The sequence below is a fragment of the Heterocephalus glaber genome, unplaced genomic scaffold, assembly GCF_053883595.1.
Source record: "Heterocephalus glaber isolate CG9 unplaced genomic scaffold, H.glaber_assembly_v1.0 deba00001461, whole genome shotgun sequence".
In the NCBI taxonomy this organism is placed as follows: Eukaryota; Metazoa; Chordata; class Mammalia; order Rodentia; family Bathyergidae; genus Heterocephalus; species Heterocephalus glaber.
The window spans coordinates 48,509,699-48,581,787 of NW_028258308.1; the positions used below are offsets into that span (position 1 = coordinate 48,509,699).

The 72,089-nt window shown below is 41.2% G+C and overlaps 1 protein-coding gene and 3 pseudogenes across 1 annotated transcript; all 4 read left to right on the plus strand.

The window, feature by feature from the left end:
• The first annotated feature begins 4,962 nt into the window (after positions 1 to 4,962).
• On the plus strand, positions 4,963 to 7,585 carry LOC101705403 (chondroitin sulfate synthase 1 pseudogene; annotated as a pseudogene).
• Positions 7,586 to 13,658: 6,073 nt separating this feature from the next.
• Positions 13,659 to 14,615, plus strand: LOC101705785 (olfactory receptor 2C3). Its single transcript, XM_013067874.3, is given in 1 exon segment — positions 13,659 to 14,615. A coding segment is annotated over 1 exon segment (957 nt).
• A 24,937-nt stretch (positions 14,616 to 39,552) lies between these two features.
• Positions 39,553 to 40,484, plus strand: LOC147826849 (olfactory receptor 2G3-like; annotated as a pseudogene).
• Positions 40,485 to 55,741: 15,257 nt separating this feature from the next.
• On the plus strand, positions 55,742 to 61,815 carry LOC106008341 (olfactory receptor 2G3-like; annotated as a pseudogene).
• The last annotated feature ends 10,274 nt before the right edge of the window (positions 61,816 to 72,089 follow it).

Sequence of the window (72,089 nt, forward strand, 5' to 3'; positions counted from 1 at the left end):
GCCTGGGCAAATTTGGCCACCTCTGCCTGGGAAGCAGAGCACTTTCCATTTACCCTGATAATCAAGCCAGCTGGGCTCCCCCTGCCCCCAGTACCCCAGGTCTGACCACAAGCGTTTTGGCTTGTTAGACTATTCTGTGCTTGGAAGAGAAACATCTAGAGAGTAAAAATAAGAAAAATAAAAATATTTTAAACACCAGAACCCTACAAGTGCCCTTTGGCTTACAAATGTGCCTAAGGGAGGTTGCCCCTTGCACCTTTGACCTTCCACGTGTTAAAGATGTTTTCAAGGACCCCTTTCTTTTTTCCCGGGACTCAGTGAGGTATAATTGGGGCTTTGAAGATGCTACAGTTAATGTACACAGTCCTGTGAGTGTGTACAGGCGCACACACTCTTGCTGATGTCCCCACATCTGGGTAGTGCACACACCCATCACTTCCAACCGCCTTCAGTGCCTCTTTCAGTCTTTTTCTTTTTGTTTTCTGTGGTAAATTTAAGGAGAGATCTGCCCTCTTTACAAATGGTAAGTGCATCATACCTTATGAACTGCAGGCACTATGCAGCCAAAAGGCAACTTATGGGACAGGAGAAAATGTTTGGGACCTTGCCTCAGACAAGGAGCTTATTTCCAAAATATCCACCCTCCCAAAAAAGATCATATAATCCAATATCTCAATACATAAATAAATCTGTTTTTGAGATGGGAAAGGACTTGAAAGGATGCTGCTACAGGAAGTCATCAAACTCCCAACAGTGCATAGAAAGATGCTGGACTTCACTGGTCACCAGGGAAATCCACATCTGAGGGCATTGTGCAAAGTGGGACATGGGAGACATGGATGGACGGATCCAGATCTGCACAGCATCACTCTTGTACCGAATGCAGAAGTCATCATACTCTGGGGAGATAGTGGGGTTCCCAGTGGCTGGGGACGGGGCAGGGAGCTGGCGAGTGGGTACCCCACTCACTGGGATCAGGAGGCTGAGTGTGGTGTCCCGCTCCACACAGAGATCGTCAAGAATGGTGATGCTTTATGTTTCAAAATAGCCAAAAGAGAGGATCCTGAAGGTTCTTGCCACACAGAAATGATAAGCTGATAAGCACTATCAGTGATGACGATCAACCCATTGCACACATTGTGGTATCAGACTGTACTCTACAAACTTAGGGCTTATTATGTGTCAATTAAAGATTAATTCAATTTAATTAGGCATAAACCATAACAACATGCTAGTAAGATTGGAGGTTGACAGGCTGAAACCGACAAGTTATTACAACAACTTATAGTGGAAGAAAAGCATGTGGTTTCAGTTCAACAGTAAGTAGAAAAATTAATTTCTATAGAGTTTAGTAATCTTAATTTGGTGTTCTTCTCTGAAGTGACTATGGAAGTTCTTATCATTTGAACACTGTCAAAACCTGTTCTCTTCTCGTATGTTATTCTCAGTAATTAATGTAGTGATGATAAATCAGTGACCATTCCCACCAGCTCCCCATGATGCTGAAGCGTAGGCTGTAGCTGGTGGTGGTTGCTTGCCCAGCCCAGGGTTTGATCCCCTGCACTGCCACAAGCAAAAGGCCTGGGCCACACTGTGCACATGGACACTTCCAGCTGAATACAGGGTCTGGGTAGGCCTGAGGATGCCCTTCCCTCTGTCCTGATTCCAGTCACTGGCTCCAGCTATGATCTTCCCAGGCCACCTTGGCACCCCAGGACCCACCCTTCCCTGGAGCTCACAGAATGCTCTCCCTGCAGCAGGGCTCCACTTCAGAAGTGGTTTTGTAATCCATATTCACTACTTAGGATGAGCTTGTAGTAAATATGTGAATTGAGTTAAATTGTATTTGGCTTTTAGTTTTTCACACTTGTAAGCATCAATAAGATGTACTCCATTGCTGTGAGGCCAGGGTGCATTCACTTCTCATGGGCAATCACTGTATTAACTACTTACTATTTAATTATTTTGGTATGAAATTTTGTTTTATTTTTCATAGAAGTAAAAATAGTGGTTTTTATATTTTCTTTCTTAATGTCTACTTGTGTTACATGAAAATCAAATGATGTAAGAAATAACAACATTTACTAAGTGGACATGACATGGTAAGAAAGGACTGGAGGTGCCTTCATCTCTGATTGGATCAGCCTCAGTCATTAATTTGGCTCAGCTTCAAGAGTAGGCAGTTTTGACACATCATTGAAGTGCTGTAACTACCCTGCCTCATTAGTACAACCGACTTCACATGCAGCAATGTCTCCGTGTTCTTTTTTCTTTTTTTTCCCTTACTGGGGATTGAACTAAGGACCTTGCACTTGTGACGCAGACATGGTGCCACTGAGCTGAATCCCTGACCCTTCCATGTTTTTTACAAAAGAAGTATGCAGATGCCCACTAGCTGCAAGTGTACCAGCTTGGACAGAGTGGCCCCAGGATGACTGGAGCCCCACTCTGTCTGGCTTACCATGCCCACTTGCAATCAGGAGAAGGAGGCTGTGAGGACTCCCGGGAATGCCCACCCATCACCAGCATACCAGCATGGGTGCCCGGCACCATGGCCCCATGTCCACCCCACCTCTGGCCTCTTGGCTGTGCAGCTACCTGGTTCCACACTACAGAGGCACAGCGGGACATAAAGACCATTGTCTTGAGCTGCAGAAGTGAACAAGAGAGAGAGGGCCTCTCTCAGGCTCCCTAATGAAAACTGAAGCCCACTGGAAAAGTGAAGAGAAACTCTGCAATAAAGGCACACCAGACCACCAGACTTGGTAAATTGGAGAGATCATCACATCTCATCAGAAACTGGACTATCTTGAGGGGAAAGGCAGCTGGAACCTGCAAGAGAACCTTGCAGAGTTCAACCCTGCAGGAGGACAGGGAGCTCAACTTGGGACTTGCAGCCAGAAATCTGCCTGAATCCCACGGGTCTGTGACTGGCTTACTGATCCTCATTGACTTGAATCTGCACACTGCTGCCCACGTTGTCTATTGTGACAGCAGAGATATACCCTGAAGAAGGCCCTTCATTTTTATCTTTTATTTGTTATTTTCAAAATTACCACTGTTTTTTTGCTCTTATTTTTAATTTTTTTCCCATGTTTCTACTCTTTTAACATTTTTATTTTTCTCTTTTATTTCTTTTCTCTTTTCTTTATCTCCCTCTCTCTCCCTTGCTGTCCTACATTCTACTTCATCTCCCTTTGTGATACTGTTCTTGCTCTAAATCATATTTCTTCTTTATTTTTATTTTCTTCTCTTTCCTTCTCTTGCCTATGTCCTCTGGCCTCACTGCTAACCTTCCCCTATCCTTCTAACTACCTATCCCTCCCTCCCCAACTCTTTCTAACTCCCCATCCTGAAGGGTAAAGTTGCTATATTGAAGAGTTTATTTACTATAAACATATGTTGGGTTGGTCATTGATTTTGATTAAATTCACACAGTTAAAAGTGATAGATTGATAACCACCAAAATTGTCATTTTCGAAGAGGCACTTGATGCTATTGTGTTGCTGATTTTATCACTTGGGCTAACGTGTTGTGATTTGATCTAATCAATTGTCCTTCCTGGTATAATGAAAATGAGACAGCCTCAGTGCCATTAGAGACTCAAAACCTAAAGGCTAACTATATCTGGAAGACACCTCTGAGAAGCAATCATTCCTTAAGTGTTCTAAATACATCAACAAAGACACTTACAATCAGCAACTTCAAAGTATCAACCCAGGAACTAAACCAAGGACAGTACCAAAAACAAAAATGAGAAGACATTTAAGCAAGGTACAAACTCAGACTTCCACACCACAAAAGGCAAATTCTGGTGGAAACGAGGTGCAAAAGTCTAATAATGAACCACGTGGACACCCTGAACTGATAGCACAGGAAGTAACAAAACAGATGAATGAGGCTCTAGAAAAATTCAAAGCAGAAATAATCTCCCAGATAACTACAGAGACGGTGAACAGAGTAAAACACATGATTAGAGGCTCTAGAACAGAAACAGATAAAAAAAAAATAGATGAGCTAAGAAAGATGTTGGAAGTCATAACTGCTCAGCATAAGAAATGGAAACCAGGATTGCCCAACATAAGAAAGAAATGGAATCCATGAAGTGGATTCAAACAGATATTCAGGAGATTAAAAACTCCACTGAAAGCATGCAGAGCAGATTAAGGGAATCTGAAGATAGAATATCAGATATAGAAGACAGAATTGTGGTGAAGGACCATGAAAACAGAGATTTATTAAAAATAATAAAGGGCCATGAGAAATCAATCCAACAGCTGCTAGATGATGCAAAGAATAACATAAGACTGTAGGAGACCTCAAAAAAAAAACAGGAGAAAGTACAACTGACATAAAAAAAAAAAAACTGTTCACAGAAGTAATAGTAGAAAACTTCCCAGACAGAGGTGGAGAATTGTACGTACAGATAAGTGAGGCATCTGAAATTCCAACTACCCATGATTAAATAAAATCTACACCTAGACATATAATAGTCAAGATCCCAGAAACCCAACAGAAGAACAAAATCCTACAGACAGAGAAAAGAAACAAAAAGGAAAGCCCATCAGTATCATGGCAGACTTCTCAACACAAACCCTTAAATCAAGGAGAGCCTGGAGTGAAGTATTTCCGGCCCTAAAAGAAAATAACTTCCAACCTAGACTGTTGTATCCTGCAAAATTATCTTTGAAAATTGTTGGGGGAAATAAGATACTTCCATAACAAAGAACACCTGAGAAATTTCATGAATACCAAACCAGCACTCCAAACAATTCTAAGCAATATCCTAGAAAAAGACAATGAAAGTCACAACTCCTTGAGGCCTAACAGAGGGAAGCCACCAGGCAAGGTAAGACACTAAAAAGAAAGGGCGAAAAAACAAGAAATAAAAGAGCCAACAATATTAAAACATCAAGACAAGGATGAGTTGGCTCCTGTTGCAATGGCGAGCTAAACTGGAGGATGTGCGGCTGCAGAGGCAGCGCAGGCCACGAAGACGACAGGGTCAGGGGCAGCGCGAGCCAAGCCGAGCCAGCCCAGGGAACGCTAGTAGGGCCGCAGGGTTGCCCGGGATCAGCTGCCACTGCCATCCTCACCTTCGCGCTGGCCCCGTGTCCCAGCCCGCGAGCAGGAGGAGCAGCGGCCACCGCCTCACGCTCTAGCTGCCGCTGGCGCGCGCCAGGCATGGTCCCCTCTTAAAGGTGCAGGCCGCGGCGGCGGGGCGGGCGTTCGGAACAAAGGGGCGGCGCGGGGCCTGAGGGCGGCTCAGGGGCCACGATGAGCGCAGCGGCCCTTGGCGGCCGTGCCTCGCGGGATGCTGCTCCGTGCGGGCTGTGGCTTCCCAGGCCGGCGGGGTGCAAGGCCACGTGCGGGGGGTGCAGCCTTGCCCACAAGGCGCGGGCCGGGATGGCGGCCAGCGCAAAGGCAACTTTATCTTTGTGGGCGTCATGACCCCCCAGAAATACCTGCAGACCCGCGCCGTGGCCGCACACAGAACGTGGTCCAAGACAATTCCTGGGAAAGTTGAGTTCTTCTCTGGTGAGGGTTCAGATACATCTATACCAATTCTGATAGCGCCTCTAAGGGGCGTGGATGACTCCTACCCACCCCAGAAGAAGTCTTTTATGATGCTGAAGTACATGCATGACCACTACTTGGACAAGTATGAATGGTTTATGAGAGCAGATGATGACGTTTACATCAAAGGAGATCGTCTGGAGAGTTTCCTGAGGAGTTTGAATAGCAGTGAGCCCCTCTTTCTTGGGCAGACAGGACTGGGCACGACAGAAGAAATGGGGAAACTGGCCCTTGAGCCCGGTGAGAACTTCTGCATGGGGGGCCCTGGTGTGATCATGAGCCGAGAGGTGCTTCGGAGGACGGCCCCGCACATTGGCAAGTGTCTCCAGGAGATGTACACCACCCACGAGGACGTGGAGGTGGGAAGGTGTGTCTGGAGGTTCGCTGGTGTGCAGTGTGTCTGCTCTTACGAGATGCAGCAGCTTTTTTTATGAGAATTATGAACAGAACAAGACGGGGTACATTAGAGATCTCCACAACAGTAAAATTCACCGAGCTATCACATTACATCCCAACAAAAACCCTCCCTACCAATACAGACTGCACAGCTACATGTTCAGTCTCAAAATCGCCGAGCTGAGGCATCGCACAATCCAGCTCCACCGAGAAATCGTCCCGATGAGCAAATACAGGAGCACAGAGATCCACAAGGAAGCCCTCCAGTTGGGCATCCCCCCTTCCTTCATGTGCTTTCAGGCCCGCCAGTGGGAGGAGATTCTGGAGTGGGAGTTTCTGACTGGAAAGCACTTGTATTCGGCTGCCGACAGCCAGCTCCCCTGGAGAGGAATGGACTCTGTGCGGAGGGAAGCCTTGGACAACATTGTCATGCAGGTGATGGAGATGATCAATGCCAATGCCAAGACCCGAGGCTGCATCATCGACTTCAAAGAGATCCAGTACGGCTACCGGCGCATGAACCCCCTGTACGGGCCAGAGTACATCCTGGACCTGCTGCTCCTGTACAAGAAGCACAAAGGGAAGAAGATGATGGTGCCCGTGAGGAGGCACGCATACCTGCAGCAGACCTTCAGCAAGATCCAGCTCAGGGAACACGAGGAGCTGGATGCACAGGAGCTGGCCGACAGGCTCAATCAGGACTCAGGCTCCCTGTCCTTCCTCTCCAATTCCCTGAAGAAACTTCTTCCCTTCCAGCTCCCCGGGGTCCAAGAACGAGTGCAAAGAGCCCAAAGATAAGAAGATAAACATCCTGATTCCTTTGTCTGGACATTTTGACATGTTTGTGAGATTTATGGGAAACTTTGAGAAGATGTGTCTCATTCGCAATCAGAATGTCAAGCTAGTTGTTCTACTTTTCAATTCCGACTCCAACCCTGACAAGGCCAAGCAAGTTGAACTGATGAGAGATTACCGTGTCAAGTATCCAAAAGCGGACATGCAGATTTTGCCTGTGTCTGGAGAGTTTCCAAGAGCTCTGGCCCTTGAAGTAGGATCTTCTCAATTTAATAATGAATCTCTACTCTTCTTCTGTGATGTTGACCTGGTGTTTACTATGGAATTCCTGTAACGATGTTGAGCAAATATGGTTCTGGGCCAACAAATATATTTCCCCATCATCTTTAGCCAGTATGATCCAAAGATTGTTTATAGCGGGAAAGTTCCCAGTGACAACCATTTTGCCTTTAGTCAGAAAACTGGCTTCTGGAGAAACTATGGGTTCAGCATCACTTGTATTTATAAAGGAGACCTTGTCCGCATGGGTGGCTTTGATGTTTCCATCCAGGGGTGGGGGCTGGAGGACGTGGACCTCTTCAACAACGTTGCCCAGGAGGGTTTGAAGATGTTCAGGAGCCAAGAAGTGGGAGTAGTCCATGTCCATCACCCAGTGTTCTGTGACCCCAATCTGGACCCCAAACAGTACAAAATGTGCTTGGGTTCCAAAGTATCAACATATGGGTCTACGCAGCAGTTGGCTGAAATGTGGCTAGAAAAAAACAATCCAGGTTACAGTAAAAGCAGCAATAGTAATGGCTCCATGAGGACAGCCTGATGTCCAGCTTTGCTGGAAAAGACATTTTTAATTATCTAATTTATTTTTCAAAAAATTTTTGTATGATCAATTTTTGAAGTCCATACAAGGATATATTTTCCAAGTGGTTTTCTTACATAAGACTCCTTTAAGATTGAGCTTTTTGAACAAAAAATGTGATCAGTGTTTGCCTTTGAACACATCTTCTTGCTGAACATTATGTAGCAGATCTGTTAAAGCCTGACTTGAAATGTACCTGATGAACAAAACTTTTATGTTTTTTACATTTTTTCCAGACCCCTTCTCTGCAGTCCTATGCAGAAAATGTAAACAACATGCCTACGAAGCATCATTGTGATGGAAACACTGTAACTCTGGTAAATGCTCTTTTGTGCCCGTTAGCCTTGCAGATTCTACCTTTGATTTGGTTTGGTTTTAACAACAGCTTTTTCTTTAAAAAGCCAATATGTGTTCCACTTGTAAAAAAGGAAACATGATAAGAGTTGTATCATTGTCCTCTGATTCTTTCCCCTAAACCACGCTCTACAGGTCACGGTCAAGTAGGCGCCTGTGAGCAAGGGCTGGAGGAAGCCACAGCAGGCTCAGTGGTGGCTCTTCTTGCTGTTCCTTTGGCCCAAATGGACCTGGTGTGAATTCCAAGAAGGGGTGGGCTTCTCCTTCTCTTCCTGACCCTTCTCTTTAGAGGGTAAATATTAATATTTAGAATGGCAAAGAAGAGTTATTGTAATAATCCTAATGTATGCAAGCTACACAAATGAAAACATCCTCCTGAAAACATTGGGGAGGAACCGTTGGTTTGCTTCCTTTGTCCTGTCTGTGCTGAGCTGGTGGAGATAGTGACTTCATGTTTTAGTTGCTGTTGTTTATCCTTTGTATCTGAAATCCCTTTAATTTACTGAATATCCTGGGTTTAGAGTGCTACCATTGCCAAGTACCTGTTACTGGTATTTATATGCACCAGGAGTGTGGTTAGTATGTTTTACTTGTAGTACATCGGTCTCCAAAGATTTCCTTTTGAAAATACCTTTTCCCTCCTTAATTTTCATATTCCTGTTTTACTAAAATATTCAGTGTTCTTCCACAGTTTTGGTGCTCATGTGTTTTGGGGACAAAAATGAATCTGTCATTACACCAGAGTGTTTGTTTTCAACTCACAGATCAAATGTGCCTTAATAAAATTTGTTTTTGTTTAGATTTCAAACAGTTGATAGGCTTGCCATTTTAATACACATCATTGGAGATCAACTTATTTGTAAATAGCCTGTTGCACATTTGGAAAAATAAACCAGTGGACAATATTTTTCTATTGTAAAAAAAAAAAAAGACAAGGATGAGTTAATATCTATCAATTATAACTATCAATGCTAATGGCTTCAATTCACCAATAAAAAGAAATAGACTGGCAGAATGGATTAAGAAGTACACACAGGTAATGGGGAAAAAATAAGAACAGAGATACATCATGTTCAGGTACAAGCACCCAATGATAAATGTAAACATATTATATACCTAAAATGTACCAATAAAAGAATTTAAGGGAAAAAAAAGAAATTTGTAAAACTTATTTTGCAAGTATGCAAAACTCCTTTATTTTTAAAAATTTAATGTTATTTTTGATTGACATGCCATAGTGAAAGTTGGCCTCCTAGAAGCTGAGACTGAAAGCGGTCACCAGTGACTGGGGGGGAAGGAGGAGACAGGGGAGCAGTGCTGCCTTTAGACATGGGAGGGAGTCCTGGGGTCTGTGCTGTGGGGTTGGCAGTCATGGTCGACAACAGCGTGATGCATAGCTCAGGAAGCAAGGCGGGAGGACGTGGAATCTTTCACCACAGACAGGTGGAGAACGAGGTGGGCTTGCTCATAACATTGACTATGTCCTTGCATGTGTGAACATGCCTGTGTTCCTTCCTGCTTCATCCACTGGCAAATACAATCTGCCCCGGGGAAGACCTGGCCCTGTGCCTCTCACACTATGCTTGGGGAAGCATTAAACACAGTAAAGGTGCCCAGGGCAAAGGACGGTAGGTAACAGAGAGGGAGTTCAGCCAATGGGGCACCTAGTGTCTCCTCAGCTGGGGCCAGGAGACTGAATCCCTGAGCTGAGTCCCACAGACATGATTCAAGATTCATGGAATCGCTCCAGGCAGCTCACCCAGCATTATGATGGGTCTGATTCAGAGGTCACTCCTGATTTCCATAAAGGATGTTCCCTAAGATCCTAGCATGCACTGTACCCATCCTGGAGGCATCCATGGATGAGTTCCTGGCTGAAGGAGCCATGAGGGGGTGGGGCACTGTTGCAATGGTCACTGGGGCTGACCCTGGCTCCTCCCTTCTCCTTCCCCTTCAGCCAACTGTGATGGGAGCAGGCTTTTCCCACCAGGCCATTTCTGCCTTGGAGCCAACCAACCATGGATTGACCCCACTGAAACTGTGAGCCACAAAAAAAGGCTCTTCCTTTAAGTTGCAGGTGGCAGGTATTTCGTCCCATTGCTGGGAAAGTGGCTGAGACAAGGTGCTTCTCAGTGTGTCCGTGGTGATGGCCATAAATGTTGATCTGTACAGATGAACTCAAAGGAAAGGTTCTCAGGGAAAGAGGTAGCACTGGATATAGGACACAGAACCCCACTCCCTGGAGTACAGATCAGCTTGCTTTCTTTAAACCTCAGTTAGCCAAGGAGAATTTAGTGTTGTCAGCAAAGCCATCAAATAATGGGTATGTGTCTATGTCACACGCTGAACATTTTACTCCCCCTCTCCCCTCCCCTCTTCTTCCTCTCCAGATCCCTTTTCATCTCCATTGAGTCTAGCTCCCTGTTTCCTGCTACTTCTCTTTTATTTGGCTCTTAAAATTGTTTACATTTTTAAATTTCTCATGTTAGAGAAACCGTATGATATTTAGCCTTCTGAGTAGGTCATATTTCACTTAGCATTATAGTCTTAAAATCCACCCTTTTTCCCACAAATAACTCTAATTTATTCTCTTTATGAATGAGTATACTCTATTATGTATAACATATATATGACTTCCCAATGAGTATTTTTATAAATGAAAAATTTAATTCTCAAATTCATTTGAATTGGATTAGCCAAAATAATTTTAATAACCAACTCCAACAATAAATTTTAATGGCACACACTTCCAAATTTCAAAACATTCTCTAAAGTTATTCATATAAAACTAGATTGATGTAAGAGAATTGAGCCACATAGATAAATCTATACATCTATGTTGATTGATTTTTGACAAAGTATCAATGGGAAAAGTGACAACTGGAATTATATCTTCTAGAGAATAAGGACTGATTCCTTCTCTTAACCCACATACAAAACTTAATTCAAATAGGTTAGAGACCTAAATTTATACAAAACTCATATGTAAAACATAGTAGCAAATACTCATTATTTGGATTAGTCAATGGATTCTTAAACATAACAGCAAAAAGAAAGCAACAAAAGAAATGAAATCTATGAGCTGAACTTCATGGAAAGTGAAACCTTGTGGTATGAAGAATTTAAGTCTTTTGGGAAGATGTCTAAGGGACTAGCTGGGTCAAATGTATGACCTTCCCAAAAGAAAGGGAAAGAGGGGATGAGGAGGGAGGGGAAAATAGAATTAAGACGTGCTATGTACCTAGACAAACTCCCCATGGTGAATGATGAACATAATCAGTATGTACTGCAATAAGGGAGTTAATAAAAAAATTGAAACTTTTTGTCCACCAAGAGTAAAAAGACAACATTTAGAAAATGTGAAAGAAAATCAATATATAAAAAATTCTTACATCTCAACAGCAAAGAAATAAAAAATTTAAAATGCACAAAGGACTGGAGTAGACATTTCTTTAAAGATCAGCACATGACCAACACACAGCAGGAAACACATAGCCTTAGTAGTCATTAGGAAATGTGAATCAAAAGTACCCTAGAATTCACTTCACACCCACTGCAATGGCCATGAGAGAAAATTAAAATTGGAAATCACAAGCGCTGGTGGTGATGTGGAGAAGGGGGCCACATGTGGCCTGTGGGGGTAAATGGTGCTGCTAAACAGGAAATTGTGGCAGGCACCAGTAACAGGGCTCAGGACTGCACAGACCAGCTGCCCTGCCCCAGGCTTGTGCCAAACCACTGAAGAGAAGCACTCAAGGCATGGTGAGTGGGGGAGCATTTGGAGTAGCTGCATTTACAGAGGCAGAAAAGTGGGAACAGCACAATACCCACAAAGAGGGGAACAAACACAAGGAGGCAGAGTTGTCCCATGTGAAATGCTCAGCTGTAAGTCACAGTGAACACCTGACATGGACCACACCATGCAGAACCTGGAAAACAGTATGCGGAGAGAAAGAAACCAGACACCAAAACCACATATGGTGTGGTTCCACTTATGTGTAATATCCAAAGTCATGAGATCCACAGAAGGAGAAAGCAGAAAGGGGTTGCTGAGGGCTGAGGAGAGATGGGCAATGGGAGTGACTGTCCCATGCATATAGATTTTTCTATGTGGGGTCATGAAAAAGTTCTGGAACTAGGTGGTAGTAAGGGCAAATCAAGAATAATGAGCACAGTCCAAACCCAAACCTAGTGCAAGAAGGGAAAACATAAAGATCAGAGCAGAAAATAATAAAATTGTAGCTAAAAAAATATAAAGAATTAGTAGATCCAAGAGCTGGTTATTCAAGAGAATAAACAAAATAGACAAACCCTTAGCCAAAAATATCAAAGTTAGGACAGACCCACATCAACACAGAATAAAAAAGGGGAAATCACAACAGGCACCACTGAAATCCAGAAAATTATTGACAACTGCTCTGAAAACTACTCCAACAAACTGGAGAATCTTGCCAAAATGGACAGATTTCTAGACACATATGAATTAGCAAAATTGAATAAAGAAGATATAAAGATGCTAAACAATAACCAGAAATAACAGAAGAAGAAATTGAGGCTGTAATAACAGCCCTACCAACTAAGAAAAGTCCAGGATTTGGTGCTGAATTATACACGACCTTTGGGGATGATATAACAGCAATACTCCTCACACTCTTTAGTGAAAGTGATAGAGGAGAAGTACATCCACAGTCATTCCTGGGGGCTAGAAACTCCCTGATTCCAAAACCAGACAAGGAGCAAACTGAAAAGAAAACTACAGGCCAATTTCTTTATTGCCTATAGATACAAAAATCCTCAACAAAATACTAGCAAACAAAAAGCAATCATCAAAAAAAGATCATACATCAAAAACAAGGATTCACCCCATGGGTAAAAGGATGGTTCCACATGCACAACTCAATAAATGTAATCTATTACATAAACTAAAGCTAGGACAAAAATCACATGATCATCTCAATAGATGCAAAAAAAAAAAAAAAAAAAAGCCCCTGACAAAATCCAGCATTCATTCACTATAAAAACCTTGAAGGAAACAGGTATAGAAGGACCATGTCTAAATCTGATGAAAGCCATTTACAACAAATTGAAAACCTGAAAGCTTTCCTCCTGAAATCAGGAACAAGACATAGGTGTCTGGATCATCATTCCCATTCAACATAGTCCTCCAAACATTAGCCAGAGCAATCAGCAAGAGAAAGAGTAAAAGGGATAAGGAAATGAAAGGAAGAAGTCAAATTATCAGTTTGCAGATGACAGGGTCCTTTAGAAGACCCCAAAACCATCAAATGACTCCTAGAACTAATAATCAAGTTCAGCAACGTAGCAGGATACAAAACTACACGTAAAACTCAATAACATTATTGTACATGAATAACAAACCCATGAAGAAATATATTAGGAAAAAAAATCCATCACTAAGTGTTTAGGTGAAGCTAGATGTTGCTGTTAGGAGTAAGATTGCAATTCCAGCCCCGTGCTGAGTCATGCACTATGCTTCTCCCTCTTCCCCCAGGTGGGGCTGTCCCCACGGCCTCAGCCATGTCTCCAGCTGGCCATCAGAAGGCAGCACACTCCTGGACAGCACTTCTCTGGACATATATCCTGGTCACTGTCCATTGTGAGGCCTCAACTCCATGCCCCACGCCCTCAGGTGGCCCCTGCTCCCTGCCTGGCTGGAGACATGATGGACATCACCAACAGGAGCTCTTAGGGTGTGTTTGTGCTCCTGGGCTTCTTTGCTAGGCCAGCGCTGGAACCTGTCCTCTTTGTAGTCATGGCATCATTCTATGGGGTGTCCCTTGTGGGCAATGCGGTCATCACCCTCCTCTCCTGCATGGACGTGCATCTGCACACAGCCATGTACTTCTTCCTGGCCAACCACTCCTTCCTGGATGTGAGCTTCACCACGAGCATCATCCCCCAGCTCCTGGTCAAACTCTGCGGACTTCGGAAAACCATCAGCTATGCCAGGTGCATGGCTCAGTTCTACATCTCACACTGTCTGGGTGCCACTGTGTGCATCCTCACAGCCATCATGTCCTATAACCATTATGCTGAGGTCTGCAGACCACTGCACTACATGGTCCTGATGCACCTGAGGCTCTGCATGGGCCTGGCCTGTACCTCCTGGCTCAATGGACTCAGCACCAGCCTGGTGGGCTCCATGCTCACCATGCTGCTGCCCCTGTGTGGGAATAACCACATCTACTACTTCTTCTGCGAGATACCCCTCATCATGCAGCTGGCCTGTGTGGGCACCAGGCTGAATGTGCTGGAGATGTACCTGGCCAGCTTTGTCTACATGGTGCTGCCCCTGAGGCTGATCCTCCTGTCCTATGGCCACATCACCAAGGCCATGCTGAGCATGAGGATGGCCAAGGGGAGAAAGCCCTTCAGCACCTGCTCATCCCACGTGGCTGTGGTGTCCCTGTTGTGTGGGAGCATCATCTTCATGTACCTAAAGCCAGCCATGAACGGCTTCCATGAGCAGGGCAAGTTCATGGTGCTCTTCTACACAGTAGTCATGCCTACGCTGAACCCACTTATCTACACCCTGAGGAACAAGGACATGCACGGGGTGCTGGGCCACCCCATGCTAGGGCCCTGTGGTGCCTCAGGATGCATGGCTAGAGAATAGCAGAGACACTGGCCACTGCTGAGGGGATGAGCAAGGCTGTAACAACAGTGACTCTGGACAGCAGGCCCAGAGGGGCCATGGTGGAGTCCAGGGGGAGCAGGCACCAGTGTGCATACACCATGTCAGGCCAAGGTGCAGAGAACACACTTTGTTTTCACTTCTCATTAATTATCCAAACCTTACTAAATTGTTTGTATCATTTTATATGTCACATATAGATTATTGTCATCTTGTTAATGCTGTCATATCTGTGGGAGATATACATATATATACATTAATTTTATATGGCTTTCTTAATTGCTCATAATAATCTCTGCCATGCAGTGTGCCTGAGCTGTGGGAAGCCTTTTATGTTTTTCCAATGTGCACAGTGAGTCTGCGAGATTCACATTCACAACCCTGTACAGATCAGGTAACTGTAGGAACAGTCAGCCCTCCACTGAGATGTAAGTCCACATCTGTCTGTGGATGTGGGTACATTTTTACTTAGCCCCCTTGGGTGTAGTAGGAGACACATATTTGGTCCCAGTTTGGGCACAGAAATCCTGAAAGCCTGTACCTGCCTGAGGGTGGGGACAGAGTCCTCTTATGCATAACTAGTCCCTGAACCCCAGAAAGTGTCTTCCTGAGCCCTGCAGACTTTCCTGCACATGCCCAGCCCAAGATCCCATGCACGGGACAAGCAGCTGCTGGCTTGGGCTTCCCTCTGAGGGAGGGTGGTGGGCAGGATGGAGCCCTGGAACCTGCAGGGTCTGAAGTGAGCGCCACGTAAGTGATGACAGAAAGGGCCCGACTTCCAGGAGACACAGTTGCTTCCGGGGGAACCCTATGCATTTGGTGTCAGACTGGCTTTGGTCAGAGACATCATCCTGGAGATCCGTGTGTCCAGGGAGCAGAGCTGAGCTGTGTCATCAGTGGTGAGAGGGCTTGGAGTCGTGCTCTGCACTGGCTTATCTGCATCTCCTCAGTGATGGCTTAGACTCTCCAGGGCAGCTCTGGACCTGTTCGCAGGACATGTGAGGAAGTGTCTAATTATGCACTTTTATCTTGGCTTGCCCTGCTGTTATACCCACACACCCACTGGCCCTCACTGAAGGAAATCTATTTCAGCACACAATACCATCCTGAGAGAGATAAATCAAGTTCATGGGCTGTCACTGGCTGTTCTGATTTAAAGCTCAAAGCAGTCTGATAATGTTGAGGATGTTGAGCATGTAAAGATCAGAAATCCTGTTCAGAGAGAAAGTGGTGTTGGTGCTTATCTTTGAGCACAGCACACATGGAATCATCTACTCACAACATCATGCATGGTTATTCTTCAGGCCACCTCCTCCCCCTCAAAGTCCTGCACTCTGAAAACACTTCCACTTTCTGATCAAACACATTCCTAAGTGTCACACTGGCTCACAGAGGGCTTTTTTTGGTCAATACCAGCAAATACAGGGAGACTTGGATTTGGATAAAACTGCACATACAGTGTCAGGCCAATAAGAGCTCAGCCTAGCAACTGTGAAACTCCTCCTTAGCAACGTGCATTTCTGATAGTTGTAAAGCATCTTCAGGTGTGTGTAATGTGGGAACCAATCTCCCACATGTGAGTAGTCAATCTAAAATAAGAACAGGATTAAAAGATGATGAAATGAAGTACTGATCTAAGTTCAGCCAAAATGTTAATCCATTCACACAGCCTCCTCATCCCAATTCCCATTATATTTGCTTAATCACGTGTGGAGTTGATGAAGAGTGGGCACAATTTTATCTCCTTTACTAATATCAATGAGTTATCTCCACACACTAATTGCTGGGTTTCACCAGGCACATTTTGGGGCAGTTCATCCGAATCTGCTCACACATTGTCACAGTAGGGCATGAGTTAGGCACTTTCATGGCCCCATTTTGCAGCTGAGGAAAATGAGGCCCACATAGCAGGGTCAGCTGCCAGAGGCTCATCCCCGGTTCAGAACGCTATGCCCTTTCTGAGTGTTTTCTCCTTGAAAATCCTAAGGTCCCCACTGAGTCAGTCTCTGGAATGACCCCGAAAGAATTGAAGATCCTTCCAGCTGGTGAAGGCCCTGGCTTCACAATGGTGTGTGGGTATTTGAGCTGTGTTTTCAGTTTATTTTTCCATCTGAAATGTGCATAGGTGTCTTTCTCTCTTTGAATTGTTTTCTTACCATGACCCTCAGAATGTAAATTATTGGCACAAGGGTTGTAGCCACTTCCTCTGTCTTAGACAGGTTCTGCAGGTGTCATCAGGGGAGTGGGAAGCCAGATGTGGAGCACTCACTGCCTCAGAACCTGCCTTCAGAAGGAGGAAGCCTCAGGCCTGCTCTCCTCAGCGCCTGCACTGAAGCCAGGTCCTGCCTCTGCACCACACTTCTGTACTTCTCTGACCCAATTGTGTTTCTCCACATCCCCCTCACCACCCACACAGCACTGGTTCTCAGCTCTGGAGCACAGAGTTGTCTCCCATCTCTGCCAGCAGTGCAGGGCCTCTGCTCCTCCCCTGAGCTCATGAGGAGATGGATAGCACCGCCCACTGCCTGCTGCTGTTCCACAGGGAGAATGTGATGAGCCTGGCAGAAATGGGTCCAGATTCGGGGAAAGCCAGGCTGATCTTTGCCATCACCTGTGGGGCTACTGAAATAATCATGATCCTGAGAACATGCTGACATCAAAGTGTGCCATTTGAATATTTTAGTCAAGAGGAAAATTCCAAAGACATACACAGGTTTACGGAATCTACCAAGGGTATTATGAAAACTGGAATTAAAGCCAGAGAGGATGCAAGGGTTACTGCAGGACTCTGCCCAAACCAGGGAGACGATCAGGAACCCAGGGCAAGGAGAGGAGGAGAAGTGAAAGTGGAAGGGCTGTATAAGCAGAGATGCCAAGAAGGCTGCGATCTTCAGAGAGGGCCATGCCAGCTGCAGCAATCCCAGGATGGAAGGTAGGGGCAGCACACTTGCTGGCTCCAGGCACCCTCACTGTCTCTCACTGTGTGCTCCCATTGTCTGGACCCAGTCTCAGCCACCTCCAGTCCTGCTGGTCCATGCAGAGGGGCACAGAGCACATAGATGGGAAGGTGGTGGTGCTGGATTCATCACTGATGACTGTGGAGTGAACCCCTGGGCATGGTGGACCCTGGTCAAGTCCACACAGACAGCGTATGGAGCACACGCTAGGCCCAAATGGAGACTGATCCTGGGGAGTCTGCACTGACAGGGCCTAGAGCAAGCAGATGGTGTGTGCGGTCTGTGGTGGGGTCCCAGACCAGAGGAGTATGGGGATCCCCTCTGGACACAGACAGGATTGGTGACAGCAGTTGGCAGGGTGCACTCAATGTCTTGGATAGAGTGGGACAGAAGAGGGAGGAGCCCCCTGGCCCCAGGCAGGGAGCCACCAGGGTGGATCTGAGAAGAGGAGGCTTGTGCACCTGAACAGGAGAGACCAGACATAGGAAGCAGGGTCTCAGGCCCAACATTCCAAGTGAGGAGGTCACACCTGGATGAAGCTGAGTTTTATGCTTTCAGGTCATTTAGGGGCAGGAGTGGCTTGTGAAATGCCTTTGTAGGATGTGGTTTAAATGTATGATTATTGAAATATTTATTGTAGTAAAAAATACATTGCTATTGATCTTCCTCAAAATCCTCCCCCTTGCCTTGAACACGTTTATGCCATCATTCCTGCCACTTGCAGAAGCAGCTGTTGATGTCCTCTTTTGTATCTTTGCTGCACTTTCATAGCTGCCTCCATGTGCTGAATCCCTTCAAAGCATTTAGCTTTCATGGACATTTTGCCTTTGGGAAAGAACCAGAAGCCACACAGTGTTAGATCTGGTGAATAAGGTGGATGACGACACAGCATGGTGCATTTGGGAGCTGCCTTGGCACTTGGCTCTGGCATTCACTGTATTCTTGACCAAACCTGATAAAGACACTGAAGAAGGAGGACTTCTAGGACTGCTTCAGAAACCAGTAAGAGTGATATGCGTCTTCAGTGTGAGGAGGGAGTTTGAATGGTCCATGACAATATGTATTTACTATAATAAACTTTAATGTAAATCTCTGCTCTATATTTCGATCATCCCTTGTATGTTTGTGAAGTTATGCATAGAAATACAAAGTCTCCTGTGCCTGAGATTTCTTAGCCTGTTGTTTTATGATTTCTACCTCAGGCTTAGGTTTTCAATCTATTCTTTCTTGTGTGTGTGTGTGTGTGTGTGTGTGTGTGTTTCAGAGAGAAGGAGAACATGAGAGGGAGGGAAATAGAGAAAAGAGGAGACATAGCCTGTTATACAATATTTCCCAAATACTTACATGTTAGCCCCAAAACAATATCACTACTTGTAGTTTCATTACTACCTAGAAACTATACCTCTGCCATAATCACAATTTCATCAACATACAAATTTCTGAGGAATATCAGTTCTATCACGTGGAAATTCACTCACCCATGTCCATGTGTAATGCACCGACAATAACTCTGGATATAAAACTCACCTTGTAATCTAACAGAGCACAACATCTGCCTTTATTCTATTTGTCAAACATATTTTTATGGGTATTACTATGTTTTGCTCCACCCAAGTGAAGTCATAAGCTCCCTTCCTGCTCACCCAGAGCTGCCTCCTGCTGGGACACACATCAGGGCTAAACGTGCTCTCCTTTCCATGGCAGGAGAAACATCTTGGTGGACTGACCCTTGTCCTCAGCACAACCCATGTGTGCTGCAGGCCTGGCCCCTTGCTTCATGACCAAGCATCCCCACCTCACCCCTGTGCAGCCCTCTGTCTCTACATGCAAGGAAGGTACTGAAACCAGACTCAAAAGGCTGCTTTGAGAAGTAAAGTTCTAAGAGTTAGGAAAGTACACAGGACAGCACATAGCACCCTAAAACCCAACACATTAGCAAAACCAAATACACTAGAAATTGTGCCCAGTGTGCTACACATGGACATAAGTGAGTGAATACCCATGCACTAGAACTGATATTCCTCAAAAGTTCCTGCATCTATGAAATTTTTAATATGGTAAGGGTATAGTTTCTATGTAATAATGAAACTACAATACTGATATTGTGTTGGGACTGTTGCCTAAGTTATCTATTCTCTGAGGTCTTTTGTGTCCTCAGAAAAGATTTCCAGTTTTCTTCACAGACTGTGGGTGTTACTTACAGTATGGGTCACACTGCTACAACAGGGGTGGAAACTCCCAGGCTTCAAGGGGATAAATTCACACAGATTGAGAGGCATCACTGCCATAGGAGGCAGACACCAGAATAAACATGTTAAAACTATAAATAGACAAAGGGAAAATGATTCACAAGCTTTAGAAAGGCCATGCAAGACTGAGCACAACTGACAAGCACAGTGTGCTCAAATTCATTAACTTTCAAATAACCCTTTCCCTGGAATAGTGTGAACTGCCATGGGACTGCCTCAGCTTCCAATTAGGCCCCAAAAAAGTGGCTTCATCCTTGCTCCAAACATGTGATGACATACGCACTCCCATTCTCACTTCTATTACCTGTGATTTCCTTAATTCAAGACCCAAAATTGTGATTACATTTGAACCAGTAAAAAAAGAAGAAGAAGAGGAGGAGTAGGGGTAGGAGGAGGAGGAAGAGGAGCAAAGATGAGGAGAAGCTAAAGGAGAAGGAGGAAAAGGAGGAGGAAGATGAGGAGGAGGAGTATACCTCTCCACATATGAGGAAAGACTATTAATCCCTATCAACAATGTCATCATCATCACCAAGATTAGCACTCTTACCATTATCATCATCAAATTAGAAATTATCTAGGTAAGTGCATGACATGAATAAGAGACCATAAAGACAAAAGGCAAAGAAGTTATGTGGAATAAAATCACCATACAGCTTAGCTGACATTCTCTCTGGACCACATGAACAGACTGCTGCTGTGTTTAGTGAAGGATATTGAGGAGATTATCAACACAAAAGCCTTTAGGATGGGAAAAGACTGTGCTACAGTTTAGATCAAAATGTCCCCCCAATATGCCTTATATCTAGATGTTTCCCAAAGCCCCAAGCACTCATGGGTGGGGCTTTTCTGAGCTGGCTGGATCTAGGGTGTGTGAGATTACATGAGATTAAGGGTGTGTGATACCTAAATCGGTGTGGCATAATTCTGGGTATGAATAATGGAAGACCCATCCTTGGTGTAGGTGACACCAACCAATAGGCTTGTAGCCTGGGTGGGATACAAAGGGAAAGATGGGAGGCAGGATCACTGTTGCTGCTGCTGCTGCTGCTTGATGCTTGGTGCTTGCTGCATCCTGCCTGCCCTGCATGGACTGTTTCACCTTTGTGATGCCCCTCTTTCATTTCACCCTACTTTGGAGCCAGCTGATGATGGCTTGAAACTTCTACAAACTATGAGCTAAAATATACCTTCACTCTTTTAACTCGTGAATCTTGGGTATTTCGTCTCACCAATGAAAAAAGAAATTAAGACAACCCCAAAAGACTCATATTTAGAGGTGGAGCCTGGTTGGAGGTGGGTCACTGGGGGCATGACTTGGAAGGGTACATCTTCTTTCCCACTCATCCCTTCACTCTCTGCTTTCTGGTCTTCAAGAAGTGTGTCAGCAGCTTTTCCTCTGCTCTTCCCCCTCTGCCATGATGTTTCTGCCATGAAGCCACCAATCAAGGGCTGAAATCATGAGCCAAAATAAACTCTGCCAAGGAAAGCCTCAGGAGTGAGTGTAGTCACCCCAAGAGACAGGGCTGCCCAAGTCCTTTGGAGCTCACATCTCACCACTTGTGCACTAGGTACTGGACATGGAGCTATAGGATTTAATGTTTTTCCTGCTGGGTTTTAGTCTTGCTTTGCATGGATTCCTTTTTACCTCCTTATTCCTCCCTTTTGGCATGGGAATATTTATCCTGTGCCATTGAATGTCACCAGTGCTTAAGATTCTTCTTGAATTTTACAAGACCTCACAGCTAAGAGTTTGCCTTGAGTCTCAGAGAAGACTTTTGACTTGAACTTTTCAGCAATGTTGGAACTGTTAAGACTTTGGCAACTCTTAGAGATGGACTAAGTGTATTTTGCATAATGAGATAGACAAGAGTCTTTTGGGGCAGAATGTTATAGTTCATATCTAAAATGTCCCCCAAAAAGCATTCAGAGGTGTACCTGGTCAGAAAGGCGTCAGTGGAGGCATGACCTGGAAGGTTATATTCTCTTTTCCTCTGTCTTGCTTCTTGGCCACCTTGACGTGAGCAGCTTTCCCTCTACCATGGCACCCTGTGAAGCTGTTTCTTCCTTGGAGCCAACCAACCATGGACTGAAACCACAAACCCAAATAAACCTCTCTTTCTTTAAATTGTGGGTGTCAGGTATTTTGTCCCAGTGATGGGAAATTGACTAAGACTGGGCTACTGTTTTTACTTTTCTTTAGAAATTTAAGGGAAGTATTTAGAGTATAACTACATAAACTATTAAATCAGACACATAATTCTGTATCTTGTTTTAATGTTCATATTTATTGAGTAGAAAATAAGGACTTTTCAGTGAAATACAAAGAATTTCATATATACCTCTTAAAGCCAATCAAATGACAAAAATCTGAACTGAACATATAAGGATAGATCATCCTGTTTGAGGAAAGAAGTATGAAAACTGCATAATCTGAAGATTTTGATTCATAAAAAAAGACAAATACAGGGCAGGGGGCATAGCTCAGTGGCAGAGCTCTTGCCTGGAACTCACAAGGACCTAGGTTCAATCCCCAGCACTACAACCAATCAACTGATGTAAGCAAGCCAATTACTTGTAACCTTTTTGGAAATTGCTAATTAATACTTTATTAGAGTTCTTCAAGGAAATGGAAATAGTAGAAAGAGAGAGACAGTGGTCTCAGTTTGCAGCTGGCAAGTCTGAAATGCACAGAGCAGGTTGAGGACCAGGGACAAGGTGAGGCAGCAGCTGAGTGAAAAGCAGACCACAGAATCCTTTCCCTCGGGAATTGCTGTCTGTTTCTCCTAAGAGTGACCACTGACTGGGAGGTGCTATGCACTGATTAGACAACACTCTGCTTCCCCTGAATTCCCCTGCTCTGGCTTGGGTGGTGCTCAATGGTGAGTGCTTGCCTAGCATGTGCATGGCCCAGGGTCCCATTCTCAGCACCACAGATACAACAAAACATAACTGAGTCTTCTGATCTAAATGTCAATCTCATCCAAAAGACTCCTTCACAGCAACGTCCAGACTGGGGTCTGACCAAGTGCCTGGGTACTGTGGGCTGTCTGAGTAAGCATGAAATTAACCACCACAGAGACCAAGTACTTCTTGGAAGTAGTTGAAATTTTATTTATTTTTACAACATAACCAAAGATTTTTGCTTTACTTTTTAGAGTAAATTTTAAGGAAAAATGGGCAATAAACTATGATTTGTCATTAAGTCTTTAAAAACAAAGAATAAAAAAGGATGGGGAAATGAATAAATTAGTAAAATCACTCTAGAAATGATGCAACATTTCCTCAGAAAGCTACAACTAGATCTTCCCTATGATCCATAGGAAATAAAGTCACCATCTGACAGAGATATTCACACAGACATCCAGATAGTGGAGCTGGTCACAACAGCCAGGGTACAGATCAGCCCACTCTTGTTTGTGTACCTGACCTGTTTCACCTAGCAGAACCCACTCTGGTTCATCCATGTTGTTGCATGTGACAGGATTCCCTTCTTATTCCAAACTTTATACTATTCAATTGTGAATATGTGATTCTGTTTCTTTATCCATTCATTTGTTGATGGACATAGAATGGCTTCCATATCTTGGTTGTTGTGAATAAAGTTGAACTAAACATAGAAGTGCAGATACCCCTTCAACATACTCAATTGTGTGTGTGTGTGTGTGTGTGTGTGTGTGTGTGTCCATGCAATAGGAGGATTGCTGGGCCATAAGGTAGTCTTAGTTTTAGTTTTTGAGGAACCACTCATTATACTATTTTCCAAAATGATTGTACTAATTTACATTCTCACCAACAGTATAGGCTGTTTCCTTTTCTCTACATGCTTGGCAGCAGTTAGCATAATTTATCTTTCAATTATAGCTATTCTAACAAGTTTGAGGTTATATTTCATGATTTTAATGTGTGTATATTAACCAAAATTTATGAAACATTCCTTATTCTAAACACTACTTTAAGCATTTTAATTAAATGAGTTCATTATTTCCTCATTTCATTGGCAGAACAGGCAGTAGTAACCCCAATCTCTGCAGACTCAGATTAGATCCCAGAGCTCTGTGCCTATGCACATGCAATGTCTCTTTTTTTACTTTATTTTTTATTTGTACACACTTACCATGCACAATGATCGCATTCATTATGGGGAATTTATATCTGTACAAATCACATTTCAATTATTTTTTCCCATTCACCTCCCCTTTTCAATCATTATTCCCTTCCTCATTTATAAAAGTGTTGTTTCCATTGTTTTTTTTCCACTCTTTTTCCTTCCCTTTCCTTCCCCTCTCCCCTCCCTTGTTCCCCTTCCCACTTGAACATGTTCTTCCTGCTTCCCAATATCTACCCTCTATGACCTATTAAATTCCTTATTTCCTCTTTGTGTTTCTCACACAAGAGAAACAATGTGACACTTAAACTTATGTCTCCAATTTATTTCACTTAATTTCATTGTCTCCCATTAACTTAATAATAATGGTAATGCATCCATTTACCTAAAAATGGCTCAAGTTTTTCCTTCTTTATGGCAGACTATTACTCCATTATATATAAGTACCACATTTTCTTTATCCATTCATCTTTTTATGGGCATATGAATTGTTTCCGTGATTTAGCAATTATAAATTGTGCTGCTATAAACATAGGCGTGCATATTTTACTGTGGCATGATACTTTTTACTCTTTTGGGAAGATACTTAAAAGGCGAACAGGTGGCTCAAGTGGAACCTCTAGTTTTAGTTTTTTGAGGAATCTCCATACTGATTTCCATATTGGTTTTACAAATTTACACTCCTATCAGCAAAGGACAAGCATTCATTTTCCCCACAGACTTACCAGCATTTGCTATTGGTTGATTTCTTGATGATGGCCATTCTTTCTGGAGTGAGATGGAATCTCAGTGTTGTTTTAATGTGCATTTCAAGAATGGCCAGTGATGTAGAGCATTTTTTCATATATTTGTTTTCTGTTTCTACTTATTCATCTAAGAATTGTCTATTCAATTCAGATGCCCATTTTTAGATTGGGTCTTTAAATTTGGGAGGTTTGATTTTTCTTTTATTTTTAGTTCTTTATATATTCTAGATGCTTGTCCTTTGTCTGAGGAATAGCTGATAAAATTTTTTTACTATTTTGTGGGTTGTCTCATCTCTCTGCTGGTGGTTTCTATTGTTTTACAAAACCTTTTTAATTTGATGTAATCCCAGTTGTTGATTATTTATATTTCCTTGTGATTAGGGTTTTGTTCATGAAGTCTTTGCTTACACCTATGTCTTCAAGAGTTCTACCTATTCTACCAGCAGATTTAGTGTTTCTCTTTTAATATTTAGATCTCTAATTCGTTTGAATTTTAGTTTAGTACACAGTGAAAGTTATGGATTAGTTTTAAAATTCAGCATGTGGAAAGGTAGTTTTCCCAGCACCTATTTTTCTTCCAGTAAGGGTGTTTGATCCCTTGTCAAAGATAAGGTGGCTAAGTATGTTTAGAGTTGTTTCTGCATTTTCTATTGTGTTCCATTGGTCCTGGGTCTGTTTCTTTGTCAGTATCATGCTGTTTTTATCATGGTAGCTTTGTAGTGTAACTTCAAATTGAGGATTGTGATACCTCCCTGCCTTGCCCTTGTTGCCCAGAATTGTTTGTGCTATTCTAGGTCTCTTCTGGTGCCAAATGAATTTTAGGATTGTTTTCTCTAATTCTGTAAGATATGCTGTTGGTATTTTGATTGGGATTGCATTAAATCTGTATAACAATTTTGGAAGAATGGCCATTTTCACTATATTGGTACTACCTACCCAGAAAAAGGAATATCTTTCCATGTTCTGATATCCTCTTTCATCTCCTTTTCCTTTAGTCTCTCTCTCTCCCATCTTCTTTGTAGGAATCAAAATTGCTTCAAATCCCAGGGCCATGTAGGGTTCAGATTATCAACCGTCTTCCCTCACAAGTTCCTTAGAAGAACAAAAAAAAGTTAAGCAACAAAAAATCTTACTTAAATTATTACCGGTGAGAATGAATGTTTAATGTTTAAAGTCACATTTGCATCAGAGAATTTTCTCAAGGTTAAAAACTCATTCATAGGAACCAACTATTAGCAATAACAAAGCAAACCTTCATCAGAGTTCCCTGAACTTCCTTTTAAAATTATTTACATAATCCATGCCCTGGAAGTCAAAGACTGACATTTAAAGAAAATCATGTTGAAGTCATTTTCTCCCCTAAGAGAATGAAGCATTGAGACAGTCATACAAATCCACGGGGAGAAAAAGCCAGAAGTCGCGGTGCTGCAATTTCCTGGACAGCTCAGGCTGCCTCTTCAAGCCCAGGCCTAAGTCTCCTCCTCTTCCCCAGCAGTGTGGTAATGAGCTGTGGGTACACAGACAAAGCCCTCATCCTCTCTGTACTTCCACCGCAGTGGTAATGAAGAGCTGGCTCCACGTTTCTAAGGCTTTCTCAGTTCTGAAATGCATGGGGGGGGGGAAGCCTTGCTCTGGAGCGTGGTTTACCCACCCGGGTCTGCCTGCAAACCTGTGGCTCCTGTTTCAGAGGAATGGCTCTGCCTAGTGGTGTAACGAAGACACGAGTCTCAGGCTATGCAGCCGGGCTGCCAGTCAACACCTGACCTCGTCCTTTTTTCCCTTTTCAAGAAATTTGGTGGAGCACTATGCATTAGGGAACTGGGGAAATAAGAGAAACATAAACTTTAAGCAAGTAGATTTAAATAACAAAGCAAAAATCAATATATTTTTAAAGGGAAAGTGAGAGAAATTCTATAAAATCTAATAGAGGAAATCTGCTGAAAAAAATTGCTGAACATCAAGGAAGACTGACCAAGAAAGAGAGATAAAGACAAAAATTCTCAATATCAGTAAAGCAAGGATATAAATTTGTACCATACGGATATTAAAAGAATAAATAGCAATTACTACAAATTACTGTACAACATGCATAAATTCTAAACTGTAGGTGAACACAAAAATTTCTCAAAACACACAAAATACCAAACTCACCATGATTAAGTACATGCTTGAATAATCCTATAAGTAATAATACAATTCATTTCAGTTAAATACCTTCCAAAAAATCTCCAAGCCCAGAATATTTCACTAGCCAATTGTGCTATATATTTTAAGAAAAAATAACATCAGTTCTACATGAAATTTTGTAGTACATGGGAGAACAAACATATTCTGACTCAGTTTGTGAGACATTGCCCAAATATTAAGACTCAATAGCAACAGAACAAAATAGAAATCTAAAACAAAATTTCTCATTAATATGTTTTTTTAAATTCTTAACAAAAGACTAGCATACAGAGTCCAGCAACATATAAAGTCTGAAGGAAATTGAAAAGTCAGAGAATGACTAAGTGTATTTATCAAAGCCAAGGGATGCTAATACATAAAAATCGATTATATTTCTACAAGTCAGAAAGGAAATTCTTAAAAGCAATACCACCTAGAATAGCTAAAAATAAAATATTTGGATAAAAGTTGAAAAAATATATATGCTGGAAACTAAAAAAATTATGAAATGAAAAATAGCAAATTAATGTAGAGATATAACATGTTCACAAATTGAAAGACCCAAAATAAGAAAGAGGTTAATTCAACCCAATTTATCAACTAATTTAATATAATTCCTATCAAAATCCTGGCAAGACTTTTGGAGACACAGACAAATTAGTCCTTACTTCTATTACAAATAGGATACTTCAAAAGAAATTTTAAATAAGATTAAAATTGAAAGAATCACATGTCTGATTTTAGGACATATTACCAAATGAAGTAATTACAATAGTGTGCTGCTGGTTTGAGTATAGACATAAGGACCAATGGAACAGGACAGGAACCCAGAAATGGACACACAAGTTACACCCAGATGATTTTTTGACCAAGGTGCAAAAGTAACTCAATGAACATTTTCAATGAATTTTTGGAACATCTGGGCATCCACAGGCAATTTAAAAAGTCCCTCAACTAAACTTTGAACCTTATGCAGAAATCAATTCAAAACAGATCATAAATGTAAAATCACAAGACTTGACAGAAGGCAGAAAAGAAACTCAGTGGGGCCTGTGATTTGGCAAACAGCTCTTAGGTCACCAAAAACCTAACATGTAATAGAACAATTGACAAGCTTAGCTTAGTCCAAGTTAATAAGTTTTGCTGAGAGACACTGCTAAGAATGGAAAGCCATGTTAAAACACAGGGATAAAGGGCTGGGGTACAATATTTGTGGGTTATGTATCTATACCTGCTGAACACAAAACTCAGTCCTAATAATGTGCAAAAGATTGAGTAGAGATTTAAAGAATAAGATGTGGGGACAGAAAGAAGAAAAGATGTCCAAAATTATTAAACTATGGGAAATTGAGATCACAATTAAATGCCACTGCACAGCTGTCAGTGACTCAATGAATCCTGCAGGGACACAGTCCAGGGGGCAGGGCCTGGAGCACTGCAGGATGGATACCAGATGTGCATCCCGCTCCCGAAGGTGGCTTCCCACCTTGTGGTGAGTGGGCCCTGAGGCGGGACCTGGGCCTGCACCTGGGGAAATGGAACCTCATGTTCCACAGAAATGAGTAGTGTTGATTTCTTGATAGCAGCCATTCTTTGTGGGGTGAGATGGAATCTCAGTGTTGTTTTCATCTGCATCTCTCGAATGACCAGTGATGTTGAACATTTTTTCATATATTTGTTTGCTGCTTTTACTTCTTTGAGAAATGTCTGCTCATTTCAGATGCTCATTTTTGATTTGGATCTTTGAATTTGGGGGGTCTGATTTTTATCAATTCTTTATATATTCTAAATAGTAGTCCTTTGTCTGAGGTACAGCTGCTAATTTTTTTTTCCCCATATTGTAGGTTGTCTGTTAGCTCTGTTGGTGCTTTCTTTTGCAGTGCAGAAGCTTTTTAATAAGATGAGATCCCAGTTGTTGATTCTTTCTGCTAGTTCCCTTGCTGCTGAGGTTTTGTTCATGAAGTCTTTTCCTATGCAAACGTCTTCAAGAGTTCTATGTAACTTATCTTCCAGGAAGTTTAGTGTTTCTGTCTTAATATTTATATCTTTAATCCACTTCAGTCTTAGTTTACTGTATGGTGATAGGTATAGGTCTAGTTTAATCTTCAGCAGGTTGAAATCCAGTTTTTCCAACACCATTTATTAAATAAGCTATATTTCCTCCAATGAGGGTGGTTGGCTCCTTTGTCAAAGATGAAGTAGCTGAGCATGTCTGGAGTTGTTTCTGCATCTTCTGATCTATTCCACTGATCCTCAGGTCTGTTCCTTTGACAGTACCATGCTGATTTTATCACAGTAGCTTTGTAGTATAGTTTCAAATTGGGGATTGTAATACCCCCAGCCATGTCTCTGTTGCCTAAAATTGCTTTAGCTATTCTAGGTCTCTTCTGGTTCCAAATGAATTTTTGGATTGTTTTCTCTAGTGCTGTGAAGTATATTGTTGGAATTTCAATTGGCATTGCATTGAATCTATATAGTAGTTTTGGATGTATGGCCATTTTCACTATAATGGTTCTTTCTACCCAGGAGCAAGGGATGTCTTTCCATTTTCTTGTATCCTCTTTGATCTCTTTTTTCAGAGTGCTGTAGTTTTCAGGGTAGAGGTCTTTTACTTCCTTTGTTAGATTGATTCCTAGATATTTCATTTTTTTGGATGCTATTGTAAAAGGAATTGTTTCCCTAATTTCTCTCTCAGTGAGTCTGTTATTTATGTACAAGAAGGTTATTGTTTTTTGAGTGTTGACCTTGTATCCAGCTACTCTACTGAATCTGTCAATTAAGTCTAGAAGTCTTCTGGTGGAGTTTTTTGGGTCTTCTATGTAAAGTATCATATCATCAGAAAATAAGGACAGTTTAACTTCTTCTTTTCCTATCTTTATTCCTTTTATTTCTTTCTCTTTTCTAATTGCTGTGGCTAATGTTTCCAGCACCATATTGAACAGGAGTGGCGAAAGTGGGCATCCTTGACTTGTTCCTAATTTTAGCATGAAAGTTTTCAGTTTTTGACCATTTAGTATGATGTTGGCTGTTGGTTTTTCATAGATAGCCTTAATCAGGTTAAGATAAAGACCTTCTATTCCAACTTTCTGTAGGGTTTTTTTTATCATGAATAGGTGTTGGATTTTGTCAAATGCTTTTTCTGTATCTATGACTGGTGCAACCACTGTGGAAGTCAGTATGGAGATGCCTCAAAGAAATAGGACTAGAGGTCCAATTTGACCCAGCTAGTCCCCTGCTGGATATCTTCCCAAAAGAATTAAAAGAATCATACCACAATGATATATGTACACCCATGTTCATAGTGGCACAGTTTGTAATAGCTAGAGCTTTGAAGCAGCCCAGGTGCCCATCAACTGGAAACTGGATAAAGAAAATGTGGGGTTTCTTTATAAAATGGAGTACTACTCAGCCATAAAGAATGAAACACTAGAGTCATTTATAGCTAAATGGATGCATATTGAGGCCATACTCTTATGTGAAATAAATAGGACACACATGTGTAAATACCAAATAGTTTCTCTAGTGTGAGAAACTGATAGTGTAAACAAGATTTAAAATGATTAAAATGAATAATTGATCATTTGAAATAGGAAAAAAGGTCAAAAGATGAAGGAGTGAAGGGAGGGGAAGGGGAAAGGAAAAGATGGAAAGGAAAAATAGAAAAGAAAAAAATGGAAATGAAGTCTATGTAAATGGGGGGCGGTGAAGGGCTCACAGGTAATGGGGAAAAAAGTAAGAACCAAGATATATCATGTACAGGTACAAACACCCAATGATAAATGTAAATGAATTTTATGCATGCAGTGTACCAATAAAAGAAGAACAACAACAAAAAAGAAATGAGTAGTGAAATGTTTTGAGCACATCTGTGAGCAGTTGACCCAAACTGGGAGCAACCCAAGTCCTGTATCCTTCAACCAGTGACAAGAGGGCAAGCCCAGGTTCCACACCTGGACTTCTCTCAGTAAAACTAAAGCATGAACCACGGACACACTCATTCAATGAATTGCACACACAGTGGCCAACCTTAAATCAACCGTGATACTTCACAACTACATTTATTTCATTGCCCAGAAGGTAGAACTAGTGATGGAAATAAACTAGCGACTTTCAGGGTATTAACAAATGGCTGTTACCAAGGAGACTTTCAGGGTTGTAGAACTGCTTTAAATGATGATCTTGGGGATAATTACATAAAAGTATATGTCTATAAACTTAAAGACCTGCTCACCCAAAATTACAGTTTTATGATAACCGTAAAATATAATTTTGCTCATATTTGGAACTCACTAGCAGAAAAAATTAAATTTGAAATTCATTTTTCTTTCTGTAATAGCATTTCCAGGATGTGGAAAACAGGAATAATGATTGAGAAGGGCCAGAACTGGATCCTTCAGAGAAACATCTTCCAATCTGCATGTATCTAAGCTTTCCCTTGTTTTACCACTTGGGCTTGGGGGGCAGAGGTGTGGATTGTGAGTTTAATTACATCTGTAGTGATGGAAGCAAAGGAGGCCAGAGGCAGTCCTGTCAAGCAATCTAGTGATAAAATAAGCAGAGGTTGGCTGAGAGCTTCAGTGACCTCTGACACCGAGCCCTTTTCTTATTCCCAGCCACTCCCATAAGAAACCTGTAACCAGTGCACTGCTACAGACCCCAAACTCTGCTATCTTCTCCATGTTCTGCACATTCCTTTTGCTCTGTACTTTCACTGCCTCTCCCCACTCTTTCACTTCAAAACAGATACCAGCTCTTATAAGGAACTTTTTCAAATTATCAGTAATTTTCTATGATATTTGCAAATCAATTAAAATATTATGCTTTAATATCTATGAACCTTCAAAATTAAACACATGCCATAATGCAAATTGCACAATTCCAGTTGCTATTCTAAAATTAAGTTTCCAGAATAACTTGAGTGGGAATTTGCAATGATTCTTTCTTGTCTCTTTTCATTTTAAACATAAAGAGTAAATATTATTGTTCCTAACAATTCTCTAGACATATTCAAAGACAGAACACACATTCTTTCCAATCAGAAAACTCTGAGGACAGGACAATCAAAAGTGTGAAGTCTGAAGAATAGAGAATAAGATTGCAGAAAAGTGGATGGACACAAGGACCCATGGGACATAATGAACCAGACCAACATGGCATTATGGGAGAGCCCAAAAAGAGAGAAAAGACTAGAGAACATCTGAGGAAAAATTAGCATTCAACTTTCTAAGATAATGAAGAGTTAGAATATAAACATTCAAAAATCTCAGCAACTACAAGAAGAACGTGCACAAGCAGATTCCCTCAATGCATTAAAATAACAAAAAATATCAAACAGAAAGAGTGGAAAATGAAAACAGCATGAGTGAGGGTGACTATTCATATCCAAGGAATCTTAAATTAGGAACATAGGGAGCCTTCTCCTTATAAATGCCATTAATATGAAATAATAGAGTTGGTGAAAATAAGAAATATTGGAGGCTTCAGGCACTGTGGTGGGAATGTAAAATGGTACAGCTGGGATAGGACACAGCATAAACAGATACAAATGAAACAACATGTGATCCAGGAACTCTACTTCCAATTATGTCTTCAAAAGTACTGACAGCAGAGTCCTGCAGAGGCATGTGGACACCAAGGAACTCAGAAACTCTACTCACAATAAAAAAATATGGACGCTTCCAAACCTGTATTGACAGATAAAGACATAAGCAAAATGTAGCAATTACATAGAAGGCAAATGTACTCTTACTTTAAAATCGTAGGAAATTCTCACAACCACAACATGGATGAATCTCCAAAACATCACAAACTCCATGGGTCCCTAACCCCCAAACAGACCTGCACCACCCCAAGGTCTGTTAGCAGCCAAGCTGAACAAAAGGAGGTGCACAGCACAGGAGCAATTGAAGCTTCATCTGTGTCTGCAGTGCTCACCATCTCTGCCATGATCACCTGAGCTCTGGCTCCTATCAGACCAGCATGGCATTAGATTCTCTTTGGAACATGAAGCATACTGTGGAGTGCACATACAAGAGATCTGGGTTGCCTGCTCCCCATGAGAATCTACAGCCTGGTGATATGAAGAAGACCTGAGGGGTGATGCTAGTACTGGGGAGTAGCTGCAAATACAGATGAATGTTAGCAGAGAGGTTTGACTGCAGAGACCATGATAAATCAATTGCTTGCAGATTCAGATTAAAACCCTACCAGTAAGTGGCAATTAAGCTGTATGCAGTGTCAGACTTTATAGAGGCGGTGAGTTCATGTCCTTCAGTTGTACAGCTGCCCTTGCTGGGAGACCTTACGTTAAATCCAACACTTACAGTATCTATGCATGGCTCACCTTTTATTCACCACATTCAACTGTGTGTCTTTCATATGTTATGGACTTGTCCCAGCCACAGATTTAATAAGCTCACAAGTTATCCCTAGCTACAGTGAATACAAAACAATGTCAAGAGACAGCTTCTTTAAAAGGGGGAAAGATTCAATGATGAGACAGCATAAGACTCTGAGAATGCTAACAGCAGAAAGCTGCATTTAAAAGTAAATGCCAAGAATCCTACTTAACTAATGGCTTCATTGAAAGAAGTGATTTACATTCCCAAAGCCGACTGTGTACAATATGTGCTGACTAGCTATCCAACTAAGCTATGAAAACTCCAAAACAGTTTTGTCACATGGAATCCAAGCACACGCAATTTACAAACAAGGTTTGGAATTCTTCAAAAGAAAAAATATGATCATGAAGAAGAAAAGCAATTGTAGAAGACACCACTTCATCAAATGGGTCTGGGCTGAGAGTATCTTTCTGAGTGGCTGACCACATTGCTAAAGCTGAGAAAGACACTTGTCACTATTGGTGAAGAGATTATTCTGCCTGCTGCTAAAGACATTTGTCAGGAAGTTTAAGGTCAGGCTGCAGTTCAAAAGATGGCAGGTTAGGGCTGGGATTTAGCTCAGTTGTTCCATCATTTGCCTTGAAAGTCCAAGGTCCTGAGTTTAATCCCGAGTACCAAAAAAAAAAAAGAGAGTGAAATGGCATGTGTTCCTCATTTGAATAGCATCATGTATAGACACATTGATGAGTAGCAGAGGATATTGAGTCACTATATTTAGAAAGGATTAATGAGTCACTTGGGCTCAATCTAGATTGACTAGTCTGCTGATGGTGACAACAATCAATAATGATTGTTTTTGTGCAATATATTTTTCAGGATAGTGTACATGAAGATATGTTGTGTGCACTTTTGTTGCCAACCAATTCTTCAGCTGCAGACTATTCAAATCTTGAATGAGTATGTAGCAGGAAACAGAATTAGTCATTTCAATGAGATATGGATGAACAGAGGGAATACTATGATTGCATGGCTTTCTGTGTTTACTACTTGTGTGAAAGACAACCCTTCTGCATGTGATTTTCTGCCCTGGTGATCTGCAGAGAAAGGCTGGCTGACACAACAGTGTCACCTGAAATAAACAATGTTTTTCAAGAGTGATAAAATTAACAACCACATTAAAGTACACAATTTTATCTCATATCTGTGCTCACAGCTCTCAGAGGAATTGGACTCAGGGCACATATGCCTTGTCTTATACACAGAAGGGAGGTGATTTCTAAAGGTTGATCATTGCCCAGGGGTTTTGAGGTATAAGAGCTTCTCTAGAGATTCATTTGAGAAAAACAATTACTATCAGTTGCACATTTCTGTGACATCAATTAGGTACAAAAACTTCCTTATTATTGGATTTTTCTACATGTTTCAAATGTTAGCAGAAATTTTAAAAAAGAAACTGAGATTCCATGCTCCTATGGCACAGAAGGTGAGCCAGTCCCAGCACCTGGAAAGAAGGTCCCCTGATTCCATTCCATGTTCCTAGGGCAGAGAAGGTGAGCCAGTCCCAATACCCAGAAGGAAGCTCCCCTGCCACCATTCCACACTCCTAGGGCAGATAAGGTGAGCTGTGTGGGTGCCAGAAGCTCCCCCCTGCATGGAAATGAGAAGACACTTAAATAAGACTCAAAAACTTGAGGATCACCTAGACCAACCCCAAAGGGAAATGAGATGGAACAATCTGATACTCAACTACCTGAACTCTCTGAACTGGCAAAAAAAAGAGGATCTGGGAAAAATGAAATCGGAAATTATTTCTTACATAACAGCAAATATTGTGCTCATAGTGAAAGACATGATTAATAAATCTAGAGAGGACACAGATAGAAAAATAAAGGATCTTAGGAACATGATGGAATCTCAACATAGGAAAGAAATAGACTCCATAAAACAGATGCAAACAGATTTCCAGGAGATTAAAAACTCCATCGAAAGTCTGCACAGCAGAATGAACTAATGTGAGGATAGAATTTCAGATATAGAAGATAAGATTGCAATTAGTGACTAGGAAAAGAAAAATTACTTTAAAATTGTAAGGGAACATGAGAAATCAATCCAGCAGCTGCTAGATGATGCAAAGAAGAATAACATAAGACTGGTTGGAGTCAATGAAGAAAGAGGAGAGAGTGCAAATGACATTAAAAAAAAAACTGTTCATAGAAGTGATGGCAGAAAACTTCCCAAGCAGGGGAAAAGAACATCATACAGATAAGTGAGGCATATAGGACTCCAGCTAGCCTTGATCAAAAAAATCTACACAAAGGCATATTATAGTTATGATTCCAGAAATCCAACAGAAGAACAAAATTCTATAAGCAGTGAGAGAAAAGAAACAAATCACATACAAAGGAAAGCCCATCAGAATTACAGCAGACTTCTCAATGCAAAACCTCAAGGCAAGAAGAGCTTGGAGTGATGTATTCCAAGCCCTAAAAGAAAACAGCCTCCAAGCCAGATTGATGCACCCTGCAAAACTAATTTTCAAAAATGATGGAGAAATAAGATACTTTCATGATAAAGAGCACCTCAGGAACTTCATGAATACCAAACCAGCACTCCAAAACATTTTAGACAATATCCTAGGAAAAGACAATGAGGATCACAACCCTAGGAAGCCCAAAAGAATGAATCCTTTGTGCATGGCAAATTAAATGCAAAGGGGGAGAATCCAACAAAAAGAAAAAGTCATGACAAGGATTTTAAAACTTTTAACTTCATCTCCCTAATGAATGTATAATTCAATCTTGTTATTGTACTGATTAGTATTTTTGTGATTCTAGAGTCTCACACCTTTCCATGTGCTGTACTGGCTATTAATCATCTTCTTATGTCTACTTTTTAATTGGATTATCTATTAATGAGCTGTAAGAGTTCTTTATATATTCTGGTCATAGGTTATGTGCATTGTAAATATGGTGTGTTTAAGGACTACTTTTCATTTTAATGATGTCATTTAAAGTTCTCAATTTTTATGGAATCTCATTTATCAATGTTTTCTTTTATACATCATGTTTTTTGTATCCTAGGTAGTTCTTGCCTACACTACATTCATAAAAATTTTCCCTTATAATTTCTTCTTAAAGTTTTATACTTTTAGGCTTTCATATTTAGGTTCATAGATCCCTTCAAGTTATTTTTATGTATGGAAATAAAGGGTTGAGGTTAATTTTTTATATATGGATAACAGGTGTTCTAGTGCCGTTTGCTGAAAACACTATCTTTTCCTCGACTCTTGAATTGAGTTTATATTCTATAAAATGTTAATGTTAAATAATCTTTCATAACTCAGTGGACCATATATGTGTGGTTCTATTTCTAGATTCTCTGTTTTATTGCAATGATCTATATGTCTTTCCTTACACCAACACTGACTTGATTACTGTAACTTTAGAAGATGTCTTAAAATTAGGTACTAAATGTCTTCCAACACTGTTTTTTTAAACTTTTCTAGGTCCTTTGTACTCCTACATAACTTTCAGATTTCAATATACAATTCTTCATTTATAGCAAGTATACACAGACCTGAATATTTATATATACCTTGTGTTTTCTAATCCTGCTAAATTCAAATACAAGTTCTAGGAGCTCCTAGAGATTTCTTAGTATTTTCTCTGTAGATGATCATTTCATCTACATATGAAGATTTTGCTTCTACTTTGCCAATGCTATCCTAATTGTGTCATTTTATTGCCAGACTATTTTGGTTGGCCCTAGGTTTCAAAGTTTAGTGGACAGATAAAGAGTAATAATATCTGCCCTTGTTCTCCACCTTAAGGAGAAAGCAATGTATTTTCTCCAGTCATATAAGGCATTCTCACTGGAAGTATGGGGTACATGTCTTTAATATGTTGAGAAGGTTCTGTTCTACTTCTAGTCTCCTGATAGCTTTTACCATAAACAACTGTAGAATTTAGTCCAATACTTTTCTCCAACTAGTGACAGCATCATATGTCTTTTTCCTTTCCTCTGTTAAAATCACGACTTTTGGGGGTGGATCTTCCAATGCTGAACCAACACTGCCATCCCTATGACAAAAACACTTTCTACATACTGCCAGATATGACTCCTAACAGTTTGTTTTGTTAAACAAATTTCTATCTATGTTCATACTTTTTTCTTTTATTATCTTTATCCAGTTTTAGGATTAGCACAATGTTGATTTCCTAAAATGAGGGGAAAAGTGTTTGGGTTTTTTTCTGCTTTAAATGTTTGATATAATTTATCAGTTAAAATGTGTATGAGCCTGTTGTTGCCACATAGGTAGGTTTTCAAGCTGGGAATATACTTTCTTTAATAGGTGCTATTCAAATTTTATATTTCCTCCGGAGTTAGTTTCATTAATTTGTCTTCCAAGGTACTTATAAGAAGTTGTCAGATTTATTTCAAAACAGATTTTTGAAATATGCTTTCTATATTCTTTTAAATTCTGTAAAATCTATGGTAATATCTCCTAGGTCTTGATATTTTAATTTTTTAAATATATAATTGATATTGTGCAATAGGAAGTAAAGTTCTAAAGGAGCAGGGGAAGTGGGAGAGGTAGGGGAAAGTAAAGAAGGGAAAAATATGAGAAAAGGAAAAAAATGGAAACAAGTTCTTTGCAAATAGGGAAGGTTGGAGGGGGTGAAGGGAGGACAGAGGAAGGGAAAAACATTAAGAACCAAGATACTCGTGTAATGGTACAAGATCCCAATAATGTATGTAAATGTATTTTATACCTAAAATGTACCAATAAACTTAATGAAGGAAAAAACAAAACAAAACAAAAAACAAAACAAACAAAAAAAGAAACTGAGCCAGAGCCTTTTTTCTGCAATCTTTTTCATGATCTTTTATCTAGCTTTCAAAAGAGTTCAAGAATTGCTTCCAAAGCACAAGAGACCCCCGATCTGGGTGGGAAGGAATGGCTCCATTACATATTCATGAAAACACTGAGTGTTACAACTTTATTCCTGCTAGAAGATCAACTGCTTGAGATCACAAATGATGGTGGCTTTAACACTATGTTTGAGGAAAACCTCAAATGACCATGCATTCTGAAGTAAAGTCAAAGTTGTATGGCCTGATATTACCACAAAACATGGAAAAGCCTGCTTCCATTTCCAACATCCTCTGTTTGTAGAGGAGGGTTTTCTTCAATGACCACGAGCAAATTGAGATTATGGATTAGACAGGATGTAAGCAACACATTCCATGTGTCACTGTCTCCCATTAAACCTAGATGGGACTGTCCAGTTCCAGGAAAACAAGTTCATGTCTTCCACATATTTTGCATTATGGTGCACTCTATAATTATTTCATTACAAAGTAATAATAATAGAAATGATGGACATAATAAATGTCATGTACCTGAGCCATTCCAAACCCACCCCCAACCACCACAGTCCATAGAAAAATCATTTGCATCAAACCAGTTCCTGGTACCAAAAAGTTTTCGGACTGCTGATATGTGTTAAAAAAGCCAACACTATATTGTAAATAATACAGTGTTTTATTTCTCTGAACTATTTACAGAAGCCAAAACTCTAGCGAATGAAGGGGAATGGTGAGTGCCAGTGATGGAGAGGGAGCATGGAGGCACTGTTTCCTGATCTCAGTCTTCTAAAGTAGAAAGTGGTGGTGGGAGGCAAAAAAAAAGTGAAGGCACCCAACAAGATTCAGCAGTGTGCTTGAAAGTTTTTTAAATAGAGAACCATGTTACATGAATTTTCCAGTGCAAAATTGGGGATGAAGATAGTTAATTCTCCAGAAGCATCCCGTATGATGGCCTCCTCACACACAGAAATTCACAGCCACAGTGAGCCACTTTGCTTCTCAACCTGCACAGCATCCTACAGAGACCCAGGATGCCTCACCCTTCTGGACTAAGAGGAAATGTGAAGCAGAGTCTGCTTGCACAGCATTCCTGGAAGCAGTGCCCTAAATGCAAGGGACCACACAGCCTTCTCTACATGACTACAGAACAGGACAATCAATGAATTGATGTGGGTCATAAAAAACAAGGAGAGTTGAGGAGATAGAAAGAAAGTGATAGAGAGATATCCTGATATAAACAGATAAGTAGTCAAATGGACTCAACACTACATAGAATTTCTCATCATGTTTTTATCCACCTTTATCCTGACTTTCAAGTCACAGGGTAAGACAGTATTATCTACACATTCAAGAACTGTCATGGGAATTTTACTGCTCAAATAAAGTGAAAAGTTGAGGGTGCTGCTGTGAAATTATTAAAATTGAAAAATGTTGCAAATCTTCAAATGTTATTTCTTTCCTTGTAGGCATATATAAGGCAAGTGCCATGGAAAAGGAAAATGTGACTTTTCCCAACACTTTTATCTTACTGGGCTTCTCAGAGTTTCTGTGGCTGGAGAGGCCTCTCTTTGCAGTTGTCCTGGTCTCCTACCTCCTCACTCTGGTGGGGAACAGCTCCATCATTCTCCTCTCCCTGATGGGCCCCAGACTCCAGATACCCATGTACTTCTTCCTGGACAACCTCTCTCTGCTGGACCTCGGTATCACCTGTACCATTGCGCCCCAGCTGCTGGCCAATCTCTGGGGACCAGAAAAAAACAGTTGTTGCCTGGGGCTGCATCACACAATCATATCTATTTCACTGCACAACTTGCACTCAATGCATCCTGCTGGCCCTGATGCCTATTGATCATTATGTGGCCATCTGCCAGCCCCTCCAGTACACTCTCATCATGCAACCTTGGGTGTGTGTGCAGTTGGTAGCTGCTTCCTGGTCCAGTGGCCTGGCCACTGCTCTGTTCCAAGCCACACTCACTAGCCAGCTCCCCCTCTGTAGACATGACACCCTGGACCACTTCTGTGAGATACCTGTGCTCATCAAGCTGGCCTGTGCGGACACCTTTGATAATGACCTGGCCCTAGCTATAGGAGCCATCCCATTTGGAATGGCGGCTCCCCTGATGGTGGTCATCTCATACACCTTCATTACTAGGGCTGTACTGAAGCTCCCTTCGGCTGAAGGAAGGCATAAGGCACTCAGTACCTGAAGTTTCCACTTGGTGCTGGTCACCATGTACTTTGGTCCTGCTATCTATATGTACCTCCAGCCTTCAGATACGAGTTCCCAGGCAAAGTACATGTCCTCTTTCTACTGCATTATCATGAATGCTCAACCCACACATCTTCACCCTGAGAAACAAGGGTATGCAGAGAGCCTGGAAGAGGATCCTGCAATCACAGGGTGAGATGAAGTCTTAAAATGCCAGATACAAGATATAAAATCAATATTAAAAAGTCAGTAGCTGGGCCAGGAATGTAGCTCAGTGGCTCATCACCTCCCTGGCAAGCACAAGGTCCTGTTCAACACACACACACAAAAAAATCTCAGTAGCTTTTCTATGTAATAATAATTAGCTAAGAAAGAAGACAGAAAATAATTTTTTCACTATAGCTTGAAAAAATAAAATATCTAAGGATTAATATAAAAACAAGGTAAAATAATTCTACAATGAAAATTTCAGAACACTGAATAAGGAAATTGAAGGAAACACCAGAAGATAGAAAGACTTTCCATTTACATAGACTGCAGAATAAATATTATTAGAATGGCCATATTACCAGAGCATTCTGCAGATTCAATCCAATCCCCATCAAAATTCTAATGACAGTCTTTACAGAACTAGAGAAAAGAATTCTACATTTCATATGGAAACAGAAAATACAGAATAGCCAAAGCATTCCTAAGTAAAAAATAAAGGATAGAAAGCAATACTCAGTGAATCAGGACCACAAAACCAGCAGAGGTAGCAATCTTATTTTCAGACAAAGTGGGATTCAACCCAAAACAGATCAAATGAGGCAAAGAAGGTCACAGCATATTAGTTCAAGGAATAATTCAACAGGAAGAGATTTCAATTTATATATATATATATATATATATATATATATATATATATATGCATCAATTACTAGCCCACCCCACTTCATAAAACAGAAAATATCAAATAAACACCAACACAATAATAGTGGGGAATTTCAAAGAGATCAAGTAGACCAAAAAACACAAAAGAAATATCAGAGCTAAACCACACCTTCCAACAAATAGTCCTAATAGATATCTACAGTGTGTTCTACCCTATGACATAATATGCATTTTTCTCAGCAGCACATGAAGATTTCCTCAAAATACACCATATATTGCCCTATAAAATTTGCTTAAATAAATGCAAAAGAATCAAAATTATCCCATGTAGAGTAGAAGATCATAGTGCACAGAAACTAGAAAACAATCGCAAAAGAAACTACATACACTTTACTAACACCTAGACATTAAATAACACATTCTTGAATATTCAGTGGGTCACAGGAGAAATGAAAGAAAAAATTAAAGGGAGTTTCTTGAATCAAGCAATAATGCCAGTACAACATACCACAACCTATGGGACACAATGAAAGCAGTCCTAAAAGGAAAGTTTATACCAATGAATGTCCACATCAGAAAAACAGAGGAAGCCCAAATAAGTAAACTCAAGGTCCTAGAAAAACAAGAATAATCCATTGTTGATAGGAATGTAAACTTGTACAACCACTATGGAAATTATTTTTTAAACTATCAATAGAAATTCCATTTGATCCAGCTATTTCCCTCTTAGCTTCCAGAAAACGTTAAAGACATCATGTTACATTGATACATGCATACCCATATTTATAGCAGCACAATTCATAATAGCTAAATCTATATGTCCATCAACAGATTTGTATATGAAGAAAATAGATGAAGACATTAGTAGATGAAGAAAATGTAGTGCTGTATTAATATGCAATAGATTACTATTCTGCTATAAAGAAGAATAAATTTGAGTCATTTGTAGAAAAATGGATATACCTTGAGATAATATAAAATGAAATAAAAGAGACAAGCAAGCTTAAATACAGCATGGTTTCTCTTATATGAGAAACCCAAAGTATAAGCAATTTTAAGAATAAAATGAAAGATAGATGACAGAAAATTGGGAGACAGATAATTTGCAAATAGGAAGGTGACAAAGAGATGGAAGAGAGGAGAGGGAAAAGAAAAGTAGAAAGAATTAAGGTGCTATGTGCCTGTACTAACTCTCCATGATTAATTATAATAATTTTGTACTGCATACTTGTACTAAATTTTTTTATTTGAAAAAAAGAAACTAGCTCACACTACTGCAGCCACCTGACACTTTACAAGTGGTTAAAAATATATGTATGTGAAAAACCTTTTTACCAAGTGGTGCTGGGAAAACTGGATAACCATATGTAGAATACTGGAACTAGAGAGCTATCTCTTACCCTGTACAAAAATTAATTCAAATGGATCAAAATCCTAAGTGTAAAACCTGAACCTTTGAAACTGCTTGAAGAAAATATAGGGGAAACAAAGTCATGGCCATGGGCAAAGGCTTCCATAGTAGGATGCCCATAATACAGGAAATAATAGCAAGAACAAACAAGTGGGACTATGTCAAATTAAAAAGTTTCTGCACATCAAGGGAAGCAATCAATAGATTGAAGAGACCACCTGTAGAATGGGAGAAAATCTTTTCCATCTACATTTCTGACACAAGATTAATACCTCAAATAGATAAAGAACAAAATAACAACACCAAAAAATTAAATAGCTCAATTTATAAATGGGCAAAAGAACAGACATTTCTCAAAAGAAATTTTAGTGGCCAATATGTATATGAAAAAATCTTCAATGTCTTTAGTCATCAGGGAAATGGAAATCAAAACTGCAGTCAGGGCCAGGGATGTAGCTCAGCAGCACAGTGCCTGGCTGGGAAGTGAGAGGCCCTGAGTTCAATTCCCAGTATCAAAAAAACAACTATATTGAGAATCTATGTCACCCTAGTTGGAATGGCTATTGTCAAGAATACAGAAAACAATAAATATTGGCAATGATGTGGGGAAAGAAACATTTCTACACTGCTTCTGGGGAATGTAAATTAGTACAGCCCCTATGGAAATCAGTATGGAGATTCCCCAGAAATCTAAAAGTAGATCTCCATGTGGCCCAAATGTACCACTTCTTGGAATATACCCAAGGGAACTAAAGTTAGCATGCTATAGGGACACCTGCACACCCATGTTTCTTCCAGCCACATTCACAATAGTCAAGAGGTGGAACCAGCATAGGTGTTCATCAATAGATGAATGAGAAACAAATGTGGTACATCTACACAATGGAGTATTATTCAGCCATAAGAAAAATGCAATTATGTCATTAGCTAGAAAGTGGATGGAACTGGAGTTCATCACATTAAGCGAAATAAACCAGACTCAAAAAGACAAGTATTGTGTGTTTTTCCTAATATGAGGAATCTAAAAATGAAAATATGAAAGAAGAAGAGAGACTATTTAACAAGGTGAAGGGAATGAAGGGGAGAAGGATGTGAAGGAGACAATTAAGTGAATGCAAAAAATATTAATTATATCATGAAGAGATCATGCTGTTTACATGAATTGACTGAGGTTTCTTCTACACTCCATTAAATAAAACAGCAGGTTACAAAACAGTGCACATGGTCTTGTCACCTTTATTTTTAAAAATGCATAATATATACAAATATCAAGAAATCATCTAGAATACTCATCACTCACTTGGTCTACTCAGTCTTTAAGAGTGAGATATTCTGCACAGTTTCTTTGGGTTTAGAAGCACAGTTCAGTGTGGTTTGATGTATGCTATTCTAAATGTTTCTAAGTGGAGGAAATTAAAACTTGCTGTAAGGCTGGGGATTTATCTCAGTGGTTCTGCTGCCTGCCTCACAAGCACAAGGACCTGAGTTCAATCCCTGGTACCAAAAACAAAACAAAATAAGTGTGTGAGGTGATGAATATGTTAATTTCAATGCATATATATCTCAAAATATGACATCATGCACCTCAGAAAATATCTTATTAGTAGACTCAGTCTTCTTAATTCCCAACAGAATGAATTAACTACCTAGATATTCTTTCAAAGAAAATAAAAGGAGTGTCTGATGACTCCTTCCGTCTCCTGAAGCAACTGTAAGCACACATCAGGTAACACTGACATGTCTGTTTCCAATTGACTGTCCAGGATCCATAAGGGAAGAGTCCCCTTCCCAGGACCAATCAGCCTGGCAGAAAGCAGAACTTATTATAAAACAAAAGAAAAACTGGCCTGGGAGTTGAAACCAGGAGGGAACTTGAATGAGCTGCCAAAGGCACTCTTTACCATACACTTTTGTAAACAAAAATGACTACTTAGCCAAGTGATGATCATCCTATGGGGTTACAAACATGAAAGTTTGACTACAGAAGCCCAGGGTACACAGCAGGCATACTTTTGTAAGCACTATTAACTGTAACTTTAAACAGAACCAAGACATTCTTTAGAGTTGTGTGAATATTCTACTTCAGAGCAAGAAAATTCCACCAACCTATCATGGCTGCTATCATGAAATCAACCAATAACAAAGGCTGGCAGGGCTGTGGGGAAAGAGGACTCATGCAACCACTGTGGAAATCAGTGTGATGATACCTCAAAGAACTAGGATTAGAGGTTCCATTTGACCCATCTATTCCCCTGCTGGGTATTTTCTGCAAAGAATTGAAAACCATAGCATCACATTGGTATATGTGCACCCATGTTCCTAGCAGCACAATTTGTAATAGCTAAACCCTGGAAATAGCCCAATTGCCCATCAACTGGATACTGGGTAATGAAAATGTGGGGTTTTTTCTAAAATGGAGTACTACTCAGCCATAAAGAATGAGAAATTAGAGACAGTTATAACTAAATGGATACACATTGTGGAGATATACTTGACTGAAATAAATATGACACAAATGTGGAAATACCAAATAGTTTCTCTGGTATGAGAAACTGAAAGTGTAAACAAGGATCAGAAGGCCTAATAGATAATGTGAAATAGAAAGAAAAAGTTCAAAGAGGAAGGCAAAGTTGGAGGGGTTGGGGAATGGAAAACAGGGAATGAAATTAATATGAGAAAAGGAAAAAAATGGAAACAAATTCTTTATAAATAGGGTAGGGTGCAGGGGTTGAAGGTAAGGCAGGGGAATGAGGAAAAAACAAAAACTGAGATATATTATGTAAAGTACAAATTTCCAACGATGAATGTCATTGTATTTTATACCTAAAATGTACCAATAAAATTAATGGAAAAAACTCACATTCTTCACACAGTCCAAAATTAGCCCTCAAAATTAGTGAAGACATTCGTTAGCAATCACATGACATAAATAAAAGACTCAAATTTGCCCCTTCCTGTTTTTATTAACCTCATCCAATAGTTTAAAGTAGAATTAACAAAAGTCTCTTGGAAGCATTACTCTAGAATTTTCAGTTCTCAACTACTGCAGCCCTGAAACTAATTATGCAGCAAGACACTTGGTCTCAAATAGACAGGGTGGAGGTGAACACAGGTCTCCTCACAGAAAGAAGGGGTCCCAGCTTCAGACAGTCCAGTGAGACCTGCAGCATCTTCAGCACCCTAAAATATGTGGAGCCCTCTAAGGCAACCTCTGAGGGCAAATTCTCCAAACCACAGATTCTGACAGCCAATGATTGAGGAGAAGAGACTGCATTAGTAGAACCATCCAGAAAGCAGTAGGAATTCTGGATATGAAAAGATATGGAGGAAATATTCAGAAAGTATAGAACACAAAGTCATTTCCAGTCCACATGGGTTAGAAAAGGTGCTGTGGTCAACAGGTGTTGTAAGCAAACTTCTCTGACGTTCTCTGAGCATAGCAAATAGCAGCATTGTAAGCCTGGACCACAGTGATGGGAGGCAGCAGGCAGCCAGTGTGGGAGACATCCAGGCCTTAGGCTGTCAACAGACAGATTGCTGTCTGCCTCCTGGGGGCCACATGAGCACCCTGCTCTCACCATATCACCTTAACATCCTGGCATGAGCCTGAAAAATCTGCTCCTGCACTTGTCACACTTCTTGACCTCTGCCCTGAGCCCTAGCAGCATGCATGCTAACTGCTTCAGAGAAACCCAGGGGAATTATAACATTACTCGTGGTCATTATAACATCAATAGCATGGTGTATGTCACATGCACACCTCATGGGCTTTGCCAGCCACACTGGTTTCATCTAGGCCATATAAAGTCAAGACACCTGCTGTCAAGGTCAGGGTGGAAACTCTCAATTAATTGGATTCACAGTCACTAAGTCTCACCCCAAAACCTAGAAATAGTTTCTAAAAATACCACAAAAACTAAAGCAAACAAGGCTGCTCTAGTCAAAACTCTTGACTCTTGAGCTTACTCATAAGCCCACTCAGGCTGTAAGTTTACTTTTGTTGAATAACTTCCTGCCATTCTTGTTACTTCCGTATGTTCTGCTCAATACTTTGTTCAAGATAAAAAGATCCTGGCTCTATTGGCTGCATCTGGCAACAGCTGCTTGAAACCATTTCACATGGGGAAGAATGCTCACTTCAAAAAAAGGATATTGTCATGTAAAATATCTCATGACACTGCCATAAAGTTGTCCCATTGCAAGAAAATAAATATGTAACCAGATAAAGTGCTTCTCAATTTTCTACAGAAATGATGCTCCTGCTTAAGGCATGATAATCATATGTAATTAACTCTCAAATTTTTAAACAAAAATTCCCCTATGGTTGGCATCAGTCCACCTCTGTGCACAATATTTCATTGGAGGCAAGAGGACAACACCAGGTGTTCACAGACTTTACATCAGTCCTTTTGAATTATAATTTTATTGTATCAGAATCTTGTCTTCAGTTGACTCAGGCATATTCCTCAGAGCCAGATGATTCTATAGACAAACAATTCAGGAGAGAAATTCCCTGTAGAGTGTTCATCTCTCCACACAAGGCCCTGACTTAATGGTCTCCCTGCACTAGCTCAGGTCTCAGAGGAGCCAAACCAGGCACCCTCAGGAGCCCTCTACTAAATACCCTCTCTCCTGCCTGGATTCTGACCACTTCCACCTCACTCTCCATGAAACCCAGGCTCTTAAGAGAACTTGCCTCACTAGAGCCAGCCTAAATTTCCTCTGCTGACCTCTCACTCATGTGTCTCTGCCTTTTTCACCTCAAGGTGAGTGAGTGGAGCAGGATTGTTCTTGAGGAGGAGAGTTCATTCTTTCTCCTCTAGGGAATTCCACACAGGGTCATCGAAGAACCTCTCTCCCTTACCAGGTGAGTGTGTGCTCCTCTTGGTCTCATGCAGTAAGATCGTAGGAACCAAAGTGGAATAACTAAGGACAAACTCTTCTCAAATCTAATTATTTTTAAAAATCTAATTATTACCCCCAGCCCCCTATCACCACTAGATTTCAGGTCCAAAAAAACAAAGACTGAAAATTGTACACATTTTTGAAGTCAGTGGCAAAAGAAAAACCAATAGCAAAGACCCCACGAGGAGAGGAGAAAATAATAATCACCTCAGCAAACTACTCCTCTAGTACACATCAAGCATTGCACTGGCTGTTAGGTGAAACACAGCAAAGCAGATTATAAAATTGGTCTTCTAGTTCCTTAAATGATGATGGAGACACAGATTGAGCCAAGTGAAATTTTTAACCAAGATTAGAGTTTTGGAAAAATTAGGGGAGAATAAAATAACTGATGTTATAGGATAAGTGACAGAAATGTCACTTTCAAGTGAACCTAGACATTAAGTTATGTATTTATTAAATAGCTGCTAGTGGCTGAAAAAGGAAACTGAAAGCCAAGAAACAAACTCAGGACAAACTCCCAATGTGCTCACAGGCAGAAGGGGGTGAGTGAGAGACTGCAATGTAGTCAGAACTCACAGTAACACCTGGAGACAGAGACGGGAAAACCATGGGAGGAGTCACAGAGACTCTGATTCTGGTGTGTGTGGGGGGGGTCACAGGAGATGCAGCCTCCAGCAGGTCAGTGGGGATACCAGAGGAAGAGGCCAGCAGTGCACGGGATGGGTGGAGTCTTCACAGGAGATGGGAGCAGGCAGTGGAGAGAATGAGGTTGAGTGAAGAAGGATGGGATGATGCAAAGTAGGGCTCAGAAGGGGCCTGGGTGTGACAGGAGTCAGTAAGAAGCCAGGCCTTGATGTCCCAAGGAGCCCACCCTGCTCCCCAGTATTGGGTTCCTTTGATGAATGCATGCAGTCAGACATGTAGGCAGCTGTGTAGATGTAGAGTCACAATTTAAGGCAGAGTGAATATAGCAGGACTTACACCTTCACTCCAGAAGGTGGGCAGTGCCTCACAGGCCTCTGGCCCAAGTGGGTGTCTGGATGTGATTTAATGCACAGAAGAGTTTCTGCTGGGCTTCCAGAACTAGAGTGACTGTGATACTGACTGTCTGGTTTTCTTAGAACTCACTCTGGAGCTGCTAAATGTCTTCCTGCCCTTTTTAGATCAGTGTTCCCTGAGGAGCCTTAGTTGTGCAAGAATGGAAGGAAAAATTACAAAAACTAACTCTCAGTCAGGCTCAGCTCAAGGCAGCGTGGTGTTAAAGAATGTCCCCTTTCTGATATCACTGTGTCATGGGCTATGCAGCAGGATGCTGTGAGCCTGATTCTCCACACAGAGGTGATGTGACTCAGATCTGAGACCTCATAAGTGACTAGAAATGTGTCACATCCTGAGCTTTGGTTCTTCTTTTAACTGTAAGTGGCACAGCATGCTATTGTAGACCCCCTTTGCCCCTTGTGCCTGGTGTCTGGTGTCTAACTATCTCACCTAGCAATGGGGCATTTGGTAGGTCCTTATGGACTTTAAATAATCACTGAGGACAGGGTGAGGACAGGGTGAGGTCAGGTGAGGTTGGTGCCTCTGGAAACAGGAGCATCCCAGTAATGGACAAGTCTGACATTATGGCCAGGAGGACATCATTGGCCCTTTAACTTGGCCATGAGTTTCCTGAAGATGCCTTTCCTTTAATTCTCAAACACTGAGGAGCCAGGAAGAACTAGATCAGTTGCTGTGGTGATGTTGCACAGTGCAAACCCCTGAAAAAACTTTCACTTTCCTGTGCCTCACTTATTTCACTGAATAGCATGAGCTTCAGCTTCAGCTGTGCTGCATTAGTGCCCAATTTACTTCTTCTCTAAGGTGGATAGTATTCAGTGTTTCATTCACCTCATTTTCTTTCAACTCTTTCAAGGGTAGAAACCAGTTAGGCCATACTTTGGCTGTTGTGCATGATGGTTCACTGACCTTGGGAGTGGAGATGTCTCCATGGCATCCTGGTTCCACAAAAACAATCCTTTCTATAATGAAGAAACCATTAGTTTCCTCATGCCTTCTGTTCCCAAACATGCTGCTGTCCTCTGAGATTTTCCAGACTCTGAGAAGGGAATATTTTAGTGCACACAAGCTGACAATCAATGTGGTAACTTCTCCAAACCTACATCCTCAGGGTCCCTGAGTGGGATGGCAGAACATGGGTCAGAGAGGAGTACTCTCCATGGAAACACTGCCCATCACCCTATTCCAAACCCATACCCATATACACAGTGCCCACGCTCAGCATCCAATCCTCACTCTGCAAATCATCCTGTCTTTTACCTAACCTGAATTTGACACTCTCACTGCACAGCATCCAAGGAATCCCCCACCAAAAGAGGAGATGTAGACCTCAACTCAGCCCAGGCAGGTTCTTGATGTCTCATTGCAGAAAAACATTTCAAGAAGCATAGTGAGAGACACAGGCTGATTTACTAGGCAGAGTTAGAAAGTAAGAGAAAATGGGACAGGGATTTCAGCTTGAGGAGCTAATGAAGGCACAGCTCTGATGGAAGGGATCAGATCAGCCTGGTCCACAAAACAAAGGATTGAGGCAGCTTTTACACAAGGGCTGTGGATGGTGAGGGTCAGGTTGATCAGTTTTAGTTTTGCAAGGTGTCTACAGAGAATTCTTTAGCATGGGAGAAGGCAACCTGCTATTGATGAGATAATCCTTTCTGCTTGGGAGTCTGTTTTCATTTTCTTCTGTATTGCATGATTACCATTGGTTTAGGGCAGTGGTTAACTTATGACACCAATGGTATTTGTTGTTCTTTTAAGACAAAAGATGTTCATGTATGACTGTTTGCTTTTTCTAAACTAAAACCTCAGTACTCAGGTTTTAGTGTAGTATAGGAACTTTGTGATAAGTAAGTGGGTTTTGTTTGCAGTTTGGGCACTCATGTCTAAAAGATTCACCATCACTGGCTTAGGTCAATAACAGAGACTTTTGGCACTCATCAATAATGGAATGTTCTTGTAAATCTCTTATCACAGTGTCCTCTGTCCTGAAGCAGGTGGGGTGGTGGTGGCAGAGATGAGTTGTGTAAATGCAGGGCTATTCAACCCTGTGTTGCTATTTGCAGACAGACACTCCCTACAAGGCTAACATGCCTAAGTGAGAGACACAAAGCAATCTGATCCAAAGTTTTAAGGTAATAAAGGCAGAAATAATGGAAGAGCAAACTTTGTACTGCTTTCATTTGCTGGTTATACCTCCACAGGCCCAATTGAAGAGTTGCTGTTTTTCACAAAAGCTTTTAAGTCTCAACTGTCTCAGAAGAAAACACACATCATGGTTTTAATGAATAGCAGGATGAGGCCTCAAGAGTGTACCTGGCCTTGACCCCATGGAGGTCTCCAAGGACCTCAATACTGCTGATCACACCTTCATAAATTGCTTTCAGGCCATTTCTTTAGTCATCTCCTCTGGATTACTCAAGGTTTATCATGAAACTTAGTGAATATTTAATCTCCAACTTTTGAACTCTTCTCATATAGTGAACATTTTCAAATTATTAGTAATTTTTCTATGAATGTAAGTATTTGCAAGTTAATTAAAATATTATACTTTAATATATATAAACTTTAAAAATTGAACACATGTCATAATATAAATTCCACATTTCCAGTTGCTATTCTAGAATTCACTTTCCAGAATAAGGTGGGTTGGAATTTCCAATGATTCATTCTTGTCTCCTTTCATTTTAAACATAAAGAAAAATAATATTATTCCTAACAAGTCTGTAGAGAAATTCAAAGGCAGAACACATATTGGAAAGAAGCACCAAACTTGAGAACAGGACAATCAAAAGTGTGAAGTCTGAAGAATAGAGAATAAGATTGCAGAAGAGCAGATAAACAAAAGGACCTGTTGGAAATAATGAACCAGACCAATGTGGCATTATGGGAGAGCCCAAAAAGAGAGAAAAGACTAGAGAACATCTGAGGAAAAGCAAGTACTCTACTTTCTGAGATAATGAAGAGTGAGAATATAAAAATTCAAGAAATTCAACAATTACAAGAAGAATGTGCACAAGAAGATTCACCCAAAGCACTAAAATCACCCAAAAGATCAAAGAAAAACAGTGCAAAGTGAAAACACCAAGAGTAGGGGTGATTTTTCACTTCCAAGCAATCTTCTGTAAAGATCATAGGGAGCTTTCTCCTTATGCATGTCATTAACATGAAATAACAGCATTGGTGAAAATGAGAAATATTGGATGTCTTGGGCCCTGTGATGGGAATGTAAAATGGTACAGCTGGGATAGGACACAGCATAAACAGATACAAATGAAACAACATGTGATCCAGGAACTCTACTTCCAATTATGTCTTCAAAAGTACTGACGGCAGAGTCCTGCAGAGGCATGTGGACACCAAGGAACTCAGAAACTCTACTCACAATAAAAAAATATGGACGCTTCCAAACCTGTATTGACAGATGAAGACATAAGCAAAATGTAGCAATTACATAGAAGGCAAATGTACTCTTACTTTAAAATCGTAGGAAATTCTCACAACTACAACATGGATGAATCTCCAAAACATCACAAACTCCATGGGTCCCTAACCCCCAAACAGACCTGCACCACCCCAAGGTCTGTTAGCAGCCAAGCTGAACAAAAGGAGGTGCACAGCACAGGAGCAATTGAAGCTTCATCTGTGTCTGCAGTGCTCACCATCTCTGCCATGACCACCTGAGCTCTGGCTCCTATCAGACCAGCATGGCATTAGATTCTCTTTGGAACATGAAGCATACTGTGGAGTGCACATACAAGAGATCTGGGTTGCCTGCTCCCCATGAGAATCTAAAGCTTGGTGATCAAAGGAGGGGCTGAGGGGCTGTTGCTAGAACTGGGAAGCAGCTGCAAATGCAGATGAATGCTAGCAGAGAGGTTTGACTGCAGAGACCATGATAAATCAATTGCTTGCAGATTCAGATTAAAACCCTACCAGTAAGTGGCAATTAAGCTGCATGCAGTGTCAGACTTTATAGAGGCGGTGAGTTCATGTCCTTCAGTTGTACAGCTGCCCTTGCTGGGAGACCTTACGTTAAATCCAACACTTACAGTATCTATGCATGGCTCACCTTTTATTCACCACATTCAACTGTGTGTCTTTCATATGTTATGTACTTGTCCCAGCCACAGATTTGATAAGCTCATGTTATCCCTAGCTACAGTGAATACAAAACAAAATCATGAGACAGCTTCTTTGAAAGGGGCCAAGATTCAATGATGAGACAGCATAAGAGTCTAAGACAGCTAACAGGCAGACAGCTGCATTTAAAAGTAAATACCAAGAATCTTATTTACCTAATGGCATCATTGAAAGAAGTGATTGACATCCTCTAAGCTCACTTTGTATAAAGTGTGGTGATTGGCTATCCAACTAAGCTATGAAAACTTCAAATCCTTTGCCACATGGAATCTAAACACACTAAATTCAAAACCAAGGGTTTGAAATTCTTCAAAAGAAAAAATATGAACATGAAGAAGAAAAGCAATTGCAGAAGGCACCACTTCATCAAATGTGTCTGCACTTAGAGCATCATGCTCAGTTGCTGACCACATTGATAATGCTGTGAAAGAAGTCCTTTGGTATTAGTAAAGAGTTGATTCTGCCTGCTGCTAAAGGCATTTGTAAGGAAGTTTAAGGTCAGGCTGCAGTTAAAAAGATGACATGTGTTCCTCATTTGGCTAGCATCATTTATGGACAAATTGATAAGTTGCAGAGGATATTGAGGCATTGTATTTAGAGAGGATTAATGAATCAATTGGGCTCAATCTAGGTTGACTAGTCTGCCGATGGTGACAACACAGCAACAATGATTGTTTTGTACAGTATATTTTTCGGATGGTGTATATAAATATATGTTATGTGCACCATTGTTGCCAGCCAATATTGCAGCTGCAAAAATATTCAAATCTTGAATGAGTATATAGCAGGAAAACTGAATTAGTCATTTCACTGGGATATGGATGAACAGAGGGGATACCATGACAGCATGGTTTTCTAGGTTCAGTACTTCTGTCAAGGAAGTCACTTCTGCATGTGAGTCTATTCCCTGGTGATCTGCAGAGAAAGGCTGGCTAGCCCACCAGTGTCACCTGAAGTAAAAATGTTTTACAAGAGGGAAAAAATTAACAACCCCATTAAAGTACATACTTTTCCCTCATATCTGTGGTCACAGCTCCCTGGGGACACAGACACAGGGCACACATGCCTTGTCTTATACACAGAAAGGAGTTGATTTCTAAAGGTTGATCACTGGCCAGGGATTTTGAGCTACAAAAGCTGCTCTAGAGATTTGAGTAAAACAATCACCGTGATTTGTGCATTTTGGTGACATCAATTAGGTACAAAAATTTACTTTTTCATGTGATATATTCAACCTATTCAATAAACTCAATCTGTCACTTCAGGAGAGAATGATAACTGTGCTTAAGTCAGCAGATAAAGTGATTGCATTCAAATCCAAACTTGAACCAAGGAAGTGATGAGTAAACATTGGATTTTTTTCTATGTGTTTCAAAAGTTAACAGAAATTTTGAAAAAGAAACTGACCCAGAGCCTTCTTTCTGCCATCTTGTTCATGATCATCTATCTAGGTTTCAAAAGAGTTCAAGAATTGTTTCCCAAGCACAGGAGACTCCCAATCTGGGTCGGAAGGAATGGTTCCATTACCTATTCATGAATACACCAGGTGATACAACTTTATTCCTGCTAGAAGATCAACTGCTTGAGATCACAAATGATGGTGGCTTTTAACGTTGTGTTTGAGGAAAACCTCAAATGACCATGCGTTCTGAATTAAAGTCAAAGTTGTATAGCCTGACATTACCACAAAACATGGAAAAGCCTGCTTCCATTTCCAACATTCTCTGTTTGTGGAGGAGGGATTTCTTCAATGACCACAAGCAAATTGAGATTATGGATTAGACAGGATGTGAGAAACACATTCCATGTGTCAGTGTCTCCCATTATCCCTAGATGTGACTGTCCAGTTGGGGGAAAACAAGTTCATGTCTCCCACATATTTTGTGTTATGGTACAGTCTATAATTATTCCTCTATAATGCAATAATAACAGAAATGAATTATGTAATAAATATAATGCACCCAAATCATCCCAAACCCACTCCCAACTACCATAGTCTATAGAAAAATCATTTCCATAAAACCAGTCCCTCGTACCAAAAAGTTTGTGAACTGCTATGTGTTAAATTAGCCAACACAATATTGCAAATAATGCAGTGTTTTATTTCTCTGAGCTACTTACAGAAGCCAAAACTCTAGAGAATTAAGGGGGATGATGAATACCAGAGTTGGAGAGGGAGCATGGAGGCACTGTTTCTTGATCTCAGTCATGTAAATAGAAAGTGGTGGTAGGTAAAAAAAAATAATGTGAAGGAACCCAACAAGATTCAGCAGTGTGCTTGAAAGTTCTTTAAATAGGGCTGGGGATTTAGCTCAGTGGTGCTTTTGCCTGCCTTACAAGCTGAGGTCCATATTTTGAGCCCTGGTACCAAAAACTTGTTTTTTAAACAGAGAATGATGCTACATGAATTTTCCAATGCAAAAATGGTGTGAAGATAGTTACTTCCCAGAAGGACCCCATTTGATGGCCTCCTCCCCCAAAGAAGTTGACAACCACAGTGAGGCACTTTGCCTCTCTCAACCCCCACCATGTCCTACCGAGACCCAACATCCCTCTCCCTTCAGGACTGAGAAAAAACATGAGCTGTCTTACACAACATTCCTCAAAGCATTGCTCTAAATGCATGGGACCACACAGCCTTCTCTATATGACTATAGAACTTCACAATCAATTAATGGATGTGGGAAATTTTTAAAAAGGAAGCGTTGGGGAGACAGAAAGTGATAGAGAGTTATCCTCATATAAAAAGATAACTAGCTAAATGGATTCAACTCTACATAGAATTTCACATGACCACAGCCTGCCCCACAAATGGAAAGACCAAAGTACACCCTCCAGTGTCAAACAAAAAAAGGATTTCTCACCATGTCTTTGTCAACCTTTATCCTGAATTCCAAGTCACAGTTTAGGATAGCATTATCTCCACATTCAAGAAATTTTCTGAACTATCATGGGAATTTTTATAATCCAAATAAAGAGAAAAGTTGAGGGTGCTGCTGTGAAATTATTAAAATTGAAAAATGTTGCAAATCTTCAAATGTTATTTCTTTCCTTCTAGGCATATATAAGGCAGGTGCCATGGAAAGTGAAAATGTGACTTTTCACAATACGTTTATCCTGTTGGGCTTCTCAGAGTTTCCATGGCTGGAGAGGCCCCTCTCTGCAGTGGTCCTGGTCTCCTACCTCCTCACCCTGGTGGGGAACAGCTCCATCATCATCCTCTCCCTGGTGGACCCCAGACTCCGGACACCCATGTACTTCTTCCTGGACAACCTCTCTCTACTGGACCTCTGTATCACCTGCACTATTAACCCCCAGCTGATAGCCAATCTGTGGGTACCTGACAAGACAATTACTGCCTAGGGCTGCATCACACAGCTCTATGTTTATACCTTGGTGTGCACCACTGAATGTTCCCTGCTGGCTATTATGGCCATTGATCACTATGTGGCCATCTGCTGGCCCCTCCAGTACACTCTCATCATGCATCCCTGGGTGTGCATGCAAATGGCAGCTGCATGCTGGTCCAGTGGCCTGGCCAATGCTCTGCTCCAAACCACACTCACTGTCCAGCTTCCACTCTGTGGGCACCACACCTTGGACCACTTCTTCCTTGAAATACCTGTGCTCATCAAGCTTGCCTGTGGGGAAACCTCTGCTAATGACCTGGCCCTGGCTTTGGGAATCTTGCTTTTTGCACTACTGTCTCCCATACTAGTACTCATCTCTTACACCCTCATTGCCAGGGTTTTACTGAAGTTACCTTCAGCTGAAGAAAGGCACAAGGCACTCAGCACCTGCAGTTCCCACTTGCTGGTGGTCACTGTTAGACCCAGCGAGAAAGAACCAACAAGAGACCAATATTAAATCCACACAAGTGCTGGGGATTTAGCTGCCTGCCTCACAAGCACAAAGACCTGAATTCAATCCCTGGTACCAAAAGACCCCCACAAAAATCCACACAGCAGTTTATTACTGGCCAGGACCCAAGCCAAGCATCAGACTGGAGCCCTGACTAGGGGGAGACAAACATGTTTTATACACCTTTGAGCCCAACAGTTTCTAGGCCCCCCTATGGGATAGAACTAGCAAAGCAAACAAAAGTTACAGAAGTGGAATGTCCTGCTGTTAGAACATTTGTAAAACCATTGTTGATTAATTGTTATTTCTAAAGAGACTTTCTAAGGGGAGGAGGATTTTAGCTTCCTCCTTCTGAGTTCATCTAAAGGGCAGACAGGTGGGTCAAGCAGCAATATGGAGTCTGTCTTTCTAACTAGGGTTCTTCATTCCCCACTGGTTCTTGTAACTCAATCAAATCTTTGATTCCTGTATTTACTCTATGGAGTTTTTTTTAACTTCTTTGAAAATCTCATAATTTTGTCTCAACACTATCAGTTTAACTGAATCAACCCTCTGTCTAACATATTTAGTCAGAGCATTTATAATGTAAGGTCCCATGATCAAAAGCAGAAAATAACTAGGGGGCTTGCTACAGCAGAAGCTAGGGTAGTTAACCATAGGGACCAGTCAAATAGATTTTGAAACCAATTTTGATGCTTTTGTTGAGCATAGTCTTTCAATTTTTTTTCACCATAGCTAGGATATCTCTAATGACATGAAACTGATTAGCATAGAAGCAACAGGTTTCTCTTAGGGCTACACATAACCCTCCTTGTTTAATGAACAGGAGGTCAAGTCCCTTTTGATTTTGCAAGACCTTCTCAACTAGGGAATCAATCTGGTTCTCTAATCTGGAGATTGAGTCTTCCAGGTCACCCATATCTCTGGCTATTTGGTGGCTTAGGGCCTTAAAATTTGTGTCCTGAAGGATCAGGGAGTAAGTTTCAATAGCTGCTGACCTGCCTATTCCTAATCCCACCAGAATGGGCACTAAAATGGGGGCAGCCCATTTAGTCCTATAGTGTTCAGTGGTTAATCCTAGATGTTCACAGCCCCCTTTTTCATTATAATACAAGATTTGTGTAACAACATACATGGTGACACAAAATAAAGTGGCAGATTTGGTAGCCAAGACAGATTTGGGAATGTATTTACTCAAGCCCTTGGTGCAAGCAAACCAAGCATATCAGGACCAGGTCTCCTGACTTGAAACCATGGGGCTGGAATGCCATAAAGGGTTTTTTTCAAGCCTGTTGTGTTGTACCCTGGATCTCACTCTGAAGAATCTGTAGGCTTGAAGAGACTGAAGTAAACAAACACAAGAATTTTTTGTTATCTGTTCAAAGTTTAACTTAGGGAGGAGTGGTGGCGACCTCCCATACAAGATTTCAAAAGGGGTAAATTTGTCAACATACGGGGTATGTCTAATTTTTAACAAGGCTAGAGGAAGCAGATCGGGCCATCTACCCCCAGGTTTTAGAACATATTTAGTCAGGGTTTTTTTCAGGGTTTTGTTTATCCTTTTTACTTGTCCTGAACTTTGTGGGTGATAGACACAGTGTAACTTCCAATCAATATGTAGTGCCTTCACCAACAATTTGGAAATCCCTGCTGTGAATGCAGGCCCATTGTCAGATCCCAGCAAATGAGGGATGCCAAATCAGGGAATTATCTCCCGGAGCAAAACCTTAGTTACTATGTTGGTTGATTTTCCACAAATGGGGAAAGCTTTTACCCAACCTGAGTAGGTGTCAACCAATACCAGTACATATTTGAACCTATTGTTGGATTTTATTTTGGTGAAATCAAGTTCCCAATGTTCTCCTGGCTCTTTTCCCCATAGTCAATTACCTTGATACCTTGGTCTTGTCCTGGAGTTTACCTGTGTGCACACCTGACACCTGGAACTGATGTCCTGGACCATAGAGGTCAGTCCTGGTATTGAAAACTTAGAGCTCACTAGTCTTTTTAACTTTGATTTTTCCAGGTGAGTTAAGTGATGTAACTGATGAACAAGTTGTCACCCCAGGGCTCAGGGGAAACAAATTCATTTGTTTGTCCCTTTCCAACAGCCTGAGTCTAGTTTTGTACCCCTCTTGTTTTTGTTTCTTCTCTTTTTTGGGAGGAGGTATATATGGGTCTTTCTGGCAGGTAGCCAAAGGGTCAGATGGGCAGAATGTCTATTGGCCCCACTGGTTTTCTGGCCACACATCAGGCCACATCATCAGCCTCTCAGTTCCAGAAGGCCTCGAAGCTGTCTCCATTTTTGTGGCTTTTGTAATGAATAATAGCCAATGCCCTGAGTTTCCAAATTGTCTCCAATAAGGCCAATTTTTTTGGATAGTTTTTCCTTCTGATGTCAATAGCCTTCTCTGCCTGTAGATGTCGCCATGCACATGGGAAGTGGTGAATGCACATCAGCTGTTAGTGTAGATGTTTACAGCCTTGTCTCGACCTAACCTTAGGGCTTGAGTTAAGGCTATTAGTTTAGCCCTCTGTGCCGATGTCCCCCAGCTTAATGCCTGTGCCCAGTATACTTGTCCTTCTGGATTCACTACAGCTGCCACCATGTACCTGACTCCATCTTTCATGAAGCTGTTTCCATCGGTGTAGAAAGTCTCATCTGGGCATTGTAGGGGAACATCAGTCATGTCTGGGCAGTTGGTGGTGGAAGTTGTCAGAGTGTCCAGACAGTCATGGAGGGGTATGCATATGAGTCAGAGTCTGGGAGTAAGGTGGCCTGATTGAGGGTCATTTCTCAGGCAAGTTTGATGTGTGGAGCATCCAGCAAGAGGGCCTGGTACTGAGTCAGGCAGGCATTGGAGAGCCATCATTCTGGGGCTCCTCTCAGTGTCTCCACCACATGGGGTGTGGTGATGACGTGGTCCTGTCCCAGGCTGAGCTTCTCTGCCTCCTTGACCAGGAGGGTGGTGGCTGCAACTGCCCTCAAACAGGTAGGCCATCCACTTGCCACAGGATCAAGACTTTTAGAGAGGTAGGCCACAGATCTGTTCCAAGGCGCTAATGCCTAGGCTAGCACTCCTTTGGCTATGCCCCTCATTCAGCCACAAACAACTGAAAGGGCTTGGTGACATCAGGTAGGGCCAGGGCTGGTGCTGACACTAAAGCTTTCTTTAAAGCCAAAAAGGTGGCTTTCTCCTTTTCTGTCTGGAGGGACTGTCTCTTGTGTCTGGAGTGCAGCAATAGTGACTTTCCCCAGTGTCTTGGTTAGTACTTCCTAGCCAAGTGTCATGGTGTCATGGTTATCATAAACTTTCTGGGCTATGTTCAGGACTTCAGTCCTATTTTTTCCTCTCAAATCTCTCCAATTTCTGTAATTTCTTTCCAATTTCTGGGTCCAACTGGGAAGCAAAGGCCAAATTTAAAGCTGCTGCATTTTTTCAAGCCTCTGGGTCAATGGGAGTGAAAACTCTATAGGCTACCAATAGTCTCTCTAAAAATGCAGCCGGAGACTTCATTTTTCACTAGCAAACCTCACTTACCTTACTTAAATTAGTGGGCTTTTTGGCAGCTACCTGGAGTGCCCCTAATAAGTGCTGGCAGTAGGTCCCCAGCCTCCTCTTACCATCATCATCATTGGGGTCCCATTCAGGGTGCTGTGACAGAACTGCAGCCTCAGCCCTGACAGAATACCCCGGGGTTCCATGAGTGATGCTGGGGTTTGGCCCCAGGGCCCCTTTGACTGCCTGTTGGTAAATGTGGTCCCACTCTTCAGTGGTGAACAGGATCTGTAAAAGCTGCTGGCAATCATCCCAAGTTGGCTGATGGGTATGAAAAACAGACTCAAGAAGAGAGATTAATGCCTGAGGTTTTTCAGAGAAGGGGGGATTTTGTTGTTTAAATCAATCCTCCCCCAAACTCTGTCTGTTTTAAAGGAAAAAGGGAGGAGGAAGATGGGGCTGATGGACTGTAGTCCTGTCCCAATCAAGTGCCAAAGGTCAATCAGGACCTGTGGGGCCCTGAATCCTGTGACCACATTCCAAACCTTTCGAGCAATGTGCATAGAATAAGTTCCCACCAGGGGCCAACCGACTCTGAAACTGGGCCACTCTAATTGACACAGGGTTTGTAATTTGCCTTTAGAAAATTTTTGCCATATTTATCTTCCCTGTCTGTGGAATAAATTTTTTTGAAGTTATTCAAAACACAATCAAGTGGAGTTCCTTCTGTGGACTGTGAGGAACCCATAATTTTAGCCTGTGAAAATGCAAAGGGCACACAGAGCAAGCAGACAGACAACAATAAACAGACAAAGACAAACTTTGGCCAAGCAAAATCTCTGGGACCCAATGGATATGGACCCCACCCCAGGAGTCACCCTTCTGAGGACTCTGATCCAGTGAGTCTGCTGTCACAGAAAGTCTAGATAGGGGAACCTGTGCCACATTTGGCTTCCTCCTACCTACACACAGTGCACTAAGAATCATTCAATTCTTACCTCTAGAGGCTTTCCCAATAAACTCCTGAGGGTCGGTTGATTGGCGATATGGCCCAATGGGACCAGCCTACCCAGAGCCCCGGAATACTGTCAGGGTGGCCTGTCCTCCCACAGACTGGTGCCCAGAGGGGCCAAACACCACCAATGTCTGATCCTGGTCTCTCCTAAAAAAAAACAATGGCTCAAGGATAATAAGCTCCGAGCTGGCTATCTCGCTGGGGCCTCCAAGAATGTTAGACCAGCAAGAAAGAACCAACCAGAGATCAATATTAAATCCGCACAGGAGTTCAATACTGGCTGGGACCCGAGCCGAGCATCAGACTCAAGCCCTGACTAGGGGATACAAACATGTTTTATACACCTTTGAGCCCAACAGTTTCTAGGCCCCCCTATGGGATAGAACTAGCAAAGCAAGCAAAAGGTACAGAAGCAGAATGCCCTGCTGTTAGAACATTTGTAAAACAATAGTTGATTAATTGTTATTTCTAAAGAGACTTTCTAAGGGGAGGAGGTTTTTAAGCTTCCTCCTTCTGAGTTCATCTAAAGGGCAGGCAGGTGGGTCAAGCAGCAATATGGAGTCTGTCTTGCTAACTAGGGTTCTTCAGTCACTATGTACTTTGGCCCTGGGATGTACATGTACCTCTAGTCCCCTGCCCACAGCACACAGGCCAAGTTCTTGTCATTCTTCTACTGTGGTATCACCCCAGTGCTCAACCCACTTATCTACACCCTGAGAAACAAGGATGTGAAAAAAGCATGGAAGAGGATCCTGCAATCACAGTGTGGTGTCTAGTCTTTAAAACCCAGACACATGATTCAAAATTAAATAGAGCTTTTGAAACTGGAGAAGGGAAGAATGTTTTGAGGGTGGAAACAGGAGGGGAAGTGGACAATAAAGAAGTAATATATGTTATGTATATGTACAAATTCCCTTTGATGAACATGAGCATTATGTACTGAAAACATGTGCTACTAAAAAAAATTCAAAGATTTTCTATACATCAATAAAGAACTAACTAAAAAAGAAGTCAGAAAAATAATTCTATTCAAAATACCTTGAAAAAAAATATCCAAGGATCAATCCAACCAAGGGTGTTAAAGCCTTCCACAATGAAAATTTCAGAACTTTGAAAAAGGAAATTGAAAAAGACACTAGAAGATGGAAAGACTTCTCATGTTCATGGATTGGCAGAATTAATATTATTAAATTGGCTGTATCACAAAAAGCAACCTGTAGATTTACTGAAATCCCCTTCAAAATTCCAATGACATTCTTCACAGAAGAAGAAAAAAATCCTAAAACTCATGTGAAAACTGGAAAGACAGAAGAGCCAAAGCAATTCTAAGTAAAAAGAGAAAGTCTGGAGGTATCTCAATACCCAAAGTCAAATTGTACCACAAAGCTACTGTAACAGAAGCAGCATGGTATCAGCGAAAAAAAATAAAATAAAAAATAAATAGCCCAGAATAAAGGATGCAAAAGCAAATGCACATAGAGATTTAAAATGGCAGAGTAAACTCCAGCAGCAAAATACAGCCTGTTGGTTTCTAGGCACCTGGAATCCAGACACCTGTTACAGGAACTGCATGGGATCTATGGTTGTTTGTTTCCTTTTTCCTGAAGAATTAAAAGTAGACCTTCAGAAATCAGGAAAGACTTGACAAAGAAAGTAGGAATTTGGGAAAACTGAAAAGGCTGAGCACAGTGCAGAGAAAGTAATGAAAGAGTCTGAAATGGTAACCCCAGGTTCCAAAGAAAGGTCCTGTCTCCACTAATCCAGGTGAAGCATGGGAGATTGTCAGCTTCATGGAGAAGCAATAGACTGGGCTGGTAGTGCTAAATCACAAAAAGCCCACAGTTATTGTAAACTGCAAAAAGAGCATGGAATTTTATCTGAAAGTAACTCCTTCCACATGGCAGTCTAGAATTGGAGAAGAAATCCAGTGCAAAGTCCACCATATTTGAGTGATAAATGAGAGAAAGGGTTAGTTGATTAACACTGAGCTACGGGGCCATCTTGGGAATGATTCTAACAGGCTGAGGGAAGGAGGCATAGATGCAGAGGACAGACTACTGGGACAGGCTCCCAACATTCACTCACTCACACCTGGAAGGAAGGGGAAACCCAGCATAGGGATGAATGGTACTTAGGGCCTAGGGAAACCACAGAATACAACCAGAGAAAGGGAGGGCCAGCAGCACAAAAATAGCCAATCTGCCCCAACATCCTCCCAAACACCAGGAATACTGTGTCCCTGCAGCATCCTCCCCACTACTCACCCCTCAAGGACACAAAGGGAAGCCCTACACCCTAGGCACAGAGAGGCTGAACACAGGGAACTGTCATCAGCCCAGATGCCACTGGGAAGGGCTGGGAGATCTAATTCCTGGAGACATGTGGGAGAGGAGGGATTTGCTGGAGCTGGACAGAGGGGGGAATTTCCTGTTGCTTCCTAAACACCAGAAAGATCTGAGACAGCATGAAATCCTTCCCACCACCCACTGCTCTACATGGGAAAGGAGGCCCTCTGCTGAACCTGGGGACTGTGTTGAGGTCCATAGTTTGGAAAGCAGCCTTCTTGGGACCAGGACAAAGGGTAGTAAAGGCCTGAGGGTGAAGGGAGAGAAAGCATTGCCTGAGCTGAGGGCATCTGGTACTACACAGGGTAGAGGTCTCCTGAGGGAGAGTTTGGAGATGACCACAGGAGTTGCCTTGCAGTGAGGGGCAAGCAAGGGGTGGTCACTGGTTGAGGTCAACAGAAAACTGGGTTTGGGGGAAACTGCACTACATCCTCTTCCTCTTAAATTAATTTAGGAGGTTGGATTTTGAGGCAGAGGCAAAGGTCTGCAGTTGGCCACACCTAAACCATGGCTTGCATCCAAGAGGCAGGTTCACAGACACTGACAGCCCTCACTACACCCAGGCAGGTGGTTAAGATGTATGCAGAAGAAACTGCAGTGGAACTACAATAACAGCAGGCAGGGAGCTGGCTGGACACTCTGACTCCATGGTATATCAGCTGTGTGGGGATTTCTTGTTCATTTCCCTTCTTGTCTGTTCTGGAAATTTTTTTCTTTTCTTTTTTCTCATATTCTTGCTTATCAGTGTTATTTTTATTTTAAAATTTTTACCCTTTTTTCTGCTTTCTCTCAATCTTTCTTTTCTCTTCTTAACATTCTTTCCTCTTTGTCCTCATTTTCCCTACATCCTTCTCTTTTCTCTTTTCTTTCAACTTTTTTGCAACATATATGTAGTAAGTGCTATATATGTACAATGGGAAATGAGAATTGACCAGTGTTTTAACTTGAATTAGACCACTTGTGGACATGTGAGGAACCCTCAGCAGAAATATGCTGAGAAAATTCAAACAACACTAACTACAAACAACATTACAGCCTCCCTCAATCTCTAGTTACACTTTACTTCCTCTGCATCTCTCCTCCAGCCTCCACAAATATTCTCTCAAGCTTCTTCAACACTAGACCTTTACTCCAGCTATAAAAATAACTCCAACAGGGTCTGATCTTCTAATTTTACCCAATGACATTTCTCTTATCTTGCACTCTTCTTACTGACTTACCTCTTTCCTTTTCATATCCCCATTTCTTTCCCCATCCCTTCACAGTCCAGCCCAACTGCTAATAGGATTATAGTACAGTCTGTGAGTGTTGATGATAGAAGAGAAAAATTATCAAGACAAGTTTTAATGTTCATGATTGATGTATGATTGGATCCATGGATGCTGTTTCACAAATAAAACCAAGATCATGTCACTGGAAAACAGAACCCAAAGAGATCTTCTACCAACAATAAACTCTTCTCATTGTATCTTACCTCAACATTCAGCACAAAAAATGGAACATGAAAAAAAATAACAACAAAATGCCTTCAAAGACTTCCAACTCTCCCAGAGCAGATCCAAGAGGCACTGATGGAGATGAAATCAAACATAAAATTGCTGAATTATACAAAATTATCAAAGAGGACCTCAAAGGTGATGTAAAAAAACACATAGTGGAGTTAACAAAATGAGAAATTCTTAAACAAGAATCAAATAAAAAGTAGAAGAGTTAAGCAAAACCACACAAGGTATGAGGGACAAGTGTATTGAGGAAATAGAGTCCACAAAAAGGTGCCAAACATAAAATCCAAAGAAAAAGAAGTTTATTGAGTATATGGACAGTAAAAATTATCAATGTAAGGAGAGTGCCAGACCTTGAAAACAGATAGGAAGCACAACACCATATACTCAAGATTGCTTAAAAGAACAAGAGAGCAAGGAAAATTGATCAAAGAGCTACTGGATGATGCCAAAAAGCTAACCTAAGACTACTGGAGTTACAGAAATTTTAGTGGTCAGCATGCATAGAATGAAAAATGTTTAGAGACCATATCAGAAAATTTTTCAAGTATGGGAAAACAACTCATATAGTTAAGTAAGACATAAAGACCCCTAAATAATTATGAGAGGAAAATTCTTCATAACACATCATAGTCAAAATCCCAAAAGGCTAATACAAGGTCAAAATCTTAAAAGTTGTCAGGAATAGTAAAAAAATTAATGTATAAATTTAAACTCAGTAGGATTACAACAGATTTTTCAGCACAAACTTTAAAGGCCAGGAGAATTTGGCCTGAAGGGTTTAATAACCTGAGGGGGAAAGAAAAGAAAACAACTTTCAACCCACACCAACATATCCTGAAAAACTTTCTTCCCAAATTGATGCAGAGGCCAGGTATGGTGATACATGACTATAATCTCAGCACTTGAGAGGCTAAGGCAGGAAGATTGTTGCAAGTTTGAGGTGCTACTCTGGACTAAATAGTGACTTCAATGCCAGAGTGAGACCCTTTCTAAAAAAACAACAAATGGCCAGGTATGTAGCTCAGTGGTGCTGTGCCTGCCTGGCAAGCACAAGGTCCTAAGTTAGATCCCTGATACCCCCCCAAAATTGATGCAGAAATAAAGACATATCATAACTCAGAAGCCCTTAAAAATTATACCTACAAATCCAGCACTCCACAATTTCTCAAAGATATATAGTACAATGTAGATATAAACAATAATGCCAAATATTTTCATGTAATTAATATACTAGGCAGGATGAGCAGTTCAACCAAAAGGAAAAAAAAAGTAATCAAAAACAGTAAAATAATACAATGACACAAATGAGTCAATATCTTTCAGTAATAACTAAAGTGGCCTCAATCCCCCAATCAAAAGACACAGATTGGCAGACTTGGTCAAAAAGCAAAACTCAAAGATTTGCTCCATACAAGAGATACATTTCATCCAAAAGAATCATACACTATAAAACAAATGATAGAAAACAATATTCCATGAACAGGACTATGAAAACAATCAGGGGTAGCAATCTTATTCCCAGATGAAGAGGACTTCAAGCCAAAACTGATCAAAAGAGGCAAAGAAAATCACTACATATTAATTTAGGAAAAACTCAAAAGAAACAGATAATAATTGTAAATATATACACCAAATTCTAATACACCTACCTTCATAAAACTACCACTACTGAACATAAAAGGTCAAATAAACATGACATGATAATAATGGGGATTCTCAATACCACACTTTCACAAATAGATCAACTAGGGAAGAAATTAATGTCAAAATATCAGAGCTGAATCACATCTTCAATAAAATAGATTTAATAGATATGCTCAGAGTGTTCTGTCCTACTACAACAGTGTAGAGATTGTTCAGCACATAGAACATTCTTCACACTAGACCACATATTGGCAAATAAAGCTTGATTAAATAAATATAAAAGATTCAAAAGTATCCCAGCTCTGCTACCACATCACAGCACACTAAATCTAGAAATCAATGGCAAAAGAAACCACAGAAATTTTAGAAACACTTGGAGATTACACAACTCACTCAACAATTCTCAATGGGTACAGAAAAAATTAATGACAGTTCCTAGAATCAAAGTTAGTAAAACATATCACAACCTAAGGGATGCAGCAAAGGCAGTCCTAAGATGAAAGTTTATACTGTGAATGCCCACATCAGAAAAACAGAGTGAGCCCAAACAAGTAACCTAATCATGCACCCCAAAATCCTAGAAAGACAAGGGAATATAAACTTGTACAACCACTATGGAAATTAGTGTAGAATTTCTTTTTTTAAACTAACAATAGAACTTCCATTTCACCTTGCTATTCACCTCCTAGGTATATTCCCAAAAGAGGTAAAAGCATTTAACTATACTGATACAAGAATACTCATATTTCTTGTAGCACAACCCCTAATAGGTAAATCTTGAAAGCAGAATATATGTCTATCAGTAGTTGAATGAAGAAACTGTAGTATTTCTATAAAATGGAATACTATGTTGCCCTAAAGAAGGGAAATGTGAGTCTTCTTTTTGAAAAATGGATATACCTAGAGACCAAGTTAAATGAAATAAACCATAGAAGCAAGATTGAATATCACAAGATTTGCCTTATATGAGAATCCCAAAGGATAAATAACTTTAGGAGAAAAATAGATAACAGGGAATGGAAAACAAGAAATTAGATATTTTGCAATAGGGAAAGGGATCAAGGGATGGAGGGAGAGTGGGAGGGTAAGGGGTTATAAAAACAGTAAAGATCTGTTTTGTAGATGCATCAACTCCCCACAAAGAATGTAATTAGGTACCACAAACATGTAGTGATAAAAATTAAATTATACACCTGCAAAATGGATATATTTACATATAAATTTTTTAACTGTTGTGATAAAATTATGCCATGACAAGAAAATAAATATCTAACCAGATAAAGAGCTTCTCAACTTTCTACAGAAGGAGTGTCTCTGTTTAAAGTGTGCTGCTTCACATGTAATTAACTGTGAAAGTTATTTTTTAATCCTGTGAGCATAGGATGAGTCTGCTCTTGTGCATAATCTTTGACAGAAGCCCCAGAGAATTTCAATCTTTCTGTTCAATAATTTTATTGTTTCATGGTCTTATCTTCAACTTACCCAGGCAAATTCCTCAGGGCAAAGATGGCCCTACAGATGAATAAATTGGAAGGGAAATTCCCTATGGAGAGTTCATCTCCACAAGTATCATCACAGCATTAATTATCCAAATGCAGTTGCTCAGGTGTCAGAGGATCTAAGGGAATAAACCTCAAGAGGGTCCCCAAGGTGGCAGCAGCCTTCTCTTCCTCTTCCTCCTCCTCTTCCTCCTCTTCCTCCTCCTCCTCTTCCTCCTCCTTCTTCCTCTTCCTCCTCTCTCTCTCTCTATCTCCCCCCCCCTTGGATTCTTATTAACTCCCTATGGATTCTTGAGTGGCAACTCTCCATTAAATCCAGGCCCTCTGAAGACAGCCTGCATTTTTTTAACCTAGATCTCCACACTCTCACCTACAGATCCTCACCTCTCCACATCTGTTTCTCCTCGATCTCCTTTAAAACGAGCTGGTGGGAGTCAGGTTGTAGCTCCATGGCAGATGTGCAGTTAGTGTGGGGGAGGCTCAGAGTTCAACACACAACACCAAAACAACAAAATGTGTGAGAGGGTGAGATTTGGCTTGAGGGTGTGCCAAAAATCCTTTCTCTTCTAGCAGATCTCATAGACTGGTGAAATAGATTTTCTTACTTCCCTAATAAAGCTGGAATGCTATAGATATTGGGAGGTAAAGACATAGGACCCAAAATAAAATCATAGGGAGGCAGATTTCTTAAACAAAATAATGACTTCAATTCCCCCCTCAGCAATGTCATTTTCAAGAGCAAGAAATTATTGGTTCTGATAGTATGTATACATTTAAAATTCTAGTGGCAATGGATAAGGCTGTAGTCAAACACACACACACACACACACACACAAGGAGAGACAGAGAACAACAATCCTCCAAGGAAAATATAGATCCTGTAGCAAGAGTCAAGTGTTACACTAAATGTCCCATAAAGGCAGATAAAACAAGACAAAAGAACATAAAACCTCTGTTCATTTCATATTTTACATGATGATGGAGATGACCAATTTAACAAAAATTAATGTTTGAACCAATTTTGCACTGTCTGATAGAGTTGTGGTGTACTGTATTTCTGTTATCTTGGTGTGCTCAGTCTTGAAGGAAAATGAGGCAAAGTAGGGAAATTCAGAGCTGGTAAATCTCGTGTTACCAACTATTTAACAGATATTCCCTAAGTGATTAATGTGTATGCAGAGCTGAGCAGGCTCTGACTCACAGGGTCTAAGGTAACAGCAGAGTCAGATGTGACAGGGAGGCAGAGGTGGAAGCTCCTCCTGCCCTGAGATACCCTCAGGACACCTGCAGGCTCAGCCTCTGCCTTCCTCCTGGAGAAGGCTGAGGACAGAGGTGCTTTCATAGCTGGCCCTAAGGTGTCTGGGTCCTTGTGTCTGCCACACTTTTCCAAATGCTTGCAAACTATTTGATTAGCACTCTCTTCTAGATTTCCCCAGAGGTGATCACCAAATTTGATGACTATATAATCCTGGGATTTGCTTTCTCTTCTTTTGAAACTTTGCACAGCATTCACCACTCTTATCTGCTGAGGCTTTCTCTGGTCATCAAGTATTTTCCAGGACTACAATCATTTGCCAGTACTTCTAAATACTGTGCTGTAATAACTCTGGGAATCTAAAGAATTAAAAATGTGTTATAATGCAAGATCCTCTTCCTAGTGGATTCACAATGTGAAGCATAAATGCTGTTGTGAAACTCACTTTTCTCAATAAGATGGTTTGTATTAAGCAATAATTCTTGTTTTCCTTTTTCTGTTTTCTTTAATGTGTAAAAAACTCATTTATAACATTACCTAAAACCTTACAATGCTCTTTTTTTTTTTTGGTACCAGGGATCTAACTCAGGACCTTGTGCTTGTGAGCCAGGCACAGTGCCACTGAGCTAAATCCCGGGCCCTGATGCTCTTATATTTTTAGCCATTCACAATTATTTCTCCAAGCTGATATTTACGTTTTGAAACTATTTCATGTATATTCTTTCTGTTTGTGAAATGTAAATGTTCTTTGTGTGAAATACATAAAAATGATAACTTTGAATCCAGACTTTATACTGTCTAGAGAAAGATGGTTATTAAATGAGATGAAAATACAGGAGGATGAATATGGAAGAAAGACAAAATGTAATGAACATAATGTTAGCTGTGGCTGCTACAAAAAAGCATTAATACTGCCTGTTGTAAAAGCAAGTATTTATTTTCTCAGAGATCTGGAGCTTGAAAAGTGGTAGGTAGAGGTTACATTAGGGTTTGATTTACAGTCAGTGTTCTCTTTCTGGATTGCAGAAGGTCACCCAATATTTGTTTCTCTGTCTTTGTCTTCATGTCACAAAATATATATATATTAAGAGAGAGAGAGCACCACTTCTAAGGCTACAGCCCTGTCAGATGGGGGCCTCATCTGTACCTCCTGTAACATTAACAACCTCCTCAAGGGCCCCAAATAAAGACACATGGGGGTGAGGGCTCCAAAATATGAATTGTGGAGGTACAATGAGGTCCTCCGGAGATGACAATGCAATGTTTGTATAGGACTGTGATAGACAAATTTCCATGTGGGACAGAAGAGTACCACGGAGAATAACACACAACCATGAAAATAGTGCTGTGTTTAAGTAGTGATGCCAACATTTATGGCACAATGCTGTCTGACAAAAAAGCCTCCCCCATGCAGTGCTGGCAGCTAAGCATAGGAACCAAAAGCTACTTCCTGCCTCAGGAAACTGGGAACCAAGGGCCACAGAAGGGGACTCTCCTCGGGAGTGTAAGAAGCACATTCTAAAAAGCAAGTTTCCTTTTAAGAAATCAGCCAATTAGATATTTAAATGCATAGGTGTAAAAACATTAAAAATGAAAACATCTAAAGCTAATGGGGCTGTTGTGAGATGCCTGTGGGTCCACAGAGTTCCAGGGTGGTGGGTAAGAGAGCAAATATGCTTATCCAAACAGGACCTGGGGTGAGCTGAGAAGCCAACATGGAACATGTGCAGTGTGAATGTCCACTAAAACATTCAAGGCTCCAGTGTGGCAGGTGGCTCCTCTGTACACGGAGGCTGGAGCTGTGATCTGAAGATCACTGTGCCCAGCGACAAGCGAGCTAACAGGGATGTGTGCACACATAGGTCAGGGGTATGTGTCCTCTGTGTGCTGCTCAGCACTGCATACCCTCTGCAGTCTCAGTGCTCTGGGTAATGGCTAGAGATCCTGATTCTTTTGGATGGGAGGAAGGTGACTCTGAGGAGGGCAGAGATGAAAGGGTCACTACACAATCAAAAGTCTGGACCTTGGGGTAGCTGAGGCTGAAACACAGGCTGGACTGCAGAGTGAAGTCTCCATGTGTAACTGGAAGATAACCAAGAGAGGGATTGGGGGTATAAAAAATACTTGAGATGTGTTACTTACTCACACCAACTCCCATGAAGCAGGTAGTCAGTCACCATGCACTGCAGACATGTATTTGCAGAAAAAGTAGCAGGACATCTAAACCAGAAATGGAATCACAGAACTTGAACATTCATGGCCCACAAGATTATGATATTGTTATTTTAAAGAAAGTAGAGGAACACAAACAGTCTGACAAGAGACTAGGGTGTAATGAAATGAAAGAGAGATAGAAGTGAAAATAGAGGCACCGGAATCCTGACTTGATGAGGCACACATCGGTTCCCACTCTGACCTGGTGGCCCACAGAATCCCCCAGGTGACTGACAGATCCCTCGCATCCAGCAGAGGCTGTGAGCCCAGAGACAGCTCCTGACATGAACTGCAGTTGACACAGGTCAAGTCTGGATTTCACCTGGCAGCAGGACCAGCAGTGACTCAGCTCCTGGAGAGGCTGCACCACAGTGCAGAGCTGGAGGATCCCTGGAGACCTCTGCCCACTACCAGGGAGGAGGCACCTGCATCACAGACACTGGAGGACAGGTGGGGAAGTCCCTGTCACACACTCCAGCTCCAAGGAAGTGAGCTCCAGGCCAAAGTGAAGAGGTACTGTTTTTTAGCAAAAGCAGTCTCTAAGGCCCAACTGTCTCACAAGAAACCACAAATCATGGTTTTAAAGAG